Source organism: Tenrec ecaudatus, chromosome 6 (assembly GCF_050624435.1).
Source record: "Tenrec ecaudatus isolate mTenEca1 chromosome 6, mTenEca1.hap1, whole genome shotgun sequence".
NCBI lineage: Eukaryota > Metazoa > Chordata > Mammalia > Afrosoricida > Tenrecidae > Tenrec > Tenrec ecaudatus.
In genome coordinates, this window is record NC_134535.1 from 77,919,099 (window position 1) to 77,991,187 (window position 72,089).

General features: G+C 36.2%; 5 protein-coding genes and 1 pseudogene across 5 annotated transcripts; all 6 read left to right on the plus strand.

Moving 5' to 3' along the window:
• The first annotated feature begins 585 nt into the window (after positions 1-585).
• Positions 586-1,515, plus strand: LOC142451474 (olfactory receptor 6C1-like). Its single transcript, XM_075553266.1, has one exon. It carries the CDS (start codon positions 586-588, stop codon positions 1,513-1,515), a length of 930 nt encoding a protein of 309 aa, XP_075409381.1.
• Positions 1,516-5,875: 4,360 nt separating this feature from the next.
• LOC142450956 (olfactory receptor 6C3-like) lies at positions 5,876-6,814 on the plus strand. The gene has a single exon (XM_075552890.1). It carries the CDS (start codon positions 5,876-5,878, stop codon positions 6,812-6,814), a length of 939 nt encoding a protein of 312 aa, XP_075409005.1.
• Positions 6,815-24,663: 17,849 nt separating this feature from the next.
• Positions 24,664-25,602, plus strand: LOC142450957 (olfactory receptor 6C1-like). Its single transcript, XM_075552891.1, has one exon. The coding sequence runs from the start codon at positions 24,664-24,666 to the stop codon at positions 25,600-25,602; it is 939 nt and encodes a 312-aa protein (XP_075409006.1).
• Positions 25,603-29,763: 4,161 nt separating this feature from the next.
• LOC142451475 (olfactory receptor 6C3-like) lies at positions 29,764-35,884 on the plus strand (annotated as a pseudogene).
• Positions 35,885-49,792: 13,908 nt separating this feature from the next.
• Positions 49,793-50,722, plus strand: LOC142451476 (olfactory receptor 6C1-like). Its single transcript, XM_075553268.1, has one exon. It carries the CDS (start codon positions 49,793-49,795, stop codon positions 50,720-50,722), a length of 930 nt encoding a protein of 309 aa, XP_075409383.1.
• Positions 50,723-52,659: 1,937 nt separating this feature from the next.
• On the plus strand, positions 52,660-53,556 carry LOC142450959 (olfactory receptor 6C3-like). The gene has a single exon (XM_075552892.1). The coding sequence runs from the start codon at positions 52,660-52,662 to the stop codon at positions 53,554-53,556; it is 897 nt and encodes a 298-aa protein (XP_075409007.1).
• The last annotated feature ends 18,533 nt before the right edge of the window (positions 53,557-72,089 follow it).

The window sequence follows — 72,089 nt, forward strand, 5'->3', positions numbered from 1 at the left end:
AGAAAATAATTCTACAATAAATTCCAATGTTGGGTGGCATCCCATATAAGTGCCCCTAAATTGGTACAAATACCCTATATATATAATTATTATAAAATATTATAATTCTACATGAATTAAGAAATGGAACACTTTTAATTACATTTTGAGAAATGATAAGGTGTATCCAATGAGAAGGAAATCAATCTTTCATGTAAGTGTCTTTGAAAGTCAGTAGGCAGGCTTTTTTTTTTCTAGCATTATTAAATATATATATTTTAAAAACCTGGGTTCAAATCCCTGCTCTATCCATCCAGTTTATGTGATTATGTGAAGAAACTTCTTTCTGATGTTAGATATAGTTTAATGAAGGAAAAATATGTATATTTTTTACCTTACATACTAACACAGAGTATATCATATGATTAAAGTCTAATTTAAATATTATATATTGATATTGAAGTATTGTAAAGTCCTCTAAAAGGAAGTATATCATATTATGTTATATCCAGAGACAAATTGCATTACTATATATGGATAATTCCCTTTCCCATTTGTGTTCTCTTTGGGTTTTCTCCTATAGATTTCACGAGAGAGAGGGAAGAAATGAAAAACTATTCAGAAGTAACAGAGTTTATACTCTTGGGCTTGTCAGATGACCCAAAGCTACAGATCATGATTTTTATCTTTCTGTTTATCACCTACATGCTCAGCATCACTGGGAACCTGACCATTATCACCCTGACCCTTTTGGATTCTCACCTCCAGACCCCCATGTATTTCTTCCTCAGAAATTTCTCTTTGTTGGAAATTTCATTCACTACTGCCACTATACCTAGGTTCCTGGGGACCATTATTACAGGGGATAAAACTATTTCCTTTAATGATTGTATGGCTCAGTTCTTTTTCTTTATTCTCTTGGGAGTTACAGAGTTTAACCTTCTGGCTACCATGTCCTATGACCGGTATGTGGCCATCTGCAAACCCCTGCATTACATGACCATCATGAATCACAGAGTCTGCACACTGCTGGTCTTTGCTTCTTGGTTGGCTTCATTCTTAATCGTGTTCACATTAGTTATGCACTTCACGCAGCTTGATTACTGTAAGTCCAATGTTATCGAGCATTTTACTTGTGATTATTTCCCCCTATTACGTCTTTCTTGTTCAGACACCAAATTCCTAGAGTTAGCAGGGTTTTCCTGCGCTGTGCTTACTATTCTGTTCACTTTGGCATTAATAATTTTGTCTTACATATATATCATCAGAACAATTTTGAGAATTCCTTCTGCTAGTCAGAGGACAAAGGCCTTTTCCACATGCTCTTCCCACATGATTGTCATCTCCATCTCTTATGGCAGCTGCATTTTCATGTATATTAATCCATCAGCCAAGGACAGGGTATCTTTGAGCAAGGGCGTAGCTGTGCTAAACACCTCGGTAGCGCCCATGTTGAACCCCTTTATTTACAGCCTAAGGAATCAGCAAGTCAAGAGAGCCTTCATGGACATGGCAAGGAAGATTGCATTTAAGTAATAAAGGTGCTGTCATAAACTACAGACATGATGAAAGCAGTGAAATAAAAGAAAATACTTTTCAGAAACCATATGATCTCCCTAGATTTTTTCTAATTACTTGCACTCTTGTTCCCAACACTTACTTAAACTTTTGTTTTCGGCCATAAATAAGGATATATGAAGAAAATATATCCATGTGAGTATTGATATTTATATATACAGGAGAGCTATTCAAAGATTTCTAACTAGCAGCCTATGATCAGAGTGTTAATCCTTTGACATGCTAGACTTTTTACAATTTAGCCTAATGAATTGATAGCCAGAATTTAATAGTATTCAAGGAAAGAAAAGATACTCAAAATCTCATGCATTATTTATGGAGACAGATTTATTATAGGACAAAACTATAAGTATATCATCCAGATGAAGGAACCATCAGCACAAGGTCCTATTGGTTGCCATGGATTTATACAAACATCACCACTTAAATAGTATATGAAGTAATGGGAAACTGTCACAAAATCAAGTTGGCAGCAGATCATTGCATCATAGTTTAAGGTGGGATGACAGAAGTGGCCAAGGGAATATGGTTGGTATATACACAAAATTCTGGATAGAGTAGCATTCTAGACTGGTTCCAAGTAGCATTCCATATTGTTTCCAGGCCTTTTGACTACAGCAGTCTACAGGAGATGGAACCAGGGATATCATTCCTAATGTCAGGTGGATCTTGGCTGCAAACAAAGAATACCACAAAGATCTTTACTTGTGGTTTACTGACTACCCATAGGCAAATGACCGTGGGACCATACAAACTGTGGTTTAGCCTTGAAAAGGATTGGATCCCTGACCACTTCATTGTGCTCCTGAGGCAACTTTCACATGGATCAAGAAGCAAATGTGTGAATAAAATAGGGAATACTGCATGCATTAGAGCAGGAAAGAAGTTTGAAAGTATTGTATCCTCTGACCACTGTTCAATCTGTATGCTGAGCATAACATCAAAGACAGTGGAATCCACGAAGAAGAATGGGACGTTAGAATTGGGGAAAGACTTGTTAATAACCTGTGATGTACAGGTGACACACTCTGGCTTGCTGACAATGAGATGGGTTTTATGGACTTTCCGGTAAAGAACAAGAATTGTAGCCGTCAGTATGGATTGAACATCAATTTACAGAAGACCCTCATCCTCACAACTAGGCCAATAGATAAGATCATGACAAAATGGAGAAAAGATTGAAACTGTCAAGGATTTTGTCTTACTTGGATCCAAAATCAATGCTCATGGAATCAGCAGTGAACTTCTCAAAGGCACATTGCATCGGGCCACCTGCTGCTGAAACTTCGGTAGAATGTCGAAAAGCCTTATATGCATCTGCAAGTTGGATATTGGTAAGGAAGGCCAAAGAAGAATTTTTGCATTTGAATTGTGTTGCCAAAAAATCTTGAAAATACCATGGATGCTAAATGTACAACCAAATATGTCTCAGAAGAAAAGTGACCAGAGTGCTGCTAAGAGGAGAGGATGAGAGGCTTAGTCTCATCATTGGAACCTGTCTTCAGGACAGACCATTCCTCAGAGAAGGACACCATGTTTGGTAAAATAGAAGGCCAGTGAAACAGAGGAATGTCCTCGACAAGATGGATTGACACAGTGGCTGCCACAATGGGATGAAGCATAAGAACAAAAGTGAAGATCGTGCAGGAGCAGTCAGTATTTCACCCTGAGTGCATAGGGTCAGTATGGGTCGGAAGCAACTGGAAGATGACGCCTAACAATAACAACAATGTATTTCTCTATCTATTATGTAAGAAATATTTATTATAGAGCAGTAATTGCTTCATAAAGTTTTCAGTGGCTGTGAGTTTTTGGATGCAGATTATCTAGTCTTTGTTCCAAGCCACTTGTGGATGGATTTAAGCTGCCATCCTTTGAGTTAGTGGCTGAGCATTAACCATTTGTGCCACTGATACACACATATGCATCAATATAAACACATACATATAAATTCTGAAATACTGATACACGCGGAGAAGATGAAAACCAAACGCTATGCGATGCACGTATGCATGTACATAGGCAATTGCTAGGAAAAATGGTATCTCTCTAGGTGCTCTATGGTATTTAAAGAGACCTAGTGGCAATTCCAACTAAGTGTTGGACTGTAAACTGACTGTAAACTGCAAGGCCAAGGGTTCAAATCCATCAGCAACTACTTGGGAAGAACATGAGGCTGTCTATTTTCATGAAGATTTACCGCCTTAGAAACCCTATGGATGGCTGCTATGACTTGAAATTAGCTGGATGGCAGTGGCTTTGGGGTATGTAGTATATGGATACAAATCCATACAGGATCTTAATATGCTATCCCTTTCAGAAGAAAATGAATTCATACTAGAAATCCAAAGCAATATGCTATAATTTCATTGTGCTATAGTAGAAAAGATCGCTCTGGGATTGCCAAAATATAAAGGAGTATGAACGCTAATTCCCCTGATGGCGGGTACCAAATATTCAGAAAAAAATATGTGAACCACTTGTATAATTAAAAAATAACCAAATGCTAGACCAAGCTATCATGTGTGACTTTGAAAATTATCATATTTATTTCAATAATAATACATTTTATACCTTCTCTACTATATGTATGTATATAGACACATGTATGTATATATGTATACACGAACACACATATATGTGAACAATGTCAATTTACTGTTAGCTTGCAATGATGATTTTCTTGGCACACCTTGTTTTCATAATGATGTCCCCTGAGGCAAGAAGAAAGATTCGTATATAATAAGTCCAGCTCTGTTTCTATTACATACACAGAGAGAAACATTTCTTAATTCATATTTTAACACAATCTCTCAAATCTGAGAAAGATATTATTAAGATTGTATTGCTACATAATCATATGCTTGAATACTTATTTGGACTTCTTCGTGGGAAATATATTTTAATTAATAAAAAATTTCTATATTATACAAACGGAAGAGTGCCTTAAGTCAATTCATGATTAGCTGTGTTTGTATAAGAATAGCTGAGAGAGGGCAAAACCCACAAATGTATTGTATCATAGTAAATTTTCTCAAACATTTTGTAATATCAAGAATCCAGGAGAGTGTAAGTCAGTTATTCCTACCCTAGCATCATTATCTTTCAGAGCAATGAAAAGTTAAGTCATTTCCTTTGGTTTTAGAAACAATACTACTACATAAATTTTACTCAATCTGCCAGTTCTGAAATAATACAAATAATTCCACTAACCAGCCAGGAGCTTTCCCACGAAATTATCAGAAGCATAAGAATCAAGAAGTAAGTAAATGTACTTTTCTTCAATATGATACACATCACTCAATTTTATTCAAATGATTGAAATGTTCTTTGGAATGAGAATATAGACTGACAATCCTCCTAATTATAAAGATGAGATTATGATTCATAGATGGTATAGTGCTGAGATGATCATGCAGTTTCAGAAAAGGAAAACCACAAACCTTGTATTGTTCATTATGTTTTCTAAGTTTAAGTGTCAGGTTATGATGCTAATAGGATTATAAGAAATCCATTACTAATTTAATATGATCTTTTATTTGGGATATCTGCTTCTCATTAGGCAACATTTGACTAATTTCTTCCTTAATTTTTATAAATATATTTTAAAATATTTGATTATGTGTTGTAAAAAGTAGATTTTTCCTTCCCCCTAGGAAATGGACTGACTGATGAGTTCCAACCTCCTATCTTTTGGGTAGCAGCGGAGCAACACTGGTTCCTTAAGAAAGAAAACTTAGAACAGATGAAAATATAGCCTTCCCATGAATAAACATGTGTAATATACATTGAGATTATTATATGTGACTGACTACTTTTTAACTTTGTACACGTCTCCTAAACAACGGGGCCTTAAATCCTTGAAATATTAAATTGTCAAATAAGAATAAATAATGTCTGTAACCTGTTAACTCTAGATTTTATTGGAATTGAAGTGTATTTCTATAATACTGAATAAAGGAAAAACTGTAAGCATATTTTCATGTTTTATATAAAAGCAAATATTTGATGAATAATTAGAAACTCAATGTTAGGAAGCATTACAGAAGTGGTTTCTGTCAGAATATTTAGCAATGACCTACCATGGTATGTTTTCAAAGTAAAGAGATCATTTCTTATCTTGAGATTAAATTTGCTACTTGAGTGATAGGTAGCATGAAAGTACAGTTCTGATGGAAACATGAGTTAACTAATATTATAGGTTATATATCATTATGAATACTTACAAAAATCGCACCTAACATCCATCTGGTTTTAACTTTTTTGTATTCTACAAATTTGACTGGATACAGGGGGGAAAAGGAGGGGGTGATAAGCAATGAGAAACCGAACAATACCTACAGAATTCATTCTTCTAGGGCTGTCTGATGACCCAGATCTTCAGGTAGTAATTTTTCTCTTTTTAATGATGACATATATACTAAGTGTCACTGGAAATTTGACCATCATCACTCTCACCCTGTTGGATTCTCATCTACAGACGCCTATGTATTACTTTCTTAGGAACTTCTCGGTGTTGGAAATATCCTTCACTACTGTGTGCATCCCTCGATTTCTGAGCACCATCATTACTAGAGATAAGTCCATTTCATACAACAATTGTACCGCTCAGTTGTTTTTCTTTATTTTCATGGGAATAACGGAATTTTACCTACTAACTGCCATGTCCTATGACCGCTATGTCGCCATCTGCAAACCCCTGCATTATACAACCATCATGAACAAGAGAGTCTGCGTGCTACTTGTCTTTTGTGCTTGGCTGACGGGATTCTTAAATATATTCCCTCCAGTAATTCTTTTTCTCCAGTTAGATTACTGTGGCTCCAATGTTATCGATCACTTTGCCTGTGACTATTTTCCGCTCTTGCAATTATCCTGCTCAGACACATGGCTCCTGGAAGTGATTGGATTTTACTCTGCAATAGTGATTCTACTTTTCACCTTGGCATTGATCATTCTGTCATACATTTTCATTATTAGAACCATTCTGAAACTGCCTTCTGCCACTCAGAGAAAAAAGGCTTTCTCCACTTGTTCTTCACACATGATTGTCATTTCCATCTCTTATGGGAGCTGCATCTTCATGTATGCCAACCCTTCAGCGAAAGAAAAGGCATCCTTAACCAAAGGAGTGGCTATTCTCAATACCTCTGTTGCTCCTATGATGAATCCCTTCATATACACTCTGAGGAACCAGCAAGTGAAGCAAGCGTTTAAGGACACAGTCCAAAAGGCTATATTTTTCACTGGTAAATGAATTTCTTAGTAGCATTAAGAGAATAAAGTTCTTGCCAATGCCATCTCTTATGCTTACACTCAGAAAGCTCTGTTATTTTCGTTATAGTTATGTATTTCTACTTTTCTTAATTTACAAATTATAATGTACTCAATAGATCCACCCAATAACTTTGATAAAGCTGAATATTGACCAAAGATTCTGCATATATAAATATTTCATTCAGATATATTTGGTTTACATAAAATTGGTATTTTTATTCATCTTTGTAGCTCAGTCCTTAGATGATATGAACAGGATCATTTCACATTATATAAAGGAAAAATGACTAATTTCAGTATGGTAGCCTTTTGTAATATGAAGTAGTGTTGAACTTTTAAGAATCTTACAAAAACCCAATAGATGTTATCTTATTCTTTTTTTGTCCCTAGAAGTTCCAATGACAGGTGTATGTTAACACATAATGAATGGTATCTGATTTGAACTTTGTGTGAATACGTATTAAAATCTCCAAGATTCTACTTATAATTGTTGCGTTGCCATTGTTCTAGCAGATGCTAAAGAAAGGGACCCTGGCAGCAGCGAGGGAAAGAAAGGAGCCAGAAGTAGAGCACAAGGAAGGGATGGATGCAGGGTGGTACTGAGTGAGCTCGGCCCCTCTGGCTGTTTGGTTGCCTGACTAGCAGGAAGGGTTTGTGCCTCACAGCTCCACCTTCCTCTCTGCACCTGCCCACAGAGGCAAGTGTTAAGTCTTTGGTCTCACCTGTCTCTATATTGTCCATAGTTCAGTGCAGAAAAGTCTGGTATGTAAGCTATCAGTTGAAATAATAAACAAAAACATAATTATTTTCTTTTAAAAATAAGGATATACCTGTGAATATATATATATATATATATATATATATATATATATATATATATATATATATATATATATATACTCTCTGTCCCTCTCTTTATTTCTCTGCCTCTCTCTCTATGTGTGTGTGTGTGTGTGGTATTGAGTACCTTGTCTGACAATACATTTATAAAGAAAAACCTGTTTAATTAAATATAAGTGTTGAGTCTATAATATTTTCCTCCAAGAAAAAATGGGAAATCTCGATTCATAAATGAAAAATCTTTAAAATATAAATTAATATAAGTTAAAATATGATCTCAAATAGAATTGGTTTGTTTTATGAGAGACATACAACATTAAGATACAAGGAAACTCTATCAGAAAGTATGTGGAATTCTTCCCACGTAGCAGAAATAATATTAGTATATATTTTTAATTACTGTGAAATCCAATAACCACAATTAATTACTGTGAAATCCAATAACCACAATTACAAAAGGATGGTGAATGATATGGAACTATTTAAAAGTTCTAAAATATTATAAGGCAACATATATTCAGATTCTTTATACCATTTATAGTAGTAATGATAGTAGTAAGAACACAAATCAATCTTTTTTTATAAATTATTTTAGCTTTGACCTGTTTAATGTTTTTAAATATATTGGCTCATTTAATCATTCCAACAGCTTTATGAGATATCTAAAATTAGTATTCCCTTATGGTGAGAGGTTTTTCTATAAATAAATTAAGTACCTCCAATATATAAAAGCAGGGAAGATGCCGTTTCTTTAGTTAGGCGTGCGTCAACATGGCTGGGTCAAATTCTCAGTAGTTTGGCCATCACAGCGTAGGAAAGACTCCTGGTGGCCTCATGGCTACAAGTTGGACTGCTAACCACGATGTCAGCTCTGTCCCAGAAAGATGAGGCTTTCTACTCCTATAAAAAGTTACAGTCTTGGAAAGCAGCAGGGGCAGTTCTATCGCCATCATATAGGGTTGCTCTGAGTCAGAATTGACTCAAGGGTAGTGAAGTTTAATGTCCCATGCATGATGATACCCAACAGAGTGGACTCAATTCCGTAATGTAATCTTCTGTAAGCAGCCAACCAATAGTAAGAAGGGCAGGGTGAACCTTACTCTGGCCAGTGCGCTGATGACATTCCCTGGGTGTGATGTAAGGTTGTGGTGGGGGTGGGAGTGGGGGTGGTATACTTTCTATGCAAGTAGACACTGTGATAGCCTTTCTGCTGGGTCTGGATCCTGCATACGGTTCACTGGCCTCCAGTTCCTACTTGAGCCAAGTACCTGCTTGCTGAGCCTGGGAGCAGTGGCCTCTCATGGGACCTGCCAACAGTGGGTGCATCCTCCTCTGCATCCAGCCTGCGGTCTTCCTGCCTTTTCTTCCTGCTTCCTGGTTCCTTTTCCTGTTCCCTGGCTTTTCCTCTTTTTTATCAATCTCCACAGATGAACACAACTCAGGAAAAGGCTCCAGCTTTGCATTAAATCCACAGAGTAGAATAGGACTCGATAGATTCTCACCTAATAGCTCTGAGATTTAAAATGTATGTAATTTTTCTATTGAATGCTTGGTCTGCTCACCACAAGATCGGCAGTTCAAACTCACCAGGCACCTCCTAAGACAAACATGAGGCTGTCTGTACTTTTTGGACCCTTCTTCATCTACCCCTCTAGCAATCTACTGATCCACTAAGCATGTTTATTTGTTTTGCTTTATTTCTCCAGAAGGACAAATAAAGAAATTGTCTACAATGTAGCTTTTCAATTTTATGTCACAATGTTGTTTACATACATGATTATATTTATCATTAGTTAATGCCATTGTTTTCTATGTATTATCTAATTGAAAACGTTAAATCTCTAGTATTTGGAATTTATAATCATTTATATTTCATTTTAGGTTAAAGGTTTCTGATTTTTGTTTGTTTTTTTAAATAATCAAAGCTCTATTTCCTAATTCGTCGTCCATTTGATATATGGAGTTAAAAATGCAAAGACTTGACTATGTATAAAGAAGAAACCTGTAGGGGAGAAAAATTCAATTTATTCTTACTAAAATCAACAATAGAAACTGGTAAGATTAAACTCCTTCAAATGCAAAAATGTGGGGGATGGGAGGAGAGCCATAATCATGTCAAGTTATGATTCTTACAGGTTGCAATGTATTTTTAATACATTGAATTCAATATATTTTTCATAACACTATGTTAATTGATGGCTTTTTTCCCTTTTAAAGATAATTTGCTACTCATTAATAGACTCTTAGGGGCTAGTTTCACTTGAAGATTTAAAGAGTTTTTACAGAAATATTCTAAATGATTTCACCAAACTCAGTTCAGCAAATATTTCTGGATTCTTTTAGAATTTATTTCACTCATTCTAACTCAACCCATTTAATATGCCCCTGATCATAACACTTAATCATGAGAGTGGGACAACATTTAATAAAGCCTTATGATAATAAAGGTAGGAGCTCATGGGGACAGTTAGTCCTAAAGTCAAGCTCCTTTTCTGATTCTTGGGATTAATTCTTTCTCTTTACTTACAAATATAAAATAATAGTTTTATGTTAGATTCGTGTTCATAAGCTTTTAATACTCCAGATGCTGCATACAAAATTTGGAGGTAGAACATATTATTCCAATTGATTGAATTCCATGAAATCTTGACCCTAAAGCTTCAAGTTGATAAACTAATCGTGCAAGGTGATTGATTTTGTCTTGGATGTTTCCATATCTGCAGCCCCACTTCGTTCTACTCCATATATTTTTAGTTGCTGTTAGCTGCACGATGCATAACCACTTTGACACCAGGGTTCCTCTTAAAAGAAAAACTAGTAAACATTATTATTTAAATTTACACATCAACCATTAAAGCCTCAAAAGGCTAATGGCTAAATGAGCCCAAATCACTAGAGAGATTCCACCAACTACTTTGATATTGATAAAACATGCCATCAAAATTGCTATTGGAACGAGAAAGTTGGAAACAAATAGGAAGGATTGGTGGTTAGAAAATGTGGCTTTGGTGATAGAAACGAAGCGGGAAGTCACATGATCAAAATGTTCAAGACTAACAACATCATTGCTGCAAAGGCCTTTTTCCAAGGACATAAACACTGAGCATGCATGTCGACCTTGTCAGGGAGAGTGCACGGGAATATGTTTGACTAAATTGGTGATAAGAATGAATGCTAAAACTCACCGCATCAAACAAATCAAGGCCAGGCGCTAAATAAAACAGACCATCATTTGCTCAGGTGTAAGTTCTGGCTGAAGTAGAAGATAATGAAAGCAAGAACGTGCGACAAGGTTCAGCCGAAGCTTATCCCATTTGAGTTTAAAGGGCATCGAAAGAACAAGTGCGGTGCAGTGTACAAGAATCGCAGAGAAGCAAGAGAGCTATTAGATACCATAAAGAACATCACACATGGTTATTACAAGACTAGTAAGATATAAAATGCAAAAAATTCATGTCAGAAATAACTCTGAAACTTGTTCTTGAATATGGAGTAAAGCAGATTGAAGACATGGGGGAGGGAAGGCTGAACTGAAAATTACAAAGGGAATATTGAGAAGACACAGTAAATTATTTTTAAAATATGCCAAGATCTAAAGCTAGAGAGTTGAACAAGAACACTCCGGGTGATAAACTGGGTCCTCTAGGGATGCTAAACCAGTGATGCTCACACTGTTGCTATTGAATGCCTTTCAGTCAGTTCCAACTCAGAGTGATCCAATATAAAACAAAACCGCATCCTCACAATTGTTCTGATCAAGCCCATTATTGTAGCCACAGTATCAATCCCTCTTGTTGAGGGTGTTTTATGCTCTTATTCTCTGCCCCCTTGCATTTACTAAACATGATGCCGTTTTTAGGGACTGGTTTCTGATAATAAGTCCAAGGTACTTGAAGTCTCACATTTTGCTTCTAAAGAGGATTCTGGTTAGACTTCATCCAAAACAGGTGTGTTAGATTTTTTTGGTAGTCCTTGATACTTTGAATTAAGGTTCTGGTGAAGAATATTTATTTAATACATTAATTCTTCATTGATCTTCCTTAGTCAATATCCAACTTTCACATGCATATAAGACAATTGAGAATCTAATGATTACATAAATGGAGTAAAGACTAAGAGAAGGGATCTTCATTTGCTGATAGGGCATGACTCATGGTGCAGAGATAGATGCGAAAACCTGCTAATGACTGGGACTTGGAATGTGTGAAGTATGAATATAAGAAAATTAGAAGTATACCAAAAATTAGATGCAATGCCTACAGATCTATATCCTAGGCATTAAGAGTGAGCTAAAAAAAGACAGGGCATTTTGAATCAGAAAATCTTATGGTTTACTCTACCAGGAATAACACAATCAAGATAAACGGAATGACATTCATTGTCCAAAAGGACACTGGAAATTTCCAACATGAAGTACAATGCTACCTTAGAAAGAAATATATCTATCTGCATTTGAGCAATCCAATAAATACAAATATTAGTCAAATTTATGCAGCAACCACACGATTTATTGATGAAAAATTGAAGACTTCTATCAATGACTGCAGTCACACATATATAACACATATAATCAAGATACATTGCTAATTATTGCACATTGCAAAGGTTGGGAACAAACAGAAAGAAACAGAGGTTAGAAAATATGGACTTTGTGATAGAAGCAAAGCAGGAGATGGCATTATCGTAGTTTTCAAGATCAAGTATTTGTTCAGACTAAACGTATTTTTTCAACAAGCAAAGGCTACCAAATTCTTGGACTTCACCACAGGGAATACACAGAGATCAATTTGACTACATCTGTTGGGAGAGATGCTTGCGAAACTCAAATCACAATCTAAAACCAGGTGAGCTGACCAAGAGTTGCTCTTACGTAAAGTCAAGTTAAAGGTGAAGAAAATTAAAGCAAGTACATGTGAGCCAAAATACAGCTTAAAGTCTGTCCCACCTAAATAGATTGATCCATTGAATATTTATGACAGAAGGCTATTAACAACTTTCAAAATAAAGATGACACATCCTTGCTTTCTGAAAGGGAGGAGGACTGGAGGCACTTGCTAGTGAAGAGCAACGATTGAAGTCCTCAGTATGTATTACAGCACAATGTCAACTAGAACCAAATCCTCACAATTGGACCAAGCGATAACTTCATGAAATAAGGAAACAGGGTGTAGTTGTCAAATATTTTCTCTTGCTGGGATCCACAATCAATGTTCATAGAAGCAGCATTCAAGAGCACACAAGATGCTTTAGGTAAAATTTGCTGCACAAGACCTCTTTAGGGTCTTGAAAAATAAGGACTTGATGAGCTGTGAAAGGACATAAAGAGAAGACATGAAGGATGCAAAGGGTCATTTAAAATATGGGGTGGGAGGAGAACAGTTTAAAGTGGAGTTAGAAGTGACTCTGAACTTGCTATTAATCTAACATTAGTTAAAGCAACTGGAAGAAAAGATTAAGCCAACGAGCTGAATAGAGGATTTCATAGGGAAGAAGCAGTCAAGAGATCAAAAGACATTGCATTGAGTATATTTACTGCACGAGACCTTTTTAGAGTATTTAAGAGCAAGGACGAAGGTGGGTCAGACCCAAGCCATGGCATTTTACATTCCCTCATATTCACATGAACAGTGGATATTGAATAAAGAATACCCAAGAAGGATACATGTATTTGAAATGTGGTACTGGAAAAGAGTATTGAAAATATCATGGACTGCTACAAGGACAAATTTTCTGTCTTGGAAGAAGTATGGACAGAGTATTCCTTAGAGGCAAGGATGGCAAGACGTTGTCTTACATACTTTGAACATGTTGTCGGGAGAGGCCAGTTCCTAGAGAAAGCTATCATTCTTGGTGGAGTGAAGGGGAAGGAAAAAGAGGGAGGCCCTGAAAGAGACACCTTGACCCTGAGGCAATAACAAGGGACTCAGGTGGAAGGACAATGAGGAAGATGATGCAGGGCCATGCATTGGTTTGTTCTGTGTGTATAGGTCACTATGGGTTGGACCTTACTCAATGGCACCAAACAATAATAAGGAATTGATATCCTATCAATTGAAATGTTTAAACAAACATATGCAGTGCTGGAAGAACTCACTTATCGATAACAAGGTCTTTGAGAGATAACTACCAGGCTAACCAACTGAATACCTACACCAAACTCATTCTCATCAAATCAACTCCTACGCAGAGTGATTCTTATTTGTGCCTATTCCAAAAGAAATCACCAACCACAATGCATCAATTATCAAACAATATGATTAACACTACATGAAATAAAATTATGTTGAAATTAATTGAGAAACTGTCACAATAACCCATTGGTATTGAAGTATCAGAAATTCAAAGTGGTTTTAGAAAAGGATATAGAATGAAGCATATAATAGTTATGTCAGATTGATCTTGACTGAACATCTGCAAAGATATTCGACTTTGTGAGTCATAACAAACCATGAATGTTGCAATGAAAGGGACACCTACATTGCTCGCATGGAATCTGTGTGCGTAGAACAGAACAAGGGGATCATTTGAGGTTTAAAATAAGGAAATGCGTGTGTCAGGATTGTTTGCTTTCATCATACTTATTCAATCCATATACTTATTCAATCCATACAAAGAGAAGATAATTAGAGAAAGTGGATTATATGAATAATAAGGTGGCATCAGAACTCAAAAACTAAGTAATAACCTACAACATACAAATGACACCTTGCTTGATGAAAGGAAAGAGGACTGGAGGTACTTGCTGATGAAAATGAAAGATTACAGCCTTCAGTACTAATTACAACTCCATATAAAGGAAACAAAAATCTGGACAACTGGATCAATAGACATTATGATTTAAGTTGTGAAGTATTCCATTTTACTTGGTTCCTCTATACATGCTCATAGAAGCAGCAACCTACAAATCAAAGGACTACTGCATTGGGGAAATCTGCTTTACAAAGCTCCCTAAAAGTGCTAAAGAGGAGCACCAGGTTGAAGTCTGGTCAACCCAGTGATCCAAGATGTGAAAACAACATCCCGGCATGGAGTAGGGAACCCGTCGAAAGGTCTTTGATAAGAGGTGTACGAACCCCCAATAAAATGATTTTTAAAATACACAAAAAGCAAAAAACAAAAACAACACAAAAAAGTGCTAAAGAGGAAAGATATCTCTGAGAATGAAGTTGTACTTGACCCAAGCTATTGTCAATGACTTCATATGCATGTGATAGCTGGGTAATGATTAAAGAAGACTGGGAATCTTTGATATATTTGAATTATGATGTTGAGCAAGTACATTCAAAGTACTATGGAATGCCAAAATAACTAATCTGTTGTAGGAAGTACAGCCAGAATGTGCTTTAGAAGCTGGGATGGAGAGATTTCATCTGAGGTAGTTTGGACATAATCCAGAGAGACCTGGAAAAGGAAATCATTCTAGTAAAGTATTGAGTCAGTGTCAAAGAAGAGACACCCAAACAGATGGATTAACACAGTCGCTGCAAAACAGGCTCAAACCTAAGATTTGTGAAGATGGAAAAAGATCTGGCAATGCTTTATTCTACTGTGTGTAGGAGACCATACGTAAAAACTGCTTTGAAAATCAGCAATGATCTGTGACTTGAACATTTACAATTACTCATTCATTATGGACACCAGCATAGTATAGGGTAGTGTAGTATAGTATAGCATAGCATTGCATAGCATAGCATAGTACATCTGGGTCTACTGTTTTTGTGTGTGTGTGTTTTTACTGGTTAGTCAAGTAGTGGTTATGAACTCCCCATAGTTGAAAAATAGTGGTTCTTGAGTCCAGCAGGAAAATGACTGCTTCTAACCACATTCCAGTTTAGCAGCAGGCAAGAGGATTTACAACCGTGGTTCTCAAACTTCCTAATGCCTTGACCCTTTAATAGAGTTTCTCATGTTGTGGAGACCCCCCACCATAAAAATCATAACTGTAATTTTGCTACTGTTATGAATCAAAATGTAAATCTCTGATATGCAGGGTGGATTTTCAGTGTTACAAATTGAGCATAATTAAAGCATAGAGATTAATTATAAAACTATATTAAATTATATATTCTGAAATATTTATTTCTAATTACAAGTAAATGAAATTTTGTCTTAAAGTATGGATTAGCATGGGGAACAGTCTTAATATAACAACAGTAAACTACATTGCTACATTTTGTCACAGTATGCATAAAAAGTCAGTCAGTGTGAAGACTGAGATAGTTTCTTTCTGATCAGATCAAAAATTCTCAGGGCAGTCTTTGTAAGAGCACAAGGATAATCATCTTCCACAAGAAATCTAATTCTGTATTTAGACTTGATAACCAACAAGCTGGAAAACCCTGTTTCACAAAGATATGTTGTTGGAAATGGAAGAAGCAGGTGCAACACACTCTCAGACAGATCAGGATCTGACTGAAAACGCTTGATCAAGAATTTTGTAACTGGCATTGGAGAGAAATCAGTTCTCACTGCATCACTGCTAACGAGTTCAATGACCTCCTCTTGTGCTGACTCAGGAACATCTTCAACTTTGACTATGAATTGGCCCCTGGCAAGTGCAAATGGGCTGTCAGATAGATTCAGAAAGTAAAATGAAATTTTCATCGGCAAGCATGTGCAAGTTTTCATTCAGAGAAAGTATTATCGTAATCCTTTTTCCTGGTTCAATGTCAGGTTCCTCAAAGAAAGCAGGTAAGGTAGGCAACATGTAAATTTTATTTTCATCCAATCTTTTTTACCAAAGCTGATGTTTTATTTTGAATCATCAGATCTTTTCAGACAAATCCAGGCATGTTGCTTTTGGTCCTTGCAGTGATACCTTTAACTCATTCAAGATAGCAAAGATGTTAACCAAGTAAGCTATTTTCTGCACTTCAATTGTATCACTGAAAAGTGCTTTCAACTGCAGCTTGCTTTCTGATTAAAAAATGTTGAGTTCATCATGAAGCTCCTACACAAATTTTAAATCTTTTCCTCTCGACAGCCATCTTACTTCAGTATGAAATGACAGAGCATTATTTGGTGCATCCAACTCATTGCCCAGTTGCAAAAACAGTCGACTGTTTAAAGTGCTCGCCTTTACAAAATTGACAGAATTTATGACGCTTTTTAGTAATTCCTGCAACTTTGTGTCAGGGTCTTCATTGCTACTATTTGCCAATGAATCGTACAGTGAGTTCTGATGACTTTTGGTGACTCATTCAGTACCAATCGCTGAAATCTAGATCAACGTCCTAGCATAGTTGGGGCGCCATCTGTGTAAACACCACAAACCTTTTCCCAAGAGATCTTATGCTCTTTCAGAAATGAACCAACTGTGTCAAATACATCATGTGCAGTTCTTATTTCAAGAGGTATGGAAAAAGAAACTCATCTTTAATGTTGCCATCATTTTACCTCATGTAGACCAATAACTGAGAACAGTTTTTAACGTCTGTAGATTCATCAAGCTGGAAGCTAAATATTGGAAGTGGATCAAGTTTCCTTTCTTAGATTACCTGATCAAGAATATCAGCAGGTGTGTCATCTATTCTGAGGACAGTGTCCTTAGATAAGGAAATTGCAGTCAATTTCCTAACAAATTTGTCTCCCACCATAACTCAAACGATAGCTCTGGTCATTCTGAGTGCCACCAAATATGAAGTTTCAACGGCTGCTACATTTTATTTGTGGTACTTGCCACCAGTGTCAAGTATGTCTTTCTTGAGTCCATCAACTTTGCTTCTAAAATAGTTGGTATCCTTGCTAGCAAAGCTCAGAAGCTTGCTATCAATATGGCTTTTTAGTTTGTTTGGCTTCATAGATTTGGCTGATAGAACTTCACAACAAATAACACCTTTTGGCTTCTCAATTCCTACTTTAATTATTGAGATGAAACCACACTGTAAAACATCCTCATTGTATTTTCTTTTCTTGACATTCTCTTCTACGTGATCCATTGTCATGGGGTTGTTTGCCAATGAAAATAATATATAACAATAACTTTAATAATACAAAAAATGATACACAGAATAGTTCAGTCAATACAGTTCATTAAAATTTCCTATGTTTAACCACTCTCTGTGTTGTTGTTGTTTTATATATCTGTTACTATCACAAGTGGCAGTATTCACATCAGCCATAGCAGAATATAAAAAGACTGATAAGCATCCAGATTAAGTTCCATTGGTACAGATATTTATTTTTGCAGTAGTTGATGATTTTACAGTACATGATTTAACATTTACCCAGTAATTATAATTCATGAAGGTTGTTTTAACTCCAATACTGCTGTTTTCAAAACAGTAGCTGCTTTTAGCAGAGTTGCTGCTTGCAACAAAGCAGCTGCTTTCTACACAGTAGCTGCTCTCTACACGTATGTGACTGGTCTGCATGAGTACATTATGGCGCCAACCCTGTCACATACACCTTATTTGTATGAGGTAATGTGAAGGTGTTGGTGCAATAATGTCATCACAATAGGTACTCATATGTGGGTTTATCTGCAGATCCCTTGGAGACGAAAGAGGAGTACTGTCTCAGTTCCTAAGATCATGGGAAATATGTGTTTTCCAATGGTTTTCGGCAACCCCTGTGAAAGGCTCACTCATCCCCCAAAGGAGTCCTGACCCACAGGTTGAGAACGACTGGTTAACATCACCCCTGCTAGAGGATTCAGAGACCCCCTAATAAGGAGTGCATTCCTTCGCTGTCTTCAAATCATTGGGTGAGACTCTTCCCGGCTAAATGAAAAATTACTCTCTAGAAGACTTTTAAGCTTGGGAAGTTCCTTAGTCTAGAGGCTCTTCTGACCCTCTTCTCACTTCTCTCCAAGGGCTCTTCCCTCCTGTTCAGACCCAGGGCTAACTGGCCCAAACTCTCTCTTCCCACTTCTCTCTTGCCCCTGCTAGTTCTCTCTCCTAGCCTGAGTTTCCTAATTCTTTTCGTCCTTACTTCCCTTGATCTTCCCCTAGTTTGAATTTAACCTCATAGGTCCCTTTTCTCAATGAAGTATGTAATTTCATATCCTCACTCCATCTCTTATCTCTAAAAAACCTTACAGAGATACAATAGCAGAGATTGGTCACAAAGAGCCAAGTTCTCATGCATTTTAATTGTATCTTCTGCATCTGCTTATGTACTATGTAAATTTGATGATAGATTGCTATTTCAAGATTACACCTTAGAAAACCCAATAACAGTCAATTCATTCTGATAAGTGCAAATTTTATAATCACCTGAGGTTCAATGGTGTGACCTAAGGTGTCTAAAACGTCGATTAGCAGGCCAAGAACTGTTGCTCAAAAAGGAAAATGTTTCCACAATAGTTTACTTCAAAATTATAGCTTGAATTACATTCTAAATTATGGCTAATGAAAATTCCATATAATAACTCTTAAGCTAGTCGACCCTACAGTGTTTCATACAAGTATATTTTATATTATCCATGACTTGAATATTTTAATCCTATTTTAGAAATAAGAAAAATAAGACTGTAATACTTTTGTGGTTATAAAACAAATAAATTGGAAATCTTGAGTCTGAACTTTTTTCTGTTGAACCTGTTACTCCTTATAAAAAAATCATAACATAACCTTGCAATGTCATAGAATTTATATTCCAAGCTGAAATATTTTGGAAATACTTTACCTCCAGATAATAAAGAAAATGATGTACGTGAGGTAACAAATTAGGATATCTACCAAAAGAGTTCCTCCAATAGAAATACTAACATTTATTATTATACATAAACTATGAAATGACCAATTGCACTGACCACACATTAACTTTTTCCAAAAATATAATTATATAAAATTTTAGAGTTGACTAAGGATAAATTAAGTACTTCACAAATAAAGAATGACTTTTTGGGAAAACCAGTGAGATCCAGAAGAAACATTGAAAATATAATATTCATAAAAATTAATATTTGAAAATAGACTGAGAAATGCGGCGTTAACATCTTCACAATGGAAGAAACTACTGATAAAAATGGCAGAGTAATAATAAAAATCTGGATTGAGAAGCAGGTTATCTTATATTATCCTGTTAGGTAGTTAGATTCAAGGAAAGGGTGTTGTTCTTCCACACCTGCAAAGGCCCCCATAAAGGAGGTTGGGAAGAACTCACGCAATGATTAGACACCTATGAAGACCCCCAAACTGAGACTGCTCAAATTAAAGCCCCCAGCCAGGTGAGAGGTACAACTGGGCAGCCCAAACTAGGCTTATGCTCATAACCCATGTGGGTTCAACCCAGCCCATGGGGTCAACCAGTCCCTTCAACTCCGCCTTCCCCCAGCCAGGAGGTGGGCTGTAATAAAGGCAGGAAGCAGGGTCTGGCACTGGCTCTCATGCCTCTCTTGCTGTCTGAGCTCTGCTCTTACTACAACCTCTCTGGCCTCTTCTTCCGGACATGGCGGTGCTCTTTTCCACGTGGTTGTTCACGTCCAGTTGCAAAATTCCACGAGGCTTCAGCACAGATGGGCACACTTCCCAGGGATAGTGGGTACCCTTTGAGGCTGTAAAACCTGAAACTTGCCCTGTACTTTGTAAAAAACCTACTTGGATTACAAAACAGGTTTAGGTTGAACTTTTTCATCCTGTGAAGCCAAGAACAGAGATATTACCCACTCCAGAAACCTTACAATTCTTTAGAAACTTAACAAATTATTGTGTGACGTTTGGCATTTTCTCTTTCTAGTGTGCCTCCATATAAGGTGCATGAAGCTAAAAATCATGCAAACTGTTATTTATTTTTATTCCAAGTGACTTTACATTCCATAAAGTTCACAATTGCTCAACAATTTTTATTGAATAAAGAAAATTTTGAATCAATAAATGGATTTTTATTTTGTCACCTCTAAAAAGAAAACCTGAAATCAAAATGCTTGTGAATTATTTTCCAGATTTCCTGCTTCTATTAAAAGCTAGGAAATATTCAGCATTCTAATTGGTTAAATATAAACTTTCTTGATAGTGGATCAAAATTTTTTGTTGGTATTATTAGTGTTATTATTGAAAATAAGTCCAAACTGAAATAAGTTTTAGACATAATTTAAAGTTTGATTTAGATTAAATCTCATATATTCTAAAAAGAAAGAATTGATTAATGAATATTATCTTATTTTACAGAGAAATCCAGATGTAGGGAATACTGAAGCCCTTGCCCAAATTCTTTCCTCATTTGGATATCTTCTCCTTTAAGTAGTATGTAGATTAATCCATGCAGTTCTGACCTACTCCTTATGCCCATTTTGTCTCAGTGGACCTCGCCCCTCAAGCCTCCTATTCCAATTATAGTATGAATATTGACACCATTTTTATGACCCTTAGTGTATTTTCCCTTGACTCTTGTTGTCACAGAAATACTTCCCAGGAGTCTATGGAAGAGATGGTGGATAAAGCGCAATGTGGTTTATATAGGTCAAAATCTTTATAGGAATCATGTCAGGAGAAGTAACTCTTGAACTTTCTGCTCTTCACTATTTGGCTGCTCATATCTATAATGGAAAAGATATCAAATAGTAATAGCTACAGAAATAAAATAATGCTGACTATATTCAGAGGAATTTGTATATAGAAATATTTCATATCTTGACCTGAAGAAAAAATAATTGTATAGAGCTTTTAACAATTTCAACCAGGCAGCCCAGTGTACTTGTGTGACAGAGGTAAGGAGAGAAAGTGAAAGACAGTGAGAATTTGTCTTGTCTTAACATTGTTTCATTCATTCTTAGCTGAACAGACTATTGTGATGTTTCTATGTATCTATAGATAAGTATGGACACACAATTGTGAAATATGAATATTTTTACATTTACTATATGTTGCATTTATTTACTTAGAATAGTTTCAGGAAGCAATTCTCTGAGTTTGCTCTTTCATGTTAGTCATGGACTTAAAACCTTTCTATTTTAATTAATAAAATGAGCTTTCCTTTCAGATATCAGCTGATTAGAATTCCAATTCTAATTTTTACCAGCAGTATGAACTGGATTTAATATATGTTATATAATCTCTTTTCTTATCAGAGTCTTCATATATTATATTAGGGTTATGTAATTTATATGCAAAGTATACAAACCCCTAACATTGTCCCTCAAATGAATGAACTCATGATAGTTATATCTACCTACTTGCCTCAAGTTCAGGAATTTAAAAAACTTTAAATCATAGTAAAGACAGCAATAACCATTGTCTCAGAGCACATACTTTATGTTAAATGTTGTGACATTAGTTTTATGTTTTAATTGCATTAATCTTTGCCAAAATTTCATGAAACATTAAAAAAAACTGAAATGAAACAAACAGTTTCAGTAACTTGTCAAAATCTGCAATACTCTAATGTGGTTCACTTCATTTAAAATCTACGTTTCCCTGAATGTAAAGTCTGTACATTTCCTTAATAACCCCATAAAACACAAGTTAATACTAAGTTCTGACATCAATCTTTTTATGGGAATCCTTTTCCATTTAGAATTAAAACTATGTTAATGGTAGATACCTAGTTAGTAAACAAAGAAATTAAAATATAAATAGACTTTCTCTTGAAAAACCTATATTCTGAAAGAGTGCTTTGGATGGTTATTTTTCTTCACTCTTCCTTTGGAAATCAATGCAACATTTTCTAATTTTTGTGAATTTATTTTATGCATTTTAAAAATCATTTAATTGGAGGCTTGTACAAGTGCCATCACAATCCATACATACATCCACCATGCCAAGCACCTTCAGACATTTGTTTCCCTCATCATTCTCCAAACATTTGTGCTCCACTTGAACCCTTGGTATCCGCTCCTCACATTTTCTCCTCCCACCCCATTTCATGCATTTTTATTGAGAAAATAAGTATTTCACTTTTTTTCACAGAAGTTTGGGGAAACAATTCTGTAGTTAGTGATTATAAAATTATCCAAGGACAATTTTAGAGTTACCATACTGTTGAGATGGAGGTGACTAAATTGGTTTTTATTATGCGATCTTTTGAATTCGGTATAAGATGAAGTGCTTATAAGATATTACAAGTTACTGAAAGAAAACTTCTTTGATAGTTATGAAGGTTGAGAGAGGAACAGAGTCAGGAAGAGAGAGATTAATTGGCAAGAACGCGACAGAGAATAATATGAAGCTTATTAACATTAGTTAAAAATGACTGGGAAAAATCAAAACTGAGTAATAAGAAAGAATATAGACAATAATGATTTAGAAACTTGGACATATTTTTCACTACCTAAATCTATCCCTGAAATTATTTAAAATAAACATAAAATTAAAAACCCAATTCACTGCCATCTCGTTGATGTTGACTCAGTGATTCTGTACGTCATGGTAGATGACCACTGTTAACGCTTCAAATGGGTAGAAGGTTCTATCGCTCTCCCACAGAGCCACTGGTGGTTTCTAGCTGCTCACCTTGTGGCTCACAGCCCAATGCTGTCATGCCCAAACGCAGCTATTAATTATAGAGAACGCTTCATTGAGAACAATAATTTTTATGCATGGTATATTCACACAATATATGATTGAGCTCGCCCTTCCTTGTGATATCTGTTCCCCCTACAGGTGTCCTTCAGCCTGTGTTCTCCTGTCCTTGCGGAATATCAAAAGGAAATACTCATTTCCAAGTGACTCTCCTTCACTTTCCTAATATCACTGGCCCCTATCCAGCTCAGCTGGAATGTTCATTGAATCCGGGCAGCCATTGCTTTGTGAATGAGTGAAGTGGATGAAAATAGAACTCAGTCAGATACTGGAAACTTAAATGGGATAAACTTGTGAAATATTTTGGTATTATGGTGCAATATACATTAAAAAATCACGAGTCCTAGATTTGTAATAATAAACACAATAATTTATTGCAGACACCTCTCATAACTCTGCTAATAAAAATTTTACTGTTTAATGAGAATACAGAGAATGAGTGATATTACGAACTGTTCCAGTTTACAGACAGAAGGCTTTGGTTTACTTTAAAATGTATTATTATTATTATTTCAGGAGAGATACAAATGTTTAAGTTCTGTTTTACTGCTAATTTCAAGTATTGAGGAAATTAGAATTTCTAATGTAAAAGAATGCTAATGTGGAAAAATTAAAAATACAGGTATACATATTACAATATTGATCCAAAACTGCATATGAAATACATGTGCTACTTAGAAATAATAGTGGCGATTTTAATGTAGAATTGGTAAAAGAAAAAATATTCTGCACAGGTTGATATGTCATTTTAGTTTTTTCATAAATTGTGCAGTCTACATGATTTTAAATTTCTACTTTACCACCTCTCATTCTGACAATGAACAATATTTGTAAATTCAAATGAAGAGGCAAAACCAACACCAAACTTGGAAAAGAAGCTGAGAAAAATAAGTTCAATAAAAGAACAGAAACTTAAAAATCAGTCACAATATTACAAGAATAATTCTATAATAAGTTCCAGCATTTAGTGATATCTTATTTAAGTGACCTTTTAATGTACACAAGTGACATATGTATATCTTACGTATAAATAATATAAAATGTGATAGATTTAGGAAACGGAACACTGAATTTGTTTTTGAAATTTGATAAAGTGTCCCCAATGAGAAGGGAAACTTGCACCCAAATGTCTTTGAAAGCAATAGGCATTTTTTTTATTCTAGCATTATTAAACATCAAACTAGAACTAGGTGCAAAGCCCTTTTCAGCCCATGCAATATATTTGATTATGGGAAGAATCTTTAAAATGTTTGAAAACTGTTTCAAATCTGTAAAATATAGTTTTATGAAGAAAATTATATAACTTATTTTTACTTTACATAATCAAACACAGAGCATGGCCCATGGTAAAAACCGACTTGCACATATGATTGGTTGTTATTCGACCTTTTAAATTCCCCCCGAAAGGCAGCATGCCATAATATGTTTCCTTCAGAGACAAATGCTTTTGCTATTCAGGGATCATTTCTTTTCCTCTCATATCCCCATTGTGTTTCTCCTATAGATTGCACAAAAGAGAGTGGGGGGCATGGAAAATGACACAGAAGTAACAGAGTTCATACTCTTGGGCTTGTCAGATGACCCAAAGCTTCAGGTCATGATTTTTATCTTTCTGTTTATCACGTACATGCTCAGCATCACTGGGAACCTGACCATTATCACCCTGACCCTTTTGGATTCTCACCTCCAGACCCCCATGTATTTCTTCCTCAGAAATTTCTCTTTGTTGGAAATTTCCTTTACAACTGTCAGTATACCTAGGTTCCTGGGGATCATTATTACAGGGGATAAAACTATTTCCTTTAATGATTGTTTGGCTCAGTTATTCTTCTTAATTCTCTTGGGAGTTACAGAGTTTAATCTTCTGGCTGCCATGTCCTATGACCGGTATGTGGCCATCTGCAAACCCCTGCATTACATGACCATCATGAATCACAGAGTCTGCACACTGCTGGTCTTTGCTTCTTGGTTGGCTTCATTCTCAATCATATTCCCATTAGTTATGCTGTTCACACAGCTTGATTACTGCAAGGCCAATGTTATCGAGCATTTTGCTTGTGATTATTTCCCCTTATTACGTCTTTCTTGTTCAGACACCACATTTCTAGAACTAACAGGGTTTTCCTGTGCTGTGCTTACTCTACTGTTCACTTTGGCATTAATAATTTTGTCTTACATATATATCATCAGAACAATTTTGAGAATTCCTTCTGCCAGTCAGAGGACAAAGGCCTTTTCCACATGCTCTTCCCACATGATTGTCATCTCCATCTCTTATGGCAGCTGCATTTTCATGTATATTAATCCATCAGCCAAGGACAGGGTATCTGTGAGCAAGGGCGTAGCTGTGCTAAACACCTCGGTAGCGCCCATGCTGAACCCCTTTATTTACAGCCTAAGGAATCAGCAAGTCAAGAGAGCCTTCATGGACATGGCAAGGAAGATTGCATTTTTCTTAAGTAAATAAAAACAATCAAGATGCTGTAAATTAGAGACATGATAAAAATAGTGAAATAAAAACAAAGATGTTCATAACTTCATATGGTCTTTCTAGATTATTTTTCATTATTTAAACTTGGTTTCCAACATTTGGTAAGTATATTTGAAGATATGAATATTGGTGCATGCATGTGAGGGACCTTTGAAAAGTTCTACCTAGAAACTGTTAATCCTTTCTGCCACCCTTGAACCTAATGACCTGACAGACAAAATTAATAACCTTTTAAGGAAAGAAAGGATACTCCAAATCGCATGCATTATTTATGCAGGCACATTTATTAAGTGTTGTGCAGGACAAAGACAAAAGCACACCATGCATATGAAGAAAATCATCAGCACAAAGTCACATTGCTGTCCAGACATTTACAAAAACATGACCATTAAATTGAACCTGGAATAAAGGGAAACTGTCACAAAAACATGATTGGCAGCAGATCAATGCATCATAAGTGCAGTTGGCACTATAGAAGTAGCCAAGTGACCGATTGGGGGTATATGCACAATTCCAGATAGAAAAGATTATGAGATTGTTTCAGGGACCTTTGACTAAAGCGATCAAGATTTGATTTATTATCATCTGTATCCCAGTATTCCAAATTCCATCCATGGCATACTCAGGGAAGTCCCTAAGGGTTAGAGTGCCCCTTCCTGGGATGGCTAGAGAAGAGGTAGAATTGACTTTCAAAACCCTCTGCTGGAAAACAAAGCTATTCACATTGATAGTCAATCATCAGAAAGAATTCAAGGGAGACTGAAACTACGTGGAGACTCAAAATTTGACATGGGGCTTTCACTATAAATCATAACCTCCTACAAACCTAGTAATCAGAATTTAAGCACTACTACAATAGGAATACAGATGCTAAAACTAATCAAAATTATGATGTATATTGTGGGGGAAAAGCCATCCCCCAAAGGCCTTTCCTGCAGATTCAAGAGGCGGAATTGTACAGTTAAGATGTATAGAAAGACTATAGTAAAGTCCTAGAGAGCATGAGAGATAGAAGAGATAATGAAATAATGAAGTCAGAAACATGGTAGCATGCTCACCTCTGTTTTAATTTCCCACATTTCTCCCTTCTGCATATGTTTAGGATTTAATAGTGTCACGGAAGCAACATGGTCTCTCTTCATGTCTCTTTGCTTCCTATAGAAGTGATATGAGACTGAAAGCATCAAAATTGTGATGATAAACAACACAGTCAGACTGGAACCTAAGCTATGTGAAAGACTTTGAACCCAAGCACATGGGATCCAGCCTCTCTCTATGCCATCCATCATTTGCTTAATTACTTCAGCTAGTGGAATGTGTTAATCCACCCTTGAATGTATAGAAAATATCCTTAGCTGAATCCCTTCTAATAAAATCTTTTCCTTAATTCTTGCAAATGTTATCTAATCTAATTCCAATTATTTAAGGTTATGTCAAATATCTAACATAAACTCTGCAACATTCTAATACAATTTACCTTCAAGTGATAATGAAAGTCCATAATCTGATCTTTCAGCAAAGGGGCAGTCTTTAGTAATAGTCCAGTCACTGTTGTATAAAATGTTCAGTTATGATAGAGTCCCAGAGTGTCTCTTTGCATTTACAATGGAAGAAATATCTCAGGAGGCAGCGATCATCATTCTCAGGAATCTGTCAGGTCTTCTTGATATTTTGAACAAACTTAGTAGCATTGACAGCGTCAGGTCACGCATCAGCTTCCCTCCTTTGTCCTGGGCCTTGCTGGCTGAGGAGAAATCCATCTATCTCCTTTGCCGGTGAAAATATCAACACGTAGCCCCTCCCTTCACGGTGTCAGCAAACTGGAAACAGAATCGGGGTTAAGATTCAGTGGTCTTTTCTGTATCCTTCATCTTTCTCCAAACTTGGTTGCATCCTCCATCAGCTTTATTCTGCAAAAACATAAATGTATATCCCTTTCTCCAGGTGACAATGGACCTGGATCCCAAACGCGATTCCCATGTTCCTGGGAATTCTGAGGATCAGCTTTTTCTGTAGACATGAAAATGTGTTTATCTGCCCTAATTTTGTTACAAGATTTAGTAAGGAGAAAATTTTCTTAGTTAAAATAACCAAATGGAATATGTCACACATAAGATTCCTTTTCTCCCCTTTCTGTTTTAACAATTCAGATTATGATTTGAAAGCCTGAAAAAAATCTTAATAAATTTGTTCAGCTGTGTTTGAAGTAACTTACCAAACAGACATTTTTTTTCTCTAACCTTATCAATATGTTACAGGCTCAATTAAATTGTTAGACTTTTTACACTGCATGATTTTACAATCTTGCAATATTCTGTCTTGGTTGACTCCTCTCATTCCTTCCAAGTAGGATTTAGAGGAAGTTAGTGTTCAGGTCTTAGGACCTTGTAAATGCCCTTAGGGAATGACCCCATATCCAGAATTGAAAAACCTTTTCCCTTCAATTTTTAATTCCATGTGGGGGTGCTGTTGTTTTCCCACAACAGCATTCCAGAAGTCCCCTTGATTTATAGGGTGGTCCAACTTCTCAGGTACGCTTTCCTGATAGGTATAAATTTTTACTCTAGAAATGCTAGGAAGCAAAAATTGACTTAAACCATCTTCCTTCTTTATGAACCATGGTATATCAGATTTTATCACTTCCTTAATTTCTTCTACATAATCATGATCAATAACTCAAGCAATAATCTGAGCACTTTGAGAATTTAGATTGGACTTTCCTAACAAATGCCCTACAGTTCTTTTAGGTAGCGGACTCCAATTACCACTCTTAATGATTTCTGATTTGATCACAGCTTTCGGCTTTTCCTCACCACTCTGATCAACTCCAGTATCAATTTGAATTCCTAGAGTATTTAGGTTAAATCTTCTTGATAGAAACTGTATTACTCCTTCAATAAGAGGGTCCTGCTTTTTAGACTCAACAAACTGCTGTGAGGTTTCTGAGCCTTTTCTTGGTTAGTCAAACTTACTTCAATGAGAACAAAAACTTGGCTATTGCAAGTTTGACTTGGTCTGGTCTCTTGCTGTGAGGCTGGGTGATGGGTGTAATTTCTGCCATTCAAAGATTCTTTTGCTGGGCTAGGCAGAGGCTTTGCCTACCGCGCTCTGTGGGAGGGACTTGGATCAAGCTCCTTCCTCCGTTTTCATTTGCCTACAGCAATCCTGTACTGTTGAATCTGGAGCAACATTGACTCGCCCAATTCTCATCCCCTAGCAATTGATGAATTCCAATATCTGTCCCATCCTCAGCATTCTTCCAAGTGTGTGATTGGACTGCAAAATCCCACCACATACATTATTGTATAAATTTTGAATGGTAAAGACATATTTTCACAATGGGACTCCAGTCAGCAGGGGTCCAGTGCTCAGACTGTCAAACATATTTTCATGCTTATTACATAATGTGAGTCTGGGCTATAATCACTGACTGCCTGCTTGAGGTCTTTTAGAAACTCAAAGGGCAACGCACTGTGAATTCCTTGTGGGTGTTTCCCATAAGGCTGTCTGTTAACAACTCTAACAGGATAAGACATTGTAAATTCTAAATCTCCTTCTGCAATCCTACTTTCTACTCTTGAAAGTAAAGGTGCTTTCCTATACTGTGCCTCTTTGCTTCTATTTTCTGAACTGGTCTTCTCAAATGGTATATCTTGAAGCTCCGCTTCGTTTCTTCCTCTGGGAACCATGGATTGTACATTTTTACTACTTTTAGAAAACATTACATCTTTTTCTTCGTTACTTTTATGCCCTGTCTTCTGAGCGTAGTACCATAAGTTTCAGGTTTACTTTTACCTCGCCCCATTGTCCTCTTTAAAATACTCATTCACTATCTGTCAATCCCCACACCAGATCTTCACTTCACTTCACATAATTTCCCAAATCACTCTACATTCCGGGGGTGGGGGAGTGAGGTGGGAGGCATACAATTGTTACATGGGGTTTAACTCAAAAGAGTTCTTTTTCTACTGCAATGTGATGGGCGGCATTTTGGGGGGAAAGGCCGGCACCCCACAAAAAATTCATCATGAGTTAGATAGACACAATTATACGGTTATGATACATAAGATTATAATAAAGTCATAGAGAGTAGTAGGAGAGAGTAAAATAAAGAAGTGAGACACATTTCATAGAAGCATGTTCACCTCCTGGACAGCCATGAGCTTACCAGCCAGGTCTATACACAGCGTGGGCCAAGGGCAGGAGAGAGAGAGGCGAGGTGGGTAGGAGAAACTTAGAGATACCTTTATTGCTAACCAAGGCGTATCTATCCTTTTAGGGGGTGTGATTACAGGTAGCCACACATGTCACAGGAAGGGGCTGTACAATAGGCAACACAAACAATAGAGTGGGATAGACAATGGGCATAGGCCTAACAGGAAGGGGATGAGCTAGGGGTGTACTCATGATAGGAAGGGTAGGGACCAAGGGTATACATGTGACAAGAAGGGCAGACCCTAGACTCATTATGGCAACCTAACTTTGGATGTCACTGAGCAGGTTTGACCTGTTCTCTGGATCTCCATAGAAATCCTTATCAGTAGAGTGTAAAGCACACCCACAGGGACCAAACAGATGGCCCCAAGGGTTTAGGGAGAAGTAGCCCATTGTCCTTAGCAACAGGGAGTGGGCCCCAACTGTGGTGGGACCAGAGAGTAGTCTGGCAACTGACTGCCTTCAGGGAGGATGTCTCTAAGCATCTGGCCTCCCACCATATGCTGGCAAATAGCCTCTAATGTTTGGCATATCTTTGGGGGAGACAAAACTGAGTGAAAGTCTCCTTATATAACATTGGTCTCTCTCATTAGAAAGTCTATTATGCTCACTCTATTGTCAATAATAGCCCATGACACTGTGTTGGAGAATGACTGATTTGAATTTATATCACAAACATAAAGAACTAACATTTATAGGTCTTTTTTCATTTTTGTCCATTAAGTCAAAATCTGAAGCAAAAATGAAGGACACTCAAAATCATGTTTCTAGAACCAAGAAAAATGAATGAATTAGTCATAAATATATATACTATATCCAGTTAATAAGGTAAGCATGAAGATGCTTTAAGAAACAAATGAAAACACCTCTCGTACTTAAATACTAAGGAGCCTTTGACCTATGGGAGGTCAATGAGTTATTGTTTTCTTTCATGAAGTACAGAGAAAATTGAGAACAAATATATATATATAGTTCTGTTAACATTTACACAGGTCCTGTTTGCCTGATATGAATGATAAGACCCTACAGAACTGAATAATGATTGTTGTCCTGCTTACAGCTGTCAGATGACATAGTAGAGACAGTCTTAATTACTTGGTGGTCCATGAATAAGCAAGGAAAAATCAATAATTTGGTGAATTAATCACTGGATAAAATTAATATGGACCACATTGATCTCCTTGTATATACAAACTACTCCAGAAGAAGCTCTCAAAACTGAATTCAGCATTATTACTACTATTAGAAATTTTAAATAATATCATCCCATAGAATTTTTGCATAAAAATAAAATTGTTGAACACTGACTCTGCTGGACATGCTATTGAGAAGCTTTTTAAATCACAAAGGCATTTAAAAATCAACTTAATTGTGGTATAATACACCACTTTTATGTAAATATTTAGCTGAGTTGCGACAAATTTATACACTCACATAACCAACACATAATCAAGAAATAGATCATTTGATAGTATCTTTATGCCCTTCTCATTCAATTATATCCTTCTAACTCTCATTCTTCTGTACCTATGAATCTAACCATACAGATTATCTAGATTTTTCTTCACCCTATTTTATTGTACCTAGTAAACCCCAATGAATTTAAGGCAAACAACCAAAGGTATAGTTTTTTATTAAAAAACTATAGAACGCTTATTTCTTTCCAACTTGTCACCTAGCAGCTGAATGTGGCAATAGAAAGTTAGATAGATAGGTAGATGATAGATAGATAGATAGATAGATAGATAGATAGATAGATAGAGTACATTGGGAATTCTTACAGCTCTTATAACAACCCATACATCAATTGCATCAAGCGTATTTGTCATCATTATTTTCTAAACACTTACTTTCTATTTCAGCCCTTGGTATTATCTCCTCTTTTTAACCTCCATCTTCCCCTGGGGACCCCTTGATAAATTATAAATTATTGTTTTCACATTTTACACTTACCAATTTCTCCCTTTCCCCATGGTTTCTTCCCCATTCCTCTCACCACCTTCCTGCTACCCTACTGGTATCACTACTCTCATTTCTGTTCCTGAGGGGTTCATCTGACCTGGATTCCATGTGTCATGGGCTCTTATCCATACCTATACATGCTCTATATAGCCTGCATTGAAAGGCAGGATGGGGTCATGATGGTGGGGGTTGAAGAAGCCTCAAGGAAGCAGAAAAATATTGGGATGTTCATTGGTGCTGTACTGTGTCCTGGTTGACTCATCCCTTCCTTGTGATCTTTCTGTGAGGGAATGTCGCATTATCTAAAGATGGGCTTTGGGTCTCTGCTCTGATCCCCCCTCATCCTCAGCAATATGCTTTTTGTTTGTTTATTTGTTTTGGGTCTTCTGATGCCTGCTACCTGATCCATTTAACATCTCATGATCTCACAGGCTGATGTGCTTCTTCCATGTGTACTTCTTGCTTCTCTGCTAGGTGGCTTCTTGTTTAACTTCAAGCCTTTAAGACCCCAGATACTGTATCTTTTGATAGCTGGGCACCATCAGCTTTCTTTGCCACATTTGCTTGTGCACACACTTTGTCTTCAGCGATTGTGCCAGGATGGTGAGCATCACAGAATGCCAGAAAATTAGAACAAAGTGCTCTTTCATTGAGGCAGGGCTTAAGTAGAAGTCCAAAGTGTGTCCACTTCCTCAATGCTTTTCCATACAAATATATGTACCTAGGCAATACCCTTGTTTTTATGAATTAATATATTTACATCAGTGCACACCTTTGTTTATACCTCTATCCATAGCTTTTCTTTCTAGATATTGTAATATGGTAATTGAATTAATAAATACACAATTAAAGTGAAATATCATATACAAACCAAGTAAAAAGAATTTGACAGTTAAAAATTAATAATGTATTGTATGCATTTTTTAAAAACTAGTCTTAAATATTCCTGTGATATTCAAGATACTGAAATGTCTTCTTGCCTTATGTGAGTGGAGAGGTAGAAATAAATAAAACATAGGTAAATAACCTACTGCTTGCCATCAAATATCTTATGGTTCATACAGACCCTATAGGACAATGTAGTATTGCTCCTTTAGGTTTCTGAGACTATAAATCTTTACAGGAGCAGAAAGCTCCCTCTCACTTCCATGAAGGTGAGTTTGATCCACTCTGCTGGTGGTTAGTAGCCCACTGGGTATCTACTTCACAATTAGCACTCTAAAATATAAGTATTACTCTCAAAAGAGGGTCCACTGTGGTGTAGTTTGGCCCTGAATTTATCCAGTCTCAAAGGAATTGAGAATAAATTATCTCTTGAGTGTAGAACAAATGCCATGTGTGTATTAGGAAAATTACACATAGTCCGAGGGAGATTAGATGGATGGCATAAGCTGTCTGCTATATTTTTACTTAAATCTCATTATATTGCTTAGCTTTCCAAAAATTATGTTATGATATCATTTATTTATTAATGATTTATAATTCCTTGCATCACTCCCTTTTCCTTTTTGGAGAATTTATTTAATGATCAAAAATGTTGAAATACCTTTGTGTAGTATTAAATCTTCATGTTACTCAGAGAACTTTGGGGTGTTTTCTCTCATAGCTTCTTAAAGCAGTTTTACCTGGGTATTTATTTAAGAACTCTTAGGATTACAGTAAGTAGCATTTTAATATCAGTAAGCCAAGACTACTTAATGTCTGTTTATTATGTGGAAAGTGAAGAGATATTTCTTTTTTTTACAGTAGCAATTGCTAAGACACTAACATGTGTATGCGTTCTCTAAGCTGGAGGCTCTTATGCTATAGAGCCAAAGGTGGACTAAAGGAAAAACGTCTACTGAACTAAATTATGCTTGCACTATATCTCTTTTTAAAAATAAATTAAGAAGTATGTAAACATTTTTCTTACTTGGATTATCAGATATATCAGAAAGTGAGTATGTCTCCTATTATCAATGCAATATTTCTCCCATTAATTGTTGAATTGTGTTGGAATGAATTACATAGAGCCTCAAATTTTTTAACATGTTTATTTTTATTAATTATTCAATGTAAGATGTTTCGATCATATTTCAGAAATTGGGTCTATATGCCTTTTGTTCTGCCAGATTTTTTTATCTATTACTGGAAACTGTCAATATCCTAAGAGAAGAAATTGACAGGATGCAAAAAAAAAAATTAAAGAAAACGGAAAGGGCATAGTATCAGCTTTGATACTAACCCATCAATAAGGTTCATTGGGGATTTTTGTCAAAAAGTCTATCTTGTTACAATCTTCCTTCCTCAGTGCTGTATCACCTATTCATGGTAAAATTCATGAGATGAAATTCTGGTTAAAGACAGAGCAGTGGGAAAACAAAATGATTATATATTAAAAGGAATAATTTAGCATACATTTTAGCCATGTCTGATATTTCTACCATAAACCCTAAAGAATAGTTCCTATAACCATATAGTCTTCAAAAAATGAGGCAATGAAATAATCCCATGACTCACTCATCAACATGGTTAGGTTCCAAACACCAGGGAACATTGGCATTATGTGAGGGGGAGTGAGCAGGATGACAATGTGCTGTCTTCAGCACAGGTGTTCCCCATTCCCAGTTGCACAGTAGACTAAGAGTCCATTTACTAGTTGTTATTTTTCATTTCAATACAAAAAGTATTATATAAATGTATCATTATATAGTATAAATATATTAATGATAGGGCTCTACTTATGCAAGTATTGTTTTAGATATCTAGTTTATCTTTCCCATAAATGAAAAGTTTTCTCTTTTTTACAACCAAATAATTTTAATACTATGCGATTCTAAAAATTATTTGTTAGAACCTAGGAACAGTATCTGAGTATCTAGATAATAGACAGCAGCACTTGTGGCATAAAAGATTATGTACTGGGCTGCTAACCACAAGGTGAGCAGTTCAAAACCACCAGAAGCTAGGAGGAAGAAAGATGAAGCTTTCTAGTTTTGTAATTTTAGGTTATATGTAAAGGTTTTGAGCATCAAAATTAATTTGAGATTTAACAAAATCTTTACATAACTTTCTTTTTCTTTAAAGGATATGTGAATATTTTCCAATCTAATAGGATTGAGTGTTAGAAAAGCTAAAAGATAAAAAAGGTTTGTATCATTGATATTAATGTACATAATTATATCTTTAATTTCTTAAATACTTACTCTTTTTATGTTTTGCTTTTCATCAGGATATTTTGCTGAGAAGGGAAAATACATCAATACGGGAAACCACACAATGATAACAGAGTTTGTACTATTGGGCATATCAGACAACCCAGATATTCAGGTTGTGATCTTTTTCTTTTTATTTATAGCTTATGTGCTAAGTACCACAGGAAACCTGATCATGATCATCCTCGCTTTCATAAACACTAGTCTAAAGACTCCTATGTGCTGCTTTATCCATAATTTCTCCTTCTTAGAAATTATATTCACCACTCTGTCCATCCCTAGGTTTCTGTAGACAGGCATTACCAAAGTCAAGGCTATTTCTTACAACAATTGTTTAGCACAGTTATTTTTCTTCATCTTTGTGGGTGTATCTGAGTTTTTTTCTTTTAAACGCCATGTCTTATGATCCTCATGTTGCCATAGGCAAGCACCTTCATTATATCACTATCATCATGAACAAGAACGTCTGTAGCCTGCTTGTTCTTTGTTCATGGCTGGTAGGATTTCTGACCATTTTCCCAAGACTCATGCTTATTACCCAGGTAGATTTCTGTGCTTCCAATGTCATTGACCACTTCTCTTTTGACTACTTCCTATCTTACAACTCTGATGCCCAGATACATGGCTTGTCGAAATGATTGGATTTTACTTTGCTTTTGTTGCTTTGCTATCGATGTTGAGATTAGTGATCTTGTCCTACCATTCTGAGAATTCCTTCCACTAGTCAGAGAAAAAAGGTATTCCCTACTTGCTCCTCTCACAGGATTGTCATTTCCGTCTCTTATGGAAGCTGCATATTTGTGTATGTGAAGCCTTCAGCTAAAGAAAGAGAATCATTGATCAAAGGAGTAGCTAGACTCAACATTTCTATTGTCCCCATATTGTGAAAAGGTCATTCGACACCCAAAGGGGTCATAACCCACAGTTTGAGAACAGCTGGTCTAGGTGAAATCTGTTCATGCCCATGGATTGATTTGGTCTTTCATTGTTATTAAATGGTGGAAGTTATATAAGTTCTATTTATATTAGAACTTTGATGGATATATCATCGTTGAAGATATTTTCCAAGTCTATGCACTGTCTCTCCACCCACCCACTCCCCATCCCTAAAACTCTATGTTTTTCATATCTGGAGAATTTAGTTCCAAAGAATTTAGTCTACCTACATGCAGATACAACACCAATATCCTTAAAATGGAAGTTAAGAATGCTCCCAGAACTATTTGGGCTCCCGATGCCTCTATCCAAAACCTGTGAAATGCAGATAACACAACCTTACTTCTTGAAAGTGAACACTTGCTGATGAAGTTCAAGGAATACAGCCTTCAATATGGATTATAACTCAATGTCCAGAAGACAAATATCATAATAACTGGACCAGTAGGTAAAATAATGGTAAAAGGAAAAAAGGTTGAATTTATCAACTATTTTGTCTTGCCTGATCCACAACCAATGCTCATGGGAGCAGCAGTAAAGAGATCAAAAGATGTGTTGCATTAGGCAAATTTGCTGCATAAGACCTCTTTGGGATATTGAAAATTAATAATTTTTTTTGGAGGATTAGGTGCACCTGACACAAGCCATGGTATTTTCAGTTGCATCATATGCATATGTATGTTGGACACTGAATAAGAAAGAACAAACAAGAATTGATGCAATGGAATCATGACACTGGTAGTGGATATTGAACACATCATCGACTACCCAAAGGACAAACAAATGAGTCTTGGAAGAATACAAAGTGCTCCTTAGACAAAAGGGTGGAGAGACCAGTCCCAGAACAAAAATAGCAAGCTTGGTAAAGTACAGAGGCAGCTGAAGCCAGGAAAGTCCTCAACTATATGGATCGACACAGTGGCTCCACAATGGTCTCAGGCATAGGAACAATTATGAGGATGGAGCAGGACTAGGCAATATTTCTTTCTGTGGTGAATAGGGTCACAATCAATTGGAACCAGCTTGATGGAACACAAAACAACATGCCTCTAGATCAACAGGCAAAAGGTGAAGTTGCTATATTGGCTGGTATGATTGATTATTGTTACCAAAGGAAAATTAAACTGGAAGTTCATAAAAGAAGTAAAGAAGGAAATGTTTCAAATACAGGAGGTTCCCTAGTACATCTCTTAGCCCTGCCATGCACTATGAATAAAGTCAGTGGAAAGTGATAGCAACACGATTATAGCATGCCTATTTATGACCAAGGCCTTTTAGGAATGACAGTTTGTATCATTCATCAGGTAATTAGCCATGGCTCTCTGGAGTACTTGCTGAGGGCAAAGGGAATGCAGAGTGGGTGGTAGACGAAGGTGGTTCTAGGTACCAGCTTTGATCATGTGAACAATGCCTGGAATGATGACTGTAAATTTAAAGTGTATTTATCTTTGAATATATCTATCAAATCTATTTTGCTTTCTTTACTTATAAAATATAAGATGTTAAAGTGAATAGTGCATTTTTGATTAGATGGATGTTAGTTGCGTCATTTTAGGTACAATTATGACTGTAGGGGGAAAAGATCTGGCAAATTCCAGCCTTCATTTGGTGATTGGTTGCCTGGGAATATAGAAGGGGGTGGAGTATTTATGAAGAAATTAATAGGCTGTTGGCAGTTGCCATGCTGAAGCTTTTACCTAAGCCTCCTTCAAAGAAGCAAGTTTCAAGTACAGTAGTAGGCTCCTCAGATTCCACCAGATAGTTTATTTTCAGGAGTCCCCTCATTTTTCCCCTGTCTGGCATTCTAGTCTCAGTCACACAGCTACACTTAACCAGACTCATTTCTTTTCATTTTTTTGTGAGTTAAGTGAAGGTTTATAAAAGAGATCATCAGTTCTGCTTCATCGATCCATACATATTTTGTTTCAACTCATCCATTGCAATGACTTCAATATCCATCACTTATCTCACTCCCCAGCAACCTCCCTCCTGTCCCTTTGTATCCTTTTTCCATTCTTCTTACTTTTCTCATGCTCTGTCCTTTGTACTTGGGTAAATGTGGTTCTTTTGATCTTAAATGGCTAATAGATAAGATTGGTGAGTGTGTTAGACAGGGTTCTCTAGAGAGACAAACCAGATTGCTAGTAATTATATATAAATATATTTATATAGATAGATATATAATACAAGAAATGAACCATTAAATTATATACAGATCGATAATACAAGAAATTAACAGTTAAATTATAATGCAGTGAGACACTAGCCGTCCTTTAAGGCTAGAGAGCCTCCGGTTGCCAGTCCCATTCTGTAGAGAGAGCTGGGCTATATATATCCAGGCAGCAAACAGCAAGGCAGGTCCCTAACTGTCATCAACTGTCGGTCCCCAGCTCCAGAGATGAACATTCCAATCGTGTGGGCTTAAAGGGACCTCAACTTACAGTGACAAAGTTCACAGGCTAGGCATCCCACAGGTAGTGTACCCCTTTACACTGAGGCACAGAACAACCAAGGTGAGGCTCACTGAGCCATTTATCCTTCTGCACTTCAGTTAATCCTAGTTGTGTTTATCGGCCAGGCTGGCACAATAAACTATAGCAGTGAGTTCAATTCAAGACCTGAAGTGGGACTAAGGGTCATAGTCCTGGGAAATCTACCAGTCTCTATCCAACCAGTAAGTCAGGTCTCTTTAATGATTTGAAGTTATGTTTTAATTCTCAATTCTATCCACAACTTTTAAAATGTCATTCTTTTCAGAGTATGTAGTAGATATTGATGGGCCCCACCTAGTTCTCCTGGTCTTAGTGTTAAGGAGGCCGATGTTTACAAGTTCCATTCATTGGCATGCTCCATTTGACTAATTGTTTCCATGTGTCTTTTGATATTGATGATGCTCGAGAAGTAATGGTTTGATGAAGTGGAAGAAATGAAGGAAGAGAGCCCTTGAATATATTCTACAATTCCAAGTTTATTGAATTTCTTCCTGTATGTAGTTTAGTCACATGAACCTCCTTAAGGGCTTTTCAAGACTTACCTTGAACCACACTGCTTTCTGTGATAGAGTAAGTCGTATGTGCCTAAAGAACTCAAATCAGGCTTACTGCCATCAAGTGGATGATGACACATAGTGACCCTTTAGAACAGGATAGATTTGCTCCAGTGAGTTTCTAAGACTATAATTCTTTATGGGAGTGGAAAGCCCGGCAGAGTGTTCTTGGTTTCCAACTGCTGACCTTGTTAGCAGCACAGTGCGTACCTGCTATGCAACCAGGGCTCCTGCCAAAACGAAAGACTAGATAATAATATTATGATTATTCAAATGTATACAACCACTAAAACCTAGGAATTCAGTAAGTACATAGAAAGATTCTACCTACCTTTTTGATATAGATAAAACAGGAGATCACAATGGGGACTGGAGTAAGAAAGTTGGAAACACATATGAAGGACTGGCAGATAGATATGTTCGCTGAGGGAGAGAATGGACACTGGATATGACATGATAGAATGTTTCAAGTCTAGTATCATCACTGCAAGTGTCTTTTTCAAGCAACATAAACAGTGACTATGCATGTGGACCTCAGCAGATGGAACACACAGGGATCGGTTTGACTACATGTGTGAAAAGAGCAAATTGGAAAACTCAATGTCATAAACCAAATCAGGGCTAGGGGCTAACTAAAATATACCATCAATCATTCAAATGTAAATTCTAGCAGAAAGTGTAGATAATGTAAACAAGAATATGAGACAAAGTACAAAGTAAGCTTATGCCATTTGAATGTATAGAATATCTTAAGAACAGATTTAATGGAGTGATTCTTTGGTGGGAATTCCGCCAGGCTCCATCCAAACAATAAGTCAAGTTTCTTTTATAACTAATACCTGAAGAGCAAGGGAGTCATGAGAGGAAATCAAGAAAAAAGCAAAAGGTCCCTAAAAGTTTAGTCAACTATAAAGTGCAAAAATGAGTGTCAGAAAATACTCAGACCTGCCCTTGAATAGGGAGTACCTAGAACACATAGAAGAGATGGTGAAATAAAGCCTGAACAGACAATTATAAAGGGAATCTTGAGAGGACCAAGTAAAATAGTAAAAATGTCTAAGATCTGAAGATAGAAAGTCAGAACACAAAAACACTATGTGTTAGACTGGGTTCTCTAGAGAAGCAAGAACCAGTGATGCTTATGTTGTTGTTTAAATACATTCCTGTCAGTTCCAAATCAGAGGGACCCTACATAAAACAGAACCCCATCCTCACAATAGTTCTTCTGTTCAAGTACATTGTTGTAGCCACTACATCGATCTATCTTGCTGAGGGCATTTTTAAATAACGTGCACTGCACCTCTACTTTAAAAAGCATGATGTCTTTTTCTAGAAATTGTTTGCTCCTGATTGCATGTCCGTGATAGTGGTAGTGAAGTCTAACCATCCTTGCTTTTAAGAAGCATTCTGGTTATATGCTTCCAAAGCTGATTTTTTTGTTCTTTTATTAGTCTGTGATACTTTAGATATTCTTCACTAGAACCATAATTCAAAGACATTAATTCTTCATTGATCTTCCTCATTCAGTATCCAACTTTCACATGTGGGTGAGACAATGGAGAATATGATGGTGATATGAATGGAATGAAGACTAGGGGAGTGGTGCTATTGGGATCTTCATTTGCTGATGACTCAAGGTAAGGAGAAATAGCTGCAAAATGTGCTCATGCTTTTAATTTGGAATGTGAAATGTATGGATCCAGGTGGACGGGAAGTTTCCTGAAATGAAATGGAATGCATGAAGATCTATATCCTATGTGTTAGTGAACTGAAATGGACTGGCATAGGCCAATATGAATCAGAAAATCTTATGAGTTATTATGCCAGGAATAACATGATCCAGATGAATACAATGACTGACATTCATTGTCCAAAGGGACAGTAGAACATCAAACATGAAGCACAGTTTTGTCTTTGCAAAGATGATGTGTGTGTGCGTGCATGCTATCAAGGAAGTCCACTCAAAACAATTATTATTCAGATTTATGCACCAATCATAAAAGCTAGTGCTGAAGAAATTGAAGAATTCTACCAGTGACTTCAGTGAGAAATTTATGAAGCACGCAATAATGATGCATTGCTAAGTATTAGAGATTGAAATGCAAAAGTTGGAAACAAATAGGAAATAACAGAGTTTAGAAAATATTGACTTGGCAATAGAACCTAACCTGGAGACAGGATGATAGTATTTGCAAGATCAAGTACTTGTTTATAGCAAATATGTTGTTTCAACAACCAAACACATGGACTTATCCTGAAGGAATACAAGGACATCAAATTGATTACATCTGCGGAAACAGATGCTGGGGAAGTTCAGTATCAGCAGCTACAGCCAAGCTAGCTGATCATTAGTTGCTCAACTGGAAGGTCCAGTGTAAGGTGAGGAAAATTAAAACAAGTTTTTATGAGACAAAACACAACCGCGGGTCATCCAACTTGACTTTTGAGAACATCTCAATGACAGATTTGACCCATTGAATATGTAAGAAAACTTCTTAACAACCTGCCATATGAAGATGACACACCTTTGCTTGCTGAGAAGGAGGAGGACTTGAGGCACTTGCTAGTGAACATCAAGGATTGAAGCCTACCATGTAGATCACAATGCAATGTCCACTGGACCCAAAGGCTCACAATTGGACCAATAGGTAACTTCATGAAGTAAGGAAGCAGGGTGGAGTTGTCTTGCTGGGATCCACAATCAATGTTCATGGAAGCAGCAGCCCAGCACTCAAGAGCTGCATTGGGTAAAATTTGCTGCACAAGACCTCTTTAGAGTATTGAAAAATAAGAACCTGATCAGCTCGCTGTGAAAAGACAGAAAGAGAAGACATGAAGGATGCAAAGGGTCATTTAAAATTTAGGGGGAAAAGAAAAGATCAAAGTGGATGTCAGAAGCGACTCTGACACTTGCTATAACTCTAACAGTAGTGATGTTTTACATTTTATCATATTCATATGAAAAGTGGACATTGAATAAAGAAAGCTTGGGAAGGATCCGTGCATTTGAAATGTGGTGCTGGAGAAGAATATTGAGAACATCATGGTGTGCTTCAAGGACAAACTGTTCTGTCTTGGAAGAAGTATGATCAGGGTGCTCCTTAGAGGCAAGGGTAGCAAGAAGCTGTCTTACACACTTTGGGCATGTCAGGAGAGACCAGTCCTAGAGAAGGCCATCATTCTTGGAGGAGTGAAGGAAAGGAAAAAGAGGGAGGCCCTCAAGGAGACACCTTGACCCTGAGGAAGCAACAAGGGACTTGGGCGTAGGGGCAATGTAGAGCAGTGGCTCTCAACCTTCCTCAGGCCATGACCCTTTCATACAGCTCCTCGTGTGGTGGTGACCCCAACCATAAAATGCTGCTGCTACTTCATCACTGTAATTTTACTACTGTTATGAATCATAATGGACATATCTGATATGCAGGATGTAGTTCCATCGTTACAAATTGAGCATAATGAAACATAATTAAAGCATAATGATTAATCGCAAAACAATATGTAATTATCTATTGTGAAATATGTATGTGTTTTCCAGTGGTCTTAGGCGAATCCTCTGAAAGGGTTTTTGGGGGTCGCGACCCACAGGTTGAGGACCGCTGAGTTAGAGGCTTATGCAGGACCATGCATTGGTTTGTTCTGTTGAGTATCGAGTTGCTATGGATTGGACCTGACTCGATGGCACTAAACAACAACCAGGAATTGATGTAATGTCCCTGGATATGTTTACACAAACATATGAAGTGCTGGAGGTTCTCACCCATCAACAAAAAGGTATTTGAGAGATCGCTCCCTGATTAGCCAACTGAATACCTACGCCAAACTCATCTCCACCGAGTCGGTGTCCACTCAGTGTGATTCTTCTTCACACCTATTGCAAAAAAGATAACCCAACACAATGCACATATTATCAAACAATTTGATTAAGATTGCAAGAAGTGAAATTTTTTGGAAATAATCCAGAAACGGTCACAGCAACCCATTCCCAGTGATATACCAGACATTCAAAGTGGGTTTAGAAGAGGACATAGAATGAAACATATAGTTTTTGTGTCAAATGTGTCTTGGCTGAACTCTGCAAAGATATTTGACTTTGTGAGTGAGAAGATCTCAGGGATGTTGCAAAGGAAACAACACCAACTGTTCTCATGTAGAATCTGTGTATAGAACACACCAAAGGATAGTTTGAGGTTTAAAATAAGGTAATATGTGTGTCGGGATTGTTTGCTTTTATCATACTTATGAAACCCATACAGTGAGAAAATACAGAAAGTCAATTATATGAAAAATAAGGTGGCATCAGAACTCAAAGACTAAGTAATAACCTACAACATGCAGATGACTCCTTGCTTGCTGAAAGGTAAGAGGACCTGAGATGCTTGATGATGAAAATGAAAGATTACAGCCTTCAGTGTGGATTACAACTCCATATAAAGGAAGCAAAAGTCTGCACAACTGGATCAGTAAACAACATTATGATATAAATTGTTAAGAATTTCATTTATATGGTTCCATAATAAATGATCATAGAAGCAGCAAGGAAGATATCAAAGGACGATTGCATTGGGCAAACATGCTTGACTATACCTCCCAAAAGTGCTAATGAGGAAAGATAGCGCTTTTAGACCTAACATACACCTGACCCAAGCCATTGTATTTTCAATGACTCCATCCACATGTGAAAGATGGGCAATGAATAAGGAAAAGTGAAGATGGATTCATCTATTTGAATTTTAATTGAGGAAGAACATTCAAAGAACCACAGAATGCCAGAGTAACAAAAATCAATTGGAGGAAGTACAACCAGAATGCTCCTCAGAAGCTGGGAAGGAGAGATTTCGTCTCATGTAGTTGGCTATAATCAGGAGAGACCCGGTGAAGGAAATCATACTCAGCAAAGCAGGGGGTCAGAGTAAAAAAAAGAGATGCTCAAAGAGATGGGTTAACACAGTCACTGCAAATCACGCTCAAACCGAAGATTTGAGAAGATGGCACAAGATCTGGCAATGTTTTGTTCTATTCTATGTATGAGCCAATATGTTGGAACTGATTTGAAAAACAACAATAATCTGTGACTTGTAAATTTTCAACTACTCATTCATTATGGACACCAATATATTGTACAGTACATCTAGGTCTAATTTTTTGTTGTTGTTAGTAGTCAAAATAATGGTTATGAACTCGCTATCAGAGAATAAAGACTGTAATAGCAGAAACGGGTCACAAAGAGCCATGTGTGTATGTATTTTAACTGTGTCTTCTGCATATTCTTATGTATTATATAAGTTTGATGAGAGATTACTATTTCAATATTGCAGCTTAGAAAGTCCAATAACAACCAATACACTCAGGTAAAGGCAAATTTTATTATCACCTGATGTTCAATGGTGTGTGACCTATGGTGTCTAACAGGTCTATTAGCAGGCCAAGAAATGTTGCTCAGAAAAGAAAATTTATCTACAACAGTTTATTTCAAAATTACAGCTCACATTATATTCTAAATTATGACTAATGAAAACTCCAAATAAAAATTCTTGTTACTCTTTCCTACACAGTATATTTTACATAACCCATGATTTAACAAATATTTCATCCTATTTTAGAAATGAGAAAAGTAAGACTTTAATATTTTTGAGGTTATAAAACAAATAAATTACAAAACTTGAGTCTGAACCAATTTCTCTTGAACCTGACACTCCATTAAAAAAATCATTACATATCCTTGCAATGTCATAGGTTTTATATACTAAGAAGAAAGTGTTATTGAAAGATTTTACCTCCACAAAATAACTAAAACAATATAGTTGAAAATAAGAAATTAGAATATCAACCAAAATAGCTCTTTCCAGAATATACTGAAAGAGCTTTATTATTATTCATATATTATGAAATGAACAATTACATTACCACACATATTAACTTTGTCCCTGAGTATAATTTTATTACACATTATAGTTGATTAAGGATAATTTAAATATTTCACAAATAATGAATGGCCTATTTTGCTAAGTCAGTGATTCAGAAGAAAAATTAAAATTGTATTTTAGTAAATATTAATATTTGATAATAGACCGAGAAATAAAGGGTTCAATATCTGCACAATGGAAGAAATTATTCATAAAAATGTCATTGCATAATAGAAAAAAACTGCATTGAGGTGCAGGTTTTCTGATTATTATCCTTCAAAATCTTCACAAATTATTGTGTGATATTTGTCATTTGCTCTTTCTGGTTTGCTTCCATATAAGGTACATGAAGCTGAAAATCATGTATTTCGTTATTTATTTTTATTCCCAGTGACTTATACAATTATCCCCAAGGTGATAATTGCTCAAAATTATTATTGAATAAAGAAATTTGCAAATCAATAAATGGATTTTCATTTTGTCATCTAAAATGAAATCCTCAAATCTAAATGTTTCCTAAATTCATAGACTTCCTGCTTCTATAAATACTAGGAAATATCCTGCATTAAAATCAGATAAATATAAACTTTATTGACAGTAGAGCAGCAATTAATTTTATTAGTATTGTGACAAATGACTTGCAACTGCAATAATTTGTGGACATAATTTCAGACTTTGATTTAGTTTAAATCTCATATTTTCTAACAAGACTTTATTGATTAATGAATATTATCTTATTCTACAGAGAAATCCAGATGCGGGGAATTCTGAAGCCTTTAATACATGCAGTTGTGACCTACTCCTTATGCCCACTTTGTCTCCTTGGACCTTGTCCCATGTCTCTTTAGACCAAGCCTCCTATTCCAATTTTAGTACGAATGTTGATACCATTTCTAAAACACTGATTGTATTTTCCCTTGACTCTTGCTGTCACTGAAATAATTCCCATGAGTCTGTGGAAGAGGTGGTAGATAAAACACCAAGTAGTTAACAGAGGTCGGAATCTTTACAGGACCAATGTCCAGAGAGGCTCGGGGTAACTCTTTACCTTTCTTCTGCTCACTATTTTGCTACTCATATTTACAATGGAAAATATATCAGAGAATAATAGCTATAGAAATAACACAATGTTGCATGTAGTAGCGGAGAGTTGTATTTAGAAATACTGCATATCTGGGCCCAAAGAAGAAATATTTGTCTATATGGATTTTTAACAATTTCAACCAGGCAGCTCAGTGTACTTGAGTGACAAATAGAGGTAAGAGGAAAAAGTGGAAGTCAGTGAGGATGTCTCTTGTTTTAGCATTGTTCGTTCATTTGTAGCTCAACAGATTCTTGAGATGTTTCTATGTATATATAGATATGTCCGGACCCATGTGTGTCTAAAGAATCATGCAATATGAATATTTTACATTTACTTTATATTACATTTATTTACTTAGAATAGATTGAGGAAATCATTCTCTGAGTTAAGACTTTCTTGTTCATTACAAGCAGTGTCATTTAATAAAAATTACTATTAATAAATAAAATTGGCTTTCTTTCTAGACATAAACAGGTTAGACTTCCAATTCTTCCTTTTACCAAAAGTATGAGTTTGATTGAATATATGTAAATTAAGGTCTTTCCTTATCAGAGTCTTCATATTTTTATATTAGGGTTATATAATTTATATAAAAGTATGCAAAACCTTATCATGTCCTTCAAATGAATGTCTACAATTATGATAATTGTTGTCATACCTACATATTTTCCTCACATAAAGGACATAAATAATTTTAAATATTAGTGAAGATAGAAATAACCACAGTCTCTGAGCACATACTTTAAGTAAAATGTTACATAAATAAGTTTTATGTTTTATTACATTAATCTTCACAATACTTCCATGAAACATTTTAAAAAATGAAAATGAAACATAGACAGATTAAATAACTTGTCAAAATCTGCAATACTATAGTATGACTCAGTTGCATTTAAAGTCTACTTTTGCCAGAATGTAAAGACTGCAAATTTCATTAATAATTCCATGAATTTAAAATTAATACTAAGTTCAGATATCAAACATTTCATGGGAATTCTTTTCCTTATAAAATTAAAACTATCTTAATGGTAGCTACCTAGTTAGTAAATGAAGAAATTAAAATCTTTAAAAAACCTAAACATTTGGAAAGAGTGATGTGGAGAGTTATTTTTCTTCATTTGTTCTTTGTAAAGCAGAGTAAATTTTCCCTAACTTTTGTGAATTTACTTCATGCATTTTTATTGGGGAAAAAGCTCCTTCACTTTTTTCACATGTGTTTGGGAAACGGTTCGGTAGTAATTATAGGACAAAATCCAAGGTCAATTTGAGAGTTACCAGACTGCCTTAGGGGACACTACAGTGGTCCTTATTATGAGACCTTTTTAATTCAGTCAAAATGAAGTGTTTGTATGATAATACAGGTTATTGAGCACAGTCACAAAGGAACCAGGTGAAAGAATATCCTAAATGTACACATGCATACAGTATTAGGCCATGAATGTGCTTCACAGTGTTTTCAAGTTAGACTTTTCAAGGGTAGAATGCCAGCTTTTTTTCTGAGGCACTTGAGGTGTACTTGAACACCCAACTATTAGGTGGCAGCTAAAGGCATTAATTTTTTGCTCTCCCTTGGGTTTTTAAATACAGTTTCTCCTTATATTGGGCAAGTTAGGGAATGCTATTGTTTTCCTCCAGAATCCCGTCCTTCAAATTTCTCAGAGTAGCAAAAGTCTCCCAAAATCCCCTAGAGATACTTCAGGTGTCTCACGTAACGTAATGGAAAGTGTATGCTTATCAAATTCGGCCATTTTCATTTTCAATGATCTGAAAGTCTGACTCAACAAGGAACAATCCAGAATAAATAAGATAAAATAGTGGGATATGGCTTTTGTTAAAAATTGAGAAAAAGTTTTCATATTAAAAGGAACATTCTTTGATAGTTATGAGTGTTGAGCAGTGACTACAGTGCGGGAGGAGAGAGATTTATTGAAAAGAATAAGAAAAGAATATGAACATTATTTAAAATTACTGAGAAAAAATCATAACTGAATAGAAAGTAAACGGAATATGAAGGGGAAAAGACAATAACTATTTGGAAACTTGGAATTATTTTTCATTATCTAAATCTATCCCTGAAATTTTTTAAAATAAGCATAAAACGGAAATCCGATTTCACTGCCGTCTAGTCGATGTAGACTCAGCAATTCTGTAAGTCAAGGTAGAATAACCGCTGGGTTTCTGATTAGTCAATTCTTCAAATAGATAGAAAACTCTATCATTCTCCCACAGAGTCACTGGTGGTTTTGAACTGCTAACCTTGTGGATCACAGCCCAATGCTGTTATGTCTAAATGCAGCTGTTAATTATAGAGGATTATTCATTGAGAACAATAATTTTGATGCCTGGTATAGTCACACAATATATGATTGAGCTCACCCTTCCTTGTGATATCTGTTCTTCCTACAGGTGTCCTTCAGCCTGTGGTCTCCTCTCCTTGAAGAACTTCAAAAGGAAATACTCATTTCTAAGTGACTCTCCTACACTTTCCCAGTATCACTGGCCCTCATCCAGCTCAGCTGGAATGAATGTTCATTGAATCCAGACAGTCGTTGTTTGTTGAAACAGTGAAGTGAATGAAAATAAGACTCAGTCAGATAAGTGAATAATAAAATAGAATAAAGTGGTGAAATTTCAATGGTAAATTCAATATTCTATTGCAGAAACTTCTCATCACTCTGCAACCAAAACTTTACTGTTTAATGTGAATCCACAGAATGGCTGATCTACTGACCTGCTTTAGGTTACAGTCAGAATGTGTTGCTTGACTTTTAAGTGTATTATTATTGTTTTTATAAGGATAAAAATGAAGGATTTTCATGCTGCTTTACTACTTACTTCAAGGCATTGATAAAAAAATGACTTCTAATGCAAAGGAATGCTAATGTAGAAAAAAGAAACACATACAGGTGGACATTTATAATTTTCATCCCAAAACTGATCATACATATTCATATGTCATTAAGAGAGAATAATCAAGAGATTTTGATGGGAGAATTTTGAAACAAAAATATCCTTTGCAGTCGATGCGTCATTTTAGATATTCATAAAATGTGGGCTACACTGTTCTGAACTTCTACTTGCCACCTCTCATTCTCTTAATATCTAAGGATAGGCCTGATAATGAGCAACATTTGTAACTAAAAATGAGGACGCAAAGCCAACACTGAACTTGGAAAGTTGGGAATGGTAACTTTGACCTTGTGTAGAAACTTAGATAAGCGTCAAAATAATAGAAAATAATTCTACAATAAATTCCAATGTTGGGTGGCATCCCGTATAAGGGCCCCTAAATTGGCACAAATACCCTATGTATATAATGATTATAAAATATGTGTAATTCTACATGAATTAAGAAATGGAACACTTTTAATTACATTTTGAGAAATGATAAGGTGTATCCAATGGGAAGGGAATCAATCTTTCATGCAAATGTCTTTGAAAGTCAGTAGGCAGGCTTTTTTATTCTAGCATTATTAAATATATATATATTTTTAAAACCTGGGTTCAAATACCTGCTCTATCCATCCAGTTTATGTGATTATGTGAAGAAACCTCTTTCTGATCTGTTAGATATAGTTTTGATGAAGGAAAAATATACATGTTTTTTTACCTTACATACTAACACAGAGTAAGTATACCATATGCCTAAAATCTAATTTAAATATTATATATTGATATTGAACTATTGTAAAGTCCTCTAAAAGGAAGTATATCATATTATGTTATATCCAGAGACAAATTCCGTTGCTATACATGGATAATTCCCTTTCCCACTTGTATTCCCTTTTGGTTTTCTCCTATAGATTTCACGAAAGAAAGGGAAGAAATGAAAAACTATTCAGAAGTAACAGAGTTTATACTCTTGGGCTTGTCAGATGACCCAAAGCTACAGATCATGATTTTTATCTTTCTGTTTATCACCTACATGCTCGGCATCACTGGGAACCTGACCATTATCACCCTGACCCTTTTGGATTCTCACCTCCAGACCCCCATGTATTTCTTCCTCAGAAATTTCTCTTTGTTGGAAATTTCATTCACTACTGCCACTATACCTAGGTTCCTGGGGACCATTATTACAGGGGATAAAACTATTTCCTTTAATGATTGTATGGCTCAGTTCTTTTTCTTTATTCTCTTGGGAGTTACAGAGTTTAATCTTCTGGCTGCCATGTCCTATGACCGATATGTGGCCATCTGCAAACCCCTGCATTACATGACCATCATGAATCACAGAGTCTGCACACTGCTAGTCTTTGCTTCTTGGTTGGCTTCATTCTCAATCATATTCCCATTAGTTATGTTGTTCACACAGCTTAAATACTGCAAGGCCAATGTTATCGAGCATTTTACTTGTGATTATTTCCCCCTATTACGTCTCTCTTGTTCAGACACCACATTCCTAGAACTAGCAGGGTTTTCCTGTGCTGTGCTTACTCTACTGTTCACTTTGCCATTAATAATTTTGTCTTACATATATATCATCAGAACAATTTTGAGAATTCCTTCTGCTAGTCAGAGGACAAAGGCCTTTTCCACATGCTCTTCCCACATGATTGTCATCTCCATCTCTTATGGCAGCAGCATTTTCATGTATATTAATCCATCAGCCAAGGACAGGGTATCTGTGAGCAAGGGCGTAGCTGTGCTAAACACCTCGGTAGCGCCCATTCTGAACCCCTTTATTTACAGCCTAAGGAATCAGCAAGTCAAGAGAGCCTTCATGGACATGGCAAGGAAGATTGCATTTAAGTAATAAAGGTGCTGTCACAAACTACAGACATGATGAAAGCAGTGAAATAAAAGATAATACTTTTCAGAAACCATATGATCTCCCTAGATTTTTTCTAATTACTTGCACTCTTGTTCCCAACACTTACTTAAACTTTTGTTTTCGGCAATAAATAAGGATATATGAAGAAAATAGATCCATGTGAGGATAGATATTTATATACATTTTGTGATATCAAGAATCCAGGAGAGTGTACGTCAGTTATTCCTACCCTAGCATCATTATCTTTCAGAGCAATGAAAAGTTAAGTCATTTCCTTTGGTTTTAGAAACAATACTACTACATAAATTTTACTCAATCTGCCAGTTCTGAAATAATACAAATAATTCCACTAACCAGCCAGGCGCTTTCCCACGAAATTATCAGAAGCATAAGAATCAAGAAGTAAGTAAATGTACTTTTCTTCAATATGATACACATCACTCAATTTTATTCAAATGATTGAAATGTTCTTTGGAATGAGAATATAGACTGACAATCCTTCTAATTATAAAGATGAGATTATGATTCATAGATGGTATAGTGCTGAGATGATCATGCAGTTTCAGAAAAGGAAAACCACAAACCTTGTATTGTTCATTATGTTTTCTAAGTTTAAGTGTCAGGTTATGATGCTAATAGGAGTATAAGAAATCCATTACTAATTTAATATGATCTTTTATTTGGGATATCTGCTTCTCATTAGGCAACATTTGACTAATTTCTTCCTTAATTTTTATAAATATATTTTAAAATATTTGATTATGTGCTGTAAAAAGTAGATTTTTCCTCCCCCCTAGGAAATGGATACATTTGGATAGCAAAACTTTCCCTGCCTATCCGTCTGGTTTTTATATGAAAAAGGAAAACAAAAAGGTGGCAGAAGGTGTGTGATAGCATCCTGTACACCCGTGTTGCTGATTGGCATTCTAAATGTGGATTCTGACTCCTTCTGGACCTACAACCAAGACCAGAGCTGCTACCAACGAATTGCTGAGAGTGCAGTCTTTACAGGAAGGAGTCTTATTAATGTAGTGTGTTAAGTACTGGGCTGCTAAGCACAAGATCCTTAATTCAAACCCACATGTTAATCAATGGGGAAAAGATAAGTTTCTCTAGTCTAAGATTTAAGAAATGATATCTAGTTGTTCTACTCTACTCAGTAGGCTTCTTCCTTAAGAGTTGGAAATGACTCTGTGGCAGTGTGTCCAATTTGATATGGAATTTTTTAAGAGCATGTCTCTGGGTTGTGTTTTCTTTCCCTTGGAGCGACTGACTGATGAGTTCCAACCTCCCATCTTTTGGGTAGCAGCGGATCAACACTGGTTCCTTTAGAAAGAAAACTTAGAACAGATGAAAATATAGCCTTCCCATGAATAAACATGTGTAATATATATTGAGATTATTATATGTGAATAGTTATTGTCTTTGTACAGGTTTCCTAAACAACGGGGTCATAAATCCTTGAAATATAAAATTGTCAAATAAGAATAAATAATGTCTGTAACCTGTTAACTCTAGATTTTATTGGAATTGAAGTGTATTTCTATAATACTGAATAAAGGAAAAACTGTAAGCATATTTTCATGTTTTATATAAAAGCAAATATTTGATGAATAATTAGAAACTTAATGTTAGGAAGCATTACAGAAGTGGTTTCTGTCAGAATATTTAGCAATGACCTACCATGGTATGTATTCAAAGTAAAGAGATCATTTCTTATCTTGAGATTAAATTTGCTACTTGAGTGATAGGTAGCATGAAAGTACAGTTCTGATGGAAACATGAGTGAACTAATATTATAGGTTATATATCATTATGAATACTTACAAAAATTGCACCTAACATCCATCTGGTTTTAACTTTTTTGTATTCTACAAATTTGACTGGATACAGGGGGGAAAAGGAGGGGCTGATAAGCAATGAGAAACCGAACAATACCTACAGAATTCATTCTTCTAGGGCTGTCTGATGACCCAGATCTTCAGGTAGTAATTTTTCTCTTTTTAATGATGACATATATACTAAGTGTCACTGGAAATTTGACCATCATCACTCTCACCCTGTTGGATTCTCATCTACAGACGCCTATGTATTTCTTTCTTAGGAACTTCTCTGTGTTGGAAATATCTTTCACGACTGTGTGCATCCCTCGATTTCTGAGCACCATCATTACTAGAGATAAGTCCATTTCATACAACAATTGTACCGCTCAGTTGTTATTCTTTATTTTCATGGGAATAACGGAATTTTACCTACTAACTGCCATGTCCTATGACTGCTATGTCACCATCTGCAAACCCCTGCATTATACAACCATTATGAACAAGAGAGTCTGCGTGCTACTTGTCTTTTGTGCTTGGCTGACGGGATTCTTAAATATATTCCCTCCAGTAATTCTTTTTCTCCAGTTAGATTACTGTGGCTCCAATGTTATCGATCACTTTGCCTGTGACTATTTTCCCCTCTTGCAATTATCCTGCTCAGACACATGGCTCCTGGAAGTGATTGGATTTTACTCTGCAATAGTGATTCTACTTTTCACCCTGGCATTGATCATTCTGTCATACATGTTCATTATTAGAACCATTCTGAAACTGCCTTCTGCCAGTCAGAGAAAAAAGGCATTCTCCACTTGTTCTTCACACATGATTGTCATTTCCATCTCTTATGGGAGCTGCATCTTCATGTATGCCAACCCTTCAGCGAAAGAAAAGGCATCCTTAACCAAAGGAATGGCTATTCTCAATACCTCTGTTGCTCCTATAAGGAATCCATTCATATACACTGAGGACCCAGCAAGTGAAGCAAGCGTTTAAGGACGCAGTCCAAAAGGTTATATTTTTCACTGGTAAATGAATTTCTTAGTGGCATTAAAAGACTAAAATTCTTGCCAATGCCTTCTCTTACGCTTACTCTCAGAAGGCTGTGAGAGTATAATTATGTATTTTAATTATAATTATGTATTTTCATTTTCTTAATTTTCAAATTGTAATGTACTCAATATATTCACTTAATAAATTTGATAGTGATGAATATTGACAAAAGCTATCCTGTCTGTATAAATATTTCATTCTGATATATTTGGCTTAAATGAAATTGGAACTTTCATTTATTTACGTAACTCAGTTCTTAGATGACAGGTTAATGTAATTCTTACAATAGCTTTATGAAATTATTCATAATTTTATTACTAAACACTGTTACATAATGAATTTCACAATTTTACTACACAAAATTATTATTCACTTTTGGTCAGCAGTATTTTTCTTCAGGTAAATGAAGTATCTCTAAAATTTAAAAGCAGGTAGAATACCGTTTCTATAATTAGACATGTGTCAACTTGGCTGGGCCAACATTCTCAGTAGTTTGGCCATTAAGATCTAAGAAAGAACCCTGGTCGTGTGTGGTATAACTAGAAGTTGAGCTCCTAACTGCAATGTCAACAATATGAAACCACCAGCAGCTCTGTTGCAGAAAGATGAGGCTTTCTACTCGTTTGCTCTGGATCAGGACAGCACTTAGACTTAGGACTATTTGGATGGTCTCATTTTTTTCTCCTTTTTTCTTATTCTCTCTCATTTTTTCTTTTGGTGTATATGCATATTAGATAGGCAGAGTAAGCAAACCCAAAGAGACAACAATGAGACTGACATTTGGTAGTGGGGTGGGGGGAGGTGCATGGGAGAGTGGACTGGTGATGGCTGGAGAAGGCATGGGAGAGTGGAGCGGTGAACCAATGACTACAGGGACAGGGGAGGAACATGGGATCTAAAACTGATAGTGGGGAGGCTGTAGCATTCATGGTCATGTTTGGTCAATGGAAATGTTTCCTAGAGGAAATACTGAGAGATCAAAGGTATTAGTGGGTAAACATGATAGTGGGAAAGGAGGAAAGAAAAAAGAAAAAGATGAGACGAACAAGAAAATAAAAATTAGATATATAGGTACAAACAGATATGTATATATGTAAATATATAAAGATAAGGATGTATATATATATAATATATATATAAAGAAACAGATGGATTTGGGACCTCTACTTAAATATTACCTCAGTTCAAGAATGGTTTATACTAATAATGTGGCAATATATGATACTCACCTTCCTGATGTGATCATTGAAGACAAAATGGGTGCATTAGTAAATTAAGTGAAGAAAGCTGATGGTGCCTGGCTATTAAAAGACATAGCATCTGGAGGTTTAAGGGCTTGAAGTTAAACAAGTGGCTATCTCGCAGGAAGGCAACTAAGCTTCCATGGAAGAAGCACACCAGCCTGTGTGATCATGAGGTGTCAACAGGAATAGGTATCAGAAGTTCAAAAACAAGCAATCAAATTGACATAAAGAAGCATAGACAAATCGGAGACCTAGAACTCACCTGTAAGACAATTGGTCACTGCCTCACAGTAGGACCACACAAAAGGGATGATATATCCAGGGTGCAGTATAGCACTGGTGAAACACATAACTATCCTCTAGTTCTTTAATAATTCCCCCCCTTACTATTATGGACTTAGTTTTACATCATTAATATTGCTATACCTGAGTATGCTTATTTGTATAATAAACCCTTTGGAAATAGTAATGGAAGTAATGATTCCCCGGGGATATAGGAAAAGGACAGGGGTGGGGGTGGGGGTGGGGAAAAATGATAACAATGATGATTGTATAACCCCACTCTAGAGGAAAGGATAATAGAATTCTAGGTGAATGGATATGTTTCATGGTATAAAATACAGCAAATAATAATAAAATAAATATTTAATATAGTAATAAGGGTTCTGGGAGGTAGGGTCAGAGAGGGAAGGGATAAAAGAGAGCTGATATCAAAGACTTCAAGAAGAAAGAAAGTGTTTTGAACCTGATGATGGCAGCAATTGTACAATTATGCTTGATGTGATTGAATTATTGTTATAATATATGTGAGAACTCTCAACAAAATGTTTTTTTTTTTTTCAGTTAGTCTTGGAAATCAGAATTGACTCAATGGTAGTGAGGTTTAATGTCCCATGACATTACTTAGCACAGTGGAATCAACTCCATAATGGAATCTGCTGTGAGCAGCCAACAAGCTGTAAGAAGCGCAGGGTGACCCTTACTCTGGCCAATGCACTGATGAAAGTCCCTGGGTGTGATGTAAGGTTGTGGTGGGGGTGCGGGCAGTATACTTTCCATGCAAGTAGACACTGTGAGAAGAATGTTAGCCTTTCTGCTGGGTCTTGATCCTGCATATGGTTCACTGACCTCCAGCTCCTAGACTTGAGCCAAGTACCTGCCTGCTGAGCCTGGGAGCAGTGGCCTGTCATTGGACCTGCCAACAGTGGATTCATTCTCCTCCGCGTCCACTAGCCTGCGGTTTTCCGGCTTCCTGGTTCATTTACCTGGCTTTTCCTCTTGTTCACCTGTCTCCACAGATGAACACAACTCAGGAGAAGGCTCCAGCTTTACATTTGATCCACAGAGTAGAATAGGACTTGATGGATTCTTACCTTATATCTCTGAGATTCTAAATGTATATAATTTTTCTATTGAAGGTTTGGTCTCCTCACCACAAGATAGGCAGTTCAAACTCACAAAGAACCTCCTAAAATAAAGATGAGGCTGTCTGTTCTTTTTGTATTCTTCTTCATCTACCATTCTAGCAATCTACTGATCCACTGGACATGTTTTTTTTATTTGATTTGTGTTATTTCTTCAGATGTCATATGAAGAAATCACATACAATGTGGCTTTTCAATCTGATATCACATATTCTTTTTGACATGCATCCATATGCTTACATTTATTGTTAGTTGATTTAATTTTTCTGTGTAATATTTCATTGCAAATATTAAGTCACCAGTTGTTGGAAATAATAATCATTTATATTTCATTTTAGGTAAAAGCATTCTTACTTTTGTTTGTTTGTTTTTACTCAGTTAAATTTCTATTCTTTAGACTATTGTCCATCATATCTCAAATACAGAGAAATATGCAAAAGCTAGATTATGTGTAAAGAAGAAACCTGTCAGGGAAGAAAATCTCAATTATTTTTAACAAAAATGAACAATAGAAACTGGTAATATAGAAATGTTTCAAAGGCAGAAAATGGTGTGAGGGGGGCCATGATCATGATCTGACTTGTCCATGTTTCAATGTACATATATACATAGATGTGTATATATATGATAATGTAATATTAAATAGTGGCATTCTTTCCATTTTGAGATAACTTGCTGCTTATTTAAAAGATCCTCAGGAGCTAGTTTCAGTTGAAGTTTAAAGATCCTTTTACAGTGATATTCTGAAGGATTTCACCAAACCCAGTGAATCCAATAATTCTGGATTCTTTGAGAATTAGAAGGTCTGTCCTACATGCTTCCCCTTTCTAACTTCATCCACCTATTGTGCCCTTGCTCATGGCATTCCATCAGACAGGATTTCACAAGGTCTTACGGTAACACGGGTAGGAGCCAATGGGTTAATTAAGCCTATAGTCAAGCTCCTTTTCTGATTATTGGGTTTAATTCTTTCTCTTTTCTTACAAAGAGAAACTAATAGTTTTATGTTAGATTCTTACTCTTAATCTTTTAATATTCCCTGTAATACTAATGAAAGTAGGAGATAGAATAAAAACGTTAAGAATTATAAGATCCCATTTGAATTATTCCACAAATCCCTGACCCTAAATCTTCATATTGATAAACTAATCTTGAGGTGATTGATTTTGCCTTACAGGGTCAGTATCTGCACTCCTACTTTGTTCCGTTCTCTCTAGATTTTAGTTGCTGTTACTGGAAAAATGATTTATCATCCACAAGTTCATCCTTTTGGTGGCACCTTTTCAAATGGCAAAATTCAAAGCACACTTGATGTGTATCAACGAGTGCTTCCAGTCCTCCTCACTCTCAGCAAACAAGGTAGTGCTCTATGCATATCACAGGTGGTTGATAGAGTCTCTTCCTGTCCTGATGCCAGATTCCTCTTCCTATACACAGGTTCTCTGATGATTTTCTCAGAATACACATTTATAAAATATGGTGAGAGGACATTTAATAAATATGGCAAGAGGCTACAACCCCAATGCACACCCTTCCTCATACTAAACACTGCCTCAGTCCCTTGTTCTGTTTGCACAGCAGTCTCTTGGCTCATGTACAAGTTCCTCGTGAGCAAAATGAAGTGTTCTGGAATTCCCATTCTTTTCAAGAGATCCGTAGTATTGCTTGGAGCCACACCTTCTAATGCCTTTGATTAGTCAAGGAAACTCAAGTAAGCAACTCTCTCTTACTAGGTGCTTTTAGCTAAGACCCATCTGACATCAGCAAAGACACCCCTTATTTCATGGCCTCTTCTGAATTTGGACTGAGTCAATGGCAGGCTTTCTTCAATGTGCTGCTGCCAACCATTGTGTAAGGAGCTTCAGCAAAATGTTCCTTGTATGTGATTTCAATAATATTGTTTAATAATTTGAGAATTTTGTTGGATCACTTTTCTTTGGAATGGGTACAAATAAAGATTCCTTCCAGCCAGTTGGCCAATAGCTGCCTTCTAAATTTCCTGGCAAAGATGAGTGAGTGCTTCCAGTACGTCATCAGCTTGTTGGAACATTCGATTGGTATTCTATCCATCCTTGGCATCTTGATTTTGGCTAATCCTTTCAGTGCAGCTCGAACTTCTTCCACTACCTTGATTGTGACACATGTTCTACTTCTTGAAGTGGCGGAAGGTGAACTAGGTCTGTTCGGTAGACTGACTCTATATCTTCTGTCCATCTTATTTTGATGCTTCCTGCATCATTCAACGTTTTTCCCATGAAATCTTTCAAGGTTGCAACACGAGGCTGACTTTTTCATTTAGTTCTTTGAGTTTAAGATACTCTGAGTGCACTGGTGATGTAATGATTAAATATTGGGGTGTCAACTGTAAGGTCAGCTTCTGGAAACCACCAGTAGCTCTCAGACAGCCGGGTTTTCTACTCCTGTAAAGAGTTGCAACATTGGAAACTACCAGAAGCAGTTATATTTTGCCCTCTAAGGTCACTATGAGTAGCATTGATTTGAGGCAATGGGTTGGATTTTTTTACTTTTTAAGTCCAACTTTGATGAATATCCCTCTTATGACTAATGGCAGCAGGTATCTTTGCATGTATTAATTAACTGCTTTAATATCCTCTAGATCAGTGGTTTTCAACCATCCTAATGCCATGACTCTTTAATACATTTCCTCATGTTGCGGTGGCCCCCAACAATAAAATTATTTATGTTGCTACTTCATAACTATAATTTTGCTACTGTTATGAATCAGGCGACCCTTGTGAAAGGGTCATTTGACCCCCCCAAAGGGATCACGACCCACAGTTTGAGAACTGCTGCTCTAGGTGAAATCTGTTCATGCCCATGGATTGATTTGGTCTTTCATTATTATTAAATGGTGGAAGTTATATAAGTTCTATTTATATTAGAACTTTGATGGATATATCATCCTTGAAGATATTTTCCCAGTCTATACACTGTCTCTCCATCCACCCACTCCCCATCCCTAAAACTCTATGTTTTTCATATCTGGAGAATTTAGTTCCAAAGAATTTAGTCTACCTACATGCAGACACAACACCAATATCCTTAAAATGGAAGTTAAGAATGCTCCCAGAACTATTAGGGCTCCCGATGCCTCTATCCAAAACCTGTGAAATGCAGATAACACAACCTTACTTGTTGAAAGTGAACACTTGCTGATGAAGATCAAAGAATACAGCCTTCAATATGGATTATAACTCAATGTCCAGAAGACAAATATCATAATAACTGGACCAGTAGGTAAAATAATGGTAAAAGGAAAAAAGGTTGAATTTATCAACTATTTTGTCTTGCCTGATCCACAACCAATGCTCATGGGAGCAGCAGTAAAGAGATCAAAAGATGTGTTGCATTAGGCAAATTTGCTGCATAAGACCTCTTTGGGATATTGAAAATCAATAAAGTTTTTTGGAGGATTAGGTGCACCTGACACAAGCCATGTTATTTTCAGTTGCCTCATATGCATATGAATGTTGGACACTGAATAAGAACAAACAAGAATTGATGCAATTGAATCATGACACTGATAGTGGTTATTGAACACATGATAGACTTCGCAAAGGACAAACAAATGTGTCTTGGAAGAATACAGAGTGCTCCTTAGACACAAGAGTGGTGAGAACAGTCCCAGAACAAAAATAGCAAACTTGGTAAAGCCAGGAAAGTCCTCAACTATATGGATCGACACAGTGGCTCCACAATGGTCTCAGGCATAGGAACAATTGTGAGGATGGAGCAGGACTGGGCAATATTTCTTTCTGTGGTGAATAGGGTCACAATCGATTGGAACCCGCTTGATGGGACACAAAATAACTTATCTCTAGATCAACAGGCAAAAGGTGAAGTTGCTATATTGGCTGGTATGATTGATTATTGTTACCAAAGGAAAATTAAACTGGAAGTTCATAAAAGAAGTAAAGAAGGAAATGTTTCAAATACAGGAGGTTCCCTAGTACATCTCTTAGCCCTGCCATGCACTATGAATAAAGACAGTGGAAAGTGATAGCAACACGATTATAGCATGCCTATTTATGACCAAGGCCTTTTAGGAATGACAGTTTGTATCATTCATCAGGTAATTAACCATGGCTCTCTGGAGTACTTGCTGAGGGCAAAGGGAATGCAGAGTGGGTGGTAGAAGAAGGTGGTTCTAGGTACCAGCTTTGATCATGTGAACAATGCCTGGAATGATGACTGTAAATTTAAAGTGTATTTATCTTTGAATGTATGTATCAAACATATTTTGTTTTCTTTACTTATAAAATATAAGATGTTAAAGTGAATAGTGCATTTTTGATTAGATGGATGTTAGTTGTGTCATTTTAGGTACAATTATGTCTGTAGGGGGAAAAGATCTGGCAAATTCCAGCCTTCATTTTGGTGATAGGTTGCCTGGGAATATAGAAGGGGGTGGAGTATTTATGAACAACTTAATAGGCTGTTGGCAGTTGCCATGCTGAAGCTTTTACCTAAGCCTCCTTCAAAGAAGCAAGTTTCAAGTACAGTAGTAGATTCCTCAGATTCCACCAGATAGTTTATTTTCAGGAGTCCCCTCATTTTTCCCCTGTCTGGCATTCTAGTCTCAGTCACACAGCTACACTTAACCAGACTCCTTTCTTTTCATTTTTTTGTGAGTTAAGTGAAGGTTTATAAAAGAGATCATCAGTTTTGCTTCATCGATCCATACATATTTTGTTTCAACTCATCCATTGCAATGACTTCAATATCCATCACTTATCTCACTCCCCAGCAACCTTCCTCCTGTCCCTTTGTATCCTTTTTCCATTCTTCTTACTTTTCTCATGCTCTGTCCTTTGTACTTGGGTAAATGTGGTTCTTTTGATCTTAAATGGCTAATGGATAAGATTGGTGAGTGTGTTAGACAGGGTTCTCTAGAGAGACAAACCAGATTGCTAGTAATTATATATAAATATATTTATATAGATAGATATATAATACAAGAAATGAACCATTAAATTATATACAGATCGATAATATAAGAAATTAACAGTTAAATTATAATGCAGTGAGACACTAGCCGTCCTTTAAGGCTTGAGAGCCTCCGGTTGCCAGTCCCATTCTGTAGAGAGAGCTGGGCTATATATATCCAGGCAGCAAACAGCAAGGCAGGTCCCTAACTGTCATCAACTGTCGGTCCCCAGCTCCAGAGATGAACATTCCAATCGTGTGGGCTTAAAGGGACCTCAACTTACAGCGACACAGTTCACAGGCTAGGCATCCCACAGGTAGTGTACCCCTTTACACTGAGGCACAGAACAACCAAGGTGAGGTTCACTGAACCATTTATCCTTCTGCACTTCAGTTACTCCTAGTTGTGTTTATCGGCCAGGCTGGAACAATAAACTATAGCAGTGAGTTCAATTCAAGACCTGAAGTGGGACTAAGGGTCATAGTCCTGGGGAATCTACCAGTCTCTATCCAACCAGTAAGTCATGTCTCTTTAATGATTTGAAGTTATGTTTTAATACTCAATTCTATCCACAACTTTTAAAATGTCATTCTTTTCAGAGTATGTAGTAGATATTGATGGGCCCCACCTGGTTCTTCTGGTCTTAGTGTTAAGGAGGCCGATGTTTACAAGTTCCATTCATTGGCATGCTCCATTTGACTAATTGTTTCCATGTGTCTTTTGATATTGATGATGCTCGAGAAGCAATGGTTTGATGAAGTGGAAGAAATGAAAAAAGTGAGCCCTTGAATATATTCTACAATTCCAAGTTTATTGAATTTCTTCCTGTATGTAGTTTAGTCACATGAACCTCCTTAAGGGCTTTTCAAGACTTACCTTGAACCACACTGCTTTCCGTGATAGAGTAAGACGTATGTGCCTTAAGAACTCAAATCAGGCTTACTGCCATCAAGTGGATGATGACACATAGTGACCCTTTAGAACAGGATAGATTTGCTCCAGTGAGTTTCTAAGACTATAATTCTTTATGGGAGTGGAAAGCCCGGCAGAGTGTTCTTGGTTTCCAACTGCTGACCTTGTTAGCAGCACAGGGCGTACCTGCTATGCAACCAGGGCTCCTGCCAAAACGAAAGACTAGATAATAATATTATGATTATTCAAATGTATACAACCACTAAAACCTAGGAATCAGTAAGTACTTAGAAAGATTCTACCTACCTTTTTGATATAGATAAAACAGGAGATCACAATGGGGACTGGAGTAAGAAAGTTGGAAACGCATATGAAGGACTGGCAGATAGATATGTTCGCTGAGGGAGAGAATGGACACTGGATATGACATGATAGAATGTTTCAAGTCTAGTATCATCACTGCAAGTGCCTTTTTCCAGCAACATAAACAGTGACTATGCATGTGGACCTCAGCAGATGGAACACACAGGGATCGGTTTGACTACATGTGTGAAAAGAGCAAATTGGAAAGCTCAATGTCATAAACCAAATCAGGGCCAGGGGCTAACTAAAATATACCATCAATCATTCAACTGTAAATTCTAGCAGAAAGTGTAGATAATGTAAACAAGAACATGAGACAAAGTACAAAGTAAGCTTATGCCATTTGAATGTATAGAATATCTTAAGAACAGATTTAATGGAGTGATTCTTTGGTGGGAATTCCGCCAGTCTCCATCCAAACAATAAGTCAAGTTTCTTTAATAACTGATACCTGAAGAGCAAGGGAGTCATGAGAGGACATCAAGAACCTCCTACATGAAGAAATCAAAAGGTCCCTAAAAGTTTAGTCAACTACAAAGTGCAAAAATGAGTGTCAGAAAACACTCAGAAACCTGCCCTTGAATAGGGAGTACCTAAAACACATAGAAGATATGGTGAAATAAAGCCTGAGCAGACAAGTATAAAGGGAATCTTGAGTGGACAAATTAAAATAGTAAAAATGTCTAAGATCTGAAGATAGAAAGTCAGAACACAAAAACACTATGTGTTAGACTGGGTTCTCTCGAGAAGCAAGAACCAGTGATGCTTATGTTGTTGTTTAAATACATTCCTGTCAGTTCCAAATCAGAGGGACCCTACATTAAACAGAACCCCAACCTCACAATAGTTCTTCTGTTCAAGTACATTGTTGTAGCCGCTACATCGATCTATCTTGCTGAGGGCATTTTTAAATAACGTGCACTGCACCTCTACTTTAATAAGCATGATGTCTTTTTCTAGAAATTGTTTGCTCCTGATTGCATGTCCGTGATAGTGGTAGTGAAGTCTAACCATCCTTGCTTTTAAGAAGCATTCTGGTTATATGCTTCCAAAGCTGATTTTTTGATTCTTTTATTAGTCTGTGATAGTTTAACTATTCTTCACTGGAACCATAATTCAAAGATATTAATTCTTCATTGATCTTCCTCCTTCAGTATCCAACTTCCACATGCAGGTGAGACAATGGAGAATATGATGATGATATGAATGGAATGAAGACTAGGGGAGTGGTGCTATTGGGATCTTCATTTGCTGATGACTCGAGGTAAGGAGAAATAGCTGCAAAATGTGCTCATGCTTTTAATTTGGAATGTGAAATGTATGGATCCAGGTGGACGAGAAGTTTCCTGAAATGAAATGGAATGCATGAAGACCTATATCCTATGTGTTAGTGAACTGAAATGGACTGGCATAGGCCAATATGAATCAGAAAATCTTATGAGTTATTATGCCAGGTATAACATGATCAAGATGAATACAATGACTGACATTCATTGTCCAAAGGGACAGTAGAACATCAAACATGAAGCACAGTTTTGTCTTTGCAAAGATGATGTGTGTGTGCGTGCATGCTATCAAGGAAGTCCAATCAAAACAATTACAATTCAGATTTATGCACCAATCATAAAAGCTGGTGATGAAGATATTGAATTCTACCAGTGACTTCAGTGAGAAATTTATGAAGCAAGCAATAATGATGCATTGCTAAGTATTAGAGATTGAAATGCAAAAGTTGGAAACAAATAGGAAATAACAGAGTTTGGAAAATATTGACTTGGCAATAGAACCAAACCTGGAGACAGGATGATAGTATTTGCAAGATCAAGTACTTGTTTATAGCAAATATGTTGTTTCAACAACCAAACACATGGACTTCTCCTGAAGGAATACAAGGACATGAAATTGATTACATCTGCGGAAACAGATGCTGGGGAAGTTCAGTATCAGCAGCTAAAGCCAAGCTAGCTGATCATTAGTTGCTCAGCTGGAAGGTCCCGTGTAAGGTGAGGAAAATTAAAACAAGTTTTTATGAGACAAAACACAACCGCGGGTCATGCAACTTGACTTTTGAGAACATCCCAATGACAGATTTGACCCATTCAATCTGTAAGAAAGCTTCTTAACAACCTGCCATATGAAGATGACACATCTTTGCTTGCTGAGAAGGAGGAGAACTTGAGGCACTTGCTAGTGAACATCAAGGATTGAAGCCTACCATGTAGATCACAATGCAATGTCCACTAGACCCAAAGGCTCACAATTGCACCAATAGGTAACTTCATGAAGTAAGGAAGCAGGGTGGAGTTGTCTTGCTGGGATCCACAATCAATGTTCATGGAAGCAGCAGCCCAGCACTCAAGAGCTGCATTGGGCAAAATTTGCTGCAAAAGACCTCTTTAGAGTATTGAAAAATAAGAACCTGATCAGCTCGCTGTGAAAAGACAGAAAGAGAAGACATGAAGGATGCAAAGGGTCATTTAAAATTTAGGGGGAAAAGAAAAGATCAAAGTGGATGTCAGAAGCGACTCTGACACTTGCTATAACTCTAACAGTAGTGAAAGCAACTGGGAAAAAAAGATGACATCAAGGAGATGAATAGAACATTTCAAAGGGAAGAAGTAGTCAAGATATCAAAAGAGATAGTGCATTAGGTAAATTTGCTGCCCAAAATCTTCTTTAGAGTATTGAAAAGCAAGGAGTAAGGTGGACCTGACACAAGCAGTGATGTTTTACATTTTATCATATTCATATGAAAAGTGGACATTGAATAAAGAAAGCTTGGGAAGGATCCGTGTATTTGAAATGTGGTGCTGGAGAAGAATATTGAGAACATCATGGTGTGCTTCAAGGACAAACTCTTCTGTCTTGGAAGAAGTATGATAGGGTGCTCCTTAGAGGCAAGGGTAGCAAGAAGCTGTCTTACATACTTTGGACATGTCAGGAGAGACCAGTCCCTAGAGAAGGCCATCATTCTTGGAGGAGTGAAGGAAAGGAAAAAGAGGGAGGCCCTCAAGGAGACACCTTGACCCTGAGGAAACAACAAGGGACTTGGGCGTAGGGGCAATGTAGAGCAGTGGCTCTCAACCTTCCTCAGGCCATGACCCTTTCATACAGCTCCTCGTGTGGTGGTGACCCGGAACCATAAAATGCTGCTGCTACTTCATCACTGTAATTTTACTACTGTTATGAATCATAATGGACATATCTGATATGCAGGATGTAGTTCCATCGTTACAAATTGAGCATAATGAAACATAATTAAAGCCCAATGATTAATCGCAAAACAATATGTAATTATCTATTGTGAAATATGTATGTGTTTTCCAGTGGTCTTAGGTGACTCCTCTGAAAGGGTTTTTGGGGGTCGCGACGCACAGGTTGAGGACCGCTGAGTTAGAGGCTGATGCAGGACCATGCATTGGTTTGTTCTGTTGAGTATCGAGTTGCTATGGATTGGACCTGACTCAATGGCACTAAACAACAACCAGGAATTGATGTAATGTCACTGGAAATGTTTACACAAACATATGAAGTGCTGGAGGTTCTCACCCATCTACAAAAAGGTATTTGAGAGATCGCTCCCTCATTAGCCAACTGAAGACCTATGCCAAACTCATCTTCACCGAGTCAGTGTCCACTCAGTGTGATTCTTCTTCATACCTATTGCAAAAAAGATGACCCAACACAATGCACATATTATCAAACAATTTGATTAAGATTGCAAGAAGTGAAATTTTTTGGAAATAATCCAGAAAAGGTCACAGCAACCCATTCCCAGTGATATACCAGACATTCAAAGTGGATTTAGAAGAGGACATAGAATGAAACATATAGTTTTTGTGTCAAATGTATCTTGGCTGAACTCTGCAAAGATATTTGACTTTGTGAGTGAGAAGATCTCAGGGATGTTGCAAAGGAAGCAACACCAACTGTTCTAATGTAGAATCTGTGTATAGAACACACCAAAGGTTGGTTTGAGGTTTAAAATAAGGTAATATGTGTGTCGGGATTGTTTGCTTTTATCATACTTATGAAAACCATACAGTGAGAAAATACAGAAAGTCAATTATATGAAAAATAAGGTGGCATCAGAACTCAAAGACTAAGTAATAACCTACAACATGCAGATGACTCCTTGCTTGCTGAAAGGTAAGAGGACCTGAGATGCTTGATGATGAAAATGAAAGATTACAGCCTTCAGTGTGCATTACAACTCCATATAAAGGAAGCAAAAGTCTGCACAACTGGATCAGTAAACAACATTATGATATAAATGGTTAAGAATTTCATTTATATGGTTCCATAATAAATGATCATAGAAGCAGCAAGGAAGATATCAAAGGACGATTGCATTGGGCAAACCTGCTTGACCATACCTCCCAAAAGTGCTAATGAGGAAAGATAGCGCTTTTAGACCTAACATACACCTGACCCAAGCCATTGTATTTTCAATGACTCCATCCACACGTGAAAGATGGGCAATGATAAGGAAAAGTGAAGATGGATTCATCTATTTGAATTATAATTGAGGAAGAACATTCAAAGAACCACAGAATGCCAGAGTAACAAAAATCTATTGGAGGAAGTACAACCAGAATGCTCCTCAGAAGCTGGGAAGGAGAGATTTCGTCTCATGTAGTTTGGCTATAATCAGGAGAGACCCGGTGAAGGAAATCATACTCAGCAAAGCAGGGGGTCAGAGTAAAAAAAAGAGATGCTCAAAGAGTTGGGTTAACACAGTCACTGCAAAACACGCTCAAACCGAAGATTTGAGAAGATGGCACAAGATTTGGCAATGTTTTGTTCTATTCTATGTATGAGCCAATATGTTGGAACTGATTTGAAAAACAACAATAATCTGTGACTTGTAAATTTTCAACTATTCATTCATTATGGACACCAATATATTGTACAGTACATCTAGGTCTAATTTTTTGTTGTTGTTATTAGTCAAAATAATGGTTCTGAACTCGCTATCAGAGAATAAAGACTGTAATAGCAGAAACGGGTCACAAAGAGCCATGTGTGCATGTATTTTAACTGTGTCTTCTGCATATTCTTATGTATTATATAAGTTTGATGAGAGATTACTATTTCAATATTGCAGCTTAGAAAGTCCAATAACAACCAATACACTCAGGTAAAGGCAAATTATATTATCACCTGATGTTCAATGGTGTGTGACCTATGGTGTCTAACAGGTCTATTAGCAGGCCAAGAAATGTTGCTCAGAAAAGAAAATGTATCTACAACAGTTTATTTCAAAATTACAGCTCACATTATATTCTAAATTATGGCTAATGAAAACTCCATATAATAACTCTTGTTTCTCTTTCCTACACAGTATATTTTACATAACCCATGATTTAACAAATATTTCATCCTATTTTAGAAATGAGAAAAGTAAGACTTTAATATTTTTGAGGTTATAAAACAAATAAATTACAAAGCTTGAGTCTGAACCTATTTCTCTTGAACCTGGCACTCCATTAAAAAAAATCACTACATATCCTTGCAATGTCATAGGATTTATATACTAAGAAGAAAGTGTTATTGAAATATTTTACCTCCACAAAATAACTAAAGCAATATAGTTGAAAATAAGAAATTAGAATATCAACCAAAATAGCTCTTTCAAGAAAATACTGAAAAAGCTTTATTATTATTCATATATTATGAAATGAACAATTACATTACCACACATATTAACTTTGTCCCTGAGTATAATTTTATTACACACTATAGTTGATAAAGGATAATTTAAATATTTCACAAATAATGAATGGCCTATTTTGCTAAGTCAGTGATTCAGAAGAAAAATTAAAATTGTATTTTAGTAAATATTAATATTTGACAATAGACCGAGAAATAAAGGGTTCAATATCTGCACAATGGAAGAAATTATTGATAAAAATGTCATTGCATAATAGAAAGAAACTGCATTGAGGTGCAGGTTTTCTGATTATTATCCTTCAAAATCTTCACAAATTATTGTGTGACATTTGTCATTTTCTCTTTCTGGTTTGCTTCCATATATGGTACATGAAGCTGAAAATCATGTATTTTGTTATTTATTTTTATTCCCAGTGACTTATACAATTATTCCCAAGTTGATAATTGCTCAATATTATTATTGAATAAAGAAATTTGCAAATCAATAAATGGATTTTCCTTTTTGTCATCTAAAATGAAATCCTCAAATCTAAATGTTTCCTAAATTCATAGATTTCCTGCTTCTATAAATACTAGGAAATATCCTGCATTAAAATCAGATAAATATAAACTTTATTGATAGTAGAGCAGCAATTAATTTTATTAGTATTGTGACAAATGACTTGCAACTGCAATAATTTGTGGACATAATTTCAGACTTTGATTTAGTTTAAATCTCATATTTTCTAACAAGACTTTATTGATTAATGAATATTATCTTATTCTACAGAGAAATCCAGATGCGGGGAATTCTGAAGCCTTTAATACATGCAGTTGTGACCTACTCCTTATGCCCACTTTGTCTCCTTGGACCTTGTCCCATGTCTCTTTAGACCAAGCCTCCTATTCCAATTTTAGTACGAATGTTGATACCATTTCTAAAACACTGATTGTATTTTCCCTTGACTCTTGCTGTCACTGAAATAATTCCCATGAGTCTGTGGAAGAGGTGGTAGATAAAACACCAAGTAGTTAACAGAGGTCGGAATCTTTACAGGACCAATGTCCAGAGAGGCTCGGGGTAACTCTTTACCTTTCTTCTGCTCACTATTTTGCTACTCATATTTACAATGGAAAATATATCAGAGAATAATAGCAAGAGAAATAACACAATGTTGCATGTAGTAGCGGAGAGTTGTATTTAGAAATACTGCATATCTGGGCCCAAAGAAGAAATATTTGTCTATATGGATTTTTAACAATTTCAACCAGGCAGCTCAGTGTACTTGAGTGACAAATAGAGGTAAGAGGAAAAAGTGGAAGTCAGTGAGGATGTCTCTTGTTTTAGCATTGTTCATTCATTTGTAGCTCAACAGATTCTTGAGATGTTTCTATGTATATATAGATATGTCCGGACCCATGTGTGTCTAAAGAATCATGCAATATGAATATTTTACATTTACTTTATATTACATTTATTTACTTAGAATAGATTGAGGAAATCATTCTCTGAGTTAAGACTTTCTTGTTCATTACAAGCAGTGTCATTTAATAAAAATTACTATTAATAAATAAAATTGGCTTTCTTTCTAGACATAAACAGGTTAGACTTCCAATTCTTCCTTTTACCAAAAGTATGAGTTTGATTGAATATATGTAAATTAAGGTCTTTCCTTATCAGAGTCTTCATATTTTTATATTAGGGTTATATAATTTATATAAAAGTATGCAAAACCTTATCATGTCCTTCAAATGAATGTCTACAATTATGATAATTGTTGTCATACCTACATATTTTCCTCACATAAAGGACATAAATAATTTTAAATAATAGTGAAGATAGAAATAACCACAGTCTCTGAGCACATACTTTAAGTAAAATGTTACATAAATAAGTTTTATGTTTTATTACATTAATCTTCACAATACTTCCATGAAACATTTTAAAAAATGAAAATGAAACATAGACAGATTAAATAACTTGTCAAAATCTGCAATACTATAGTATGACTCAGTTGCATTTAAAGTCTACTTTTGCCAGAATGTAAAGACTGCAAATTTCATTAATAATTCCATGAATTTAAAATTAATACTAAGTTCAGATATCAAACATTTCATGGGAATTCTTTTCCTTATAAAATTAAAACTATCTTAATGGTAGCTACCTAGTTAGTAAATGAAGAAATTAAAATCTTTAAAAAACCTAAACATTTGGAAAGAGTGATGTGGAGAGTTATTTTTCTTCATTTGTTCTTTGTAAAGCAGAGTAAATTTTCCCTAACTTTTGTGAATTTACTTCATGCATTTTTATTGGGGAAAAAGCTCCTTCACTTTTTTCACATGTGTTTGGGAAACGGTTCGGTAGTAATTATAGGACAAAATCCAAGGTCAATTTGAGAGTTACCAGACTGCCTTAGGGGACACTACAGTGGTCCTTATTATGAGACCTTTTTAATTCAGTCAAAATGAAGTGTTTGTATGATAATACAGGTTATTGAGCACAGTCACAAAGGAACCAGGTGAAAGAATATCCTAAATGTACACATGCATACAGTATTAGGCCATGAATGTGCTTCACAGTGTTTTCAAGTTAGACTTTTCAAGGGTAGAATGCCAGCTTTTTTTCTGAGGCACTTGAGGTGTACTTGAACACCCAACTATTAGGTGGCAGCTAAAGGCATTAATTTTTTGCTCTCCCTTGGGTTTTTAAATACAGTTTCTCCTTATATTGGGCAAGTTAGGGAATGCTATTGTTTTCCTCCAGAATCCCGTCCTTCAAATTTCTCAGAGTAGCAAAAGTCTCCCAAAATCCCCTAGAGATACTTCAGGTGTCTCACGTAACGTAATGGAAAGTGTATGCTTATCAAATTCGGCCATTTTCATTTTCAATGATCTGAAAGTCTGACTCAACAAGGAACAATCCAGAATAAATAAGATAAAATAGTGGGATATGGCTTTTGTTAAAAATTGAGAAAAAGTTTTCATATTAAAAGGAACATTCTTTGATAGTTATGAGTGTTGAGCAATGACTACAGTGCGGGAGGAGAGAGATTTATTGAAAAGAATAAGAAAAGAATATGAACATTATTTAAAATTACTGAGAAAAAATCATAACTGAATAGAAAGTAAACGGAATATGAAGGGGAAAAGACAATAACTATTTGGAAACTTGGAATTATTTTTCATTATCTAAATCTATCCCTGAAATTTTTTAAAATAAGCATAAAACGGAAATCCGATTTCACTGCCGTCTAGTCGATGTAGACTCAGCAATTCTGTAAGTCAAGGTAGAATAACCGCTGGGTTTCTGATTAGTCAATTCTTCAAATAGATAGAAAACTCTATCATTCTCCCACAGAGTCACTGGTGGTTTTGAACTGCTAACCTTGTGGATCACAGCCCAATGCTGTTATGTCTAAATGCAGCTGTTAATTATAGAGGATTATTCATTGAGAACAATAATTTTGATGCCTGGTATAGTCACACAATATATGATTGAGCTCACCCTTCCTTGTGATATCTGTTCTTCCTACAGGTGTCCTTCAGCCTGTGGTCTCCTCTCCTTGAAGAACTTCAAAAGGAAATACTCATTTCTAAGTGACTCTCCTACACTTTCCCAGTATCACTGGCCCTCATCCAGCTCAGCTGGAATGAATGTTCATTGAATCCAGACAGTCGTTGTTTGTTGAAACAGTGAAGTGAATGAAAATAAGACTCAGTCAGATAAGTGAATAATAAAATAGAATAAAGTGGTGAAATTTCAATGGTAAATTCAATATTCTATTGCAGAAACTTCTCATCACTCTGCAACCAAAACTTTACTGTTTAATGTGAATCCACAGAATGGCTGATCTACTGACCTGCTTTAGGTTACAGTCAGAATGTGTTGCTTGACTTTAAAGTGTATTATAATTGTTTTTATAAGGATAAAAA

Excerpts from the sequence above, each read along its gene's own strand:
- LOC142451474 (XM_075553266.1), top strand. The coding sequence starts at position 586 with ATGAAAAACTATTCAGAAGTAACAGAGTTTATACTCTTGGGCTTGTCA.
- LOC142450956 (XM_075552890.1), top strand. The coding sequence starts at position 5,876 with ATGAGAAACCGAACAATACCTACAGAATTCATTCTTCTAGGGCTGTCT.
- LOC142450957 (XM_075552891.1), top strand. The coding sequence starts at position 24,664 with ATGGAAAATGACACAGAAGTAACAGAGTTCATACTCTTGGGCTTGTCA.
- LOC142451476 (XM_075553268.1), top strand. The coding sequence starts at position 49,793 with ATGAAAAACTATTCAGAAGTAACAGAGTTTATACTCTTGGGCTTGTCA.
- LOC142450959 (XM_075552892.1), top strand. The coding sequence starts at position 52,660 with ATGAGAAACCGAACAATACCTACAGAATTCATTCTTCTAGGGCTGTCT.